Source organism: Pinus tabuliformis, chromosome 5_1, assembly GCF_031772625.1.
Source record: "Pinus tabuliformis cultivar Carrire ecotype Pingquan chromosome 5_1, CPIR1, whole genome shotgun sequence".
Lineage (NCBI taxonomy): Eukaryota > Viridiplantae > Streptophyta > Pinopsida > Pinales > Pinaceae > Pinus > Pinus tabuliformis.
The window spans coordinates 274467335-274539423 of NC_142305.1; the positions used below are offsets into that span (position 1 = coordinate 274467335).

The following is a 72089-nucleotide window of genomic DNA, read 5'->3' on the forward strand; positions in this document are numbered from 1 at the left end:
AAGCCATTGAACAACATTGGTGAACTTTGAGATGTGATAAGAAATCGATTTGGTACCTGTTATCTCTCAGGTTGTCCTTAAAGCTCCAGAAAAGGATACGACCGAGGTAACCACAGACCAACTTTGGACTGCAGGTTCTAGCCTGCCTGCAGTCAGAGAGGGCTCTCTCTTTTAGATTTAGCTTTGTTTAATGGATGATTTTAGGCTAGGTATGATGCACAAGGGTTTAGTATTGTTTTTGGTGGGAAGGAAGACATTTCAAGTAGAGAGGCAAGACATTGTCTGGTAAGTTTTCAAACCATTGGGCGTGGAGTCGAGGAGTGGGACTGCTGGTGTGTTTTCTTGGTCACATGAGAAATAAGGAGCAAGGTAGCTACTCATGAAACAACACTGAAAAGCTTAAAGGATGGGATGAGGGATAAGGAATGAGAGGCAACAAAGAATCTCTCATGTAGCTTAAAAGGGGGAAAGTGGATGAACTCTATCTAGGAGCAATTAAGAATTCCTAGACAACTGTCAAAGATGAATGGATTAGGGGAAATATGAGCCGAAGGGAATTCATATTCATGACTGATCCAGAGGAAAACATAAAGAAACAACAGAAAATGAGCATAGAGGGCAGTTAACCAATTCTAGACTATTCTTTCTTTCTGCTATTTAGACGGTATATCAATGAAAAAAAACAGAGATAGGAAAACTTATTGAGTCATGTTGCAGCACAAGAATTCCAGATTCACTTCTTGAAACCATTAGACACAGTGCAGATAGTCTTTCCTCCAAGCTTTTCAGCAGTCTTTGATTACAGAAAACATGTCAGGTATGCAGTGCGAGTCTCTACTGAAAAACTATCAACCAACCAACCCTTAAAACAATACAGAGGGTGGTATATATAGGGAAGATATATCCGAAATTATCTATTATAGCCGACCTAACAGGTCCGACAGAAAATTGATTACTTTAACCTAATCTTATCCAGAAATAAATGCCAGAAAATATCTTTGAGCTGTGCTGGGGGCAGCTGTGTCAAAATGAGTTAATATCTGTCCAGGTGGCTCTGTGATTTTCATCTGTCATAACTGTGCATTGGTCTTTGCACCATTGTTGTTCGACAGTATTGAATGCTTTTGACTGTGATTTGAGAGCTAGGATGGGCTTACTCCTCTTTGATTTGACTTTCTGGGGACCTCATCAATGTTCAAGTGCTTCGAGCCCCTAAAAAATATTCGGCGGATACTCTTTGGCTCTCCTTCCTCCTCTGATACTCTTTGGCAATAAATTGATGCTGTTCTGCCGTGTTGTGGGTCTTATTCACAATTTAATGGCCGCTGCTCGGCCTCTGTTTCTTTCAAAACCATTTTCTGGTCCTTCCGGCAAGATTCATGAAGAAAAATGGGTCATTCGGCGCCTTTCGGGCTTGCTAGGGGCCACAGAATAAAAAGATTCCCCATTCAGGCCCAAAAAAAGGTGCAAATCGCTCATCAAAAACTGCCTCAGAATCAGATTTCGGGGCTCCGAAGTGCGATTTTCGCCTCTGCGCGCAAAAAGGTTGATGATGACGTCAGCATGACGTGACGCTGTACGACGGGTGACGTCAGTAGGACGACGTGGCGAGATGACGTTAGCATGACGTCATCATGTATGGATGATGACGTGGCAGTGACATGTGGCAGTGACGTGGCAGGAGGCCACGCAGGCAGGTGACTCGACATGGTGACTGGGCAAAGGGGGTGACGCAAGCGGTGACTGGGCAGAGGGTGACGTGGGATGTGACGTCACGGGCGGTAAGCAGTTTTGTGGCGCACCGCTTATGGGCAAAGGCGGTCTCGGGGGAGGGGGCTCCGCCACACCCCAGAGCTTGACGCGTGGCGGGAGTACGACGGCAAAACCGCCGAACTCCCGGACGCTAAAGCCCGGGCGTGTTGCATATAGGAAAGCCCGCCCACCGTAGATCTGTGGCGGGCCAGATCTAACGGCTGGCGGTAGATGGGTAACGACGGCGGGTTAGAGGGTGGGGATATTCGCGGGAATATTCCCTTTTTAATGTATCGCGGCGGTGGGTTAAAACATAGGGAATGGGGTTTTTATGTGAAAAAACGGCGCGAGTTAATATTTTATGCACAGAACATAGGAAAAAGGTGCAAAAAATGGGTTTTTGAAGGTTTTTTAGGGGTTTTGGGGGGAAGGTTATTAATCTGGCCAGGTGTCAGATTAATCCTTGCTATGACTTGGATGGGTTAAAGATAGCCCCAGATGGACTGTGATTCCCCGAACTTATAGGAAATATGGCTATATTGCCAGGGAGGGGTATTTACATAGGGGAGTTTTATATACATGATTTTAATAGGGAAAGGGAAAAACTAATAGGGGAGTTACATAATAAAGTTAATAGTTAATATGGAGATGCAAAGAGGGCACTAAGGTACGAGACCTTAGGCTTTGTTGGGGAAAGAAGGCTCTTAGATGATGAGTGAGCAGTCCTTTGAGTAAAGCAGATCCTTACCAAGGCGAATGTCATGGAGATGATGAACCTGAGAGTCTCAAGCAGATCTTGACCTCTTGGGGGATGTTAGTAAGTGACTTGGGGGAAATGAGAAGAAGGGGAGGTTAGTGAATTCCAGCTTGAGTACCTCCTTTGAATGCAAAACTGCCTGATAACTGTGATAAAAAATGGAATACAGCAGTGGCATTTGGACCAGGATACTTTCATGGCATCTTCATTGGCCTGTTCTAGAAATATGGAACACTGCAGCCTACAAAGTATGACATATTTGGCATGTGAAAATGTCAATCATGAAAAATGAATACCTGTTGCAGCAGGAGGCTAACAGTGGCTCCACTTGGGGATGGCTTTTCCTTGAGAAAAGTCAAGAACAGTAGGTCAGACTGCCTTGTATTCAATTGCTGCTGTATTCTGCAAAATTTGCTTGGCCGGTTGCCTTATTAATCCTACCTACCTACCCTAACCAATACTTTCTCTGCTGTTAGGTGTAATGAAACAGCCAATGCAGCCACTTAAGCATTATAAATATGAATGGCCCCTGCTGCTTATGCTTGCTGTTACCTGAAATGGAGATCTTGCAATCTGATATGGCTTTATTAATCTTTGAGAAGATCAGGAAGCTGCTGACCTTCTTTGTTGAAACAAGAAACTGTACAAAAGGGTCCTGTAGCATATATACATTATTGCTAGACTGACTTGAAGAACTGTACAAAAGTTTGGGATAGCTATCATGCTTTGAAATTGGTGAATCATCCACAACTCGATTTTGAGCTTTGCAGCCTGCTAGCGGAGAAGAGCAGTGATTTACCTCATCACACAACTTGCCCTCAGATGGGTTGTGCAACACATGGAATGGAACCTGTAATTCTTTGAAAGCCTGCTCAAATGGCACCTGACAGATTTGTGCTGACTGTTCTTTTTCTTCTTCAAATATCTGAGATGGCTGAAAATCAACAGGCAGGGAATCCAGTTGGATTTTTTGGTCACATGTTGCCGCTTCCGAGTCTTCTGCAATCTGACACTCACTAGCACTTTGGGGCTGCAGATCTAGTGTTAATGCATTAAGAGCGGGGCCTGGACTCTCCTCTAGCCGGTCAACATCAAAATATGGTGATACTCGGTTATAAATGGCACGAGGATTTCCCCTAATAAACTGAAGAGACTTGAAACAAAATGGTAAAGTTCCTTCGCTGAACTCAATGCCCTCTGCGTTTTCCTCCTTTTCTTCACAGCTAAACTGGGCCTGCTGATCATTGGGTTCAAGCAAATGAGCCTGAACTGTCCTTCTTGCCAAAATAGGCTCTGATTCCTCTGCGAAGCTGATTTGGTCATTAGGTTCGTAATCATCATCATACTGATCATATTTGGGCAAACAGTTGAAGGAAGGGAAGCTATTATATTCATGTGTTATATCAGGAGATTGCTCCATCATGTATGGCTGCATGAATAAGTCATCTGTTTTGTAGTAGGTTTGTTCAGGAACACCATTACTTTCTCTTTGCAAAACAGATCTTTTGTGGTGCTCTAAACCTTCAACTTCTATTGTGAATGTCTGCTTTAGTTCCTCTGCTTTCTTTAGCAAGGTATCCAGTTTACCCTCTTTTTCTGCTTTCAACTTCTCCTCCCTAACTTTCAGATTAACCTCTACATCTACCGCCATGTTCTGCATCTGTTGCATAGTAGAGGGGCCCCTTTCTCTTAGATGGAATTCTATTTCTGGATCAAATGCTGCTGGATAATGTAATAGGGCCAAATCAGGGGGAGGTCTTATATTCAATGGTATAGAATGGTAAACTTGATTGAATCGGTCAGAAAATTGCTGAACAGATTCAGATGGGATCCTTTTTAACTGTTGATATTCTTCTATGAGCATGAGAAAATTGACTTTGGTCATCCATCTATCAAGGAAGAGTTTGAATAGCTGCTGGAGATTTGAGATGCTTGCCTCAGGCAATGCTTTAAACCAAGTCCTAACTTCACTTTGCAAAGAAAGGGCAAACAGCCTAACACTAACATCCTCATCTTCTACCTCGAAAATGTTTAAATAATCTTCAAAAGCCTGGATATGCTTTTGGGCAGTAACTCCATTCTCTCCATCAAATTTTGGGAGATATATGGGATGATTTTTGGGCAAAGGATTAAGCACGGGAGGCAAAATGAGTGGCTTATATCTATCAGGAACCTTACGAGGCACGGGATTGTGTACAGGGGCTAAATGATTGGGTTCGGTATGAACAGGGATAGGATGATTGGATTTGACGGAAGAGTCCCCCTTGACCATGAGGTGAGCATCAGCAGCATTGAGAGGTTGTTGTTCTAATGTGCAAGGAGGGCTTTCTTCAACATTTTCTAAAGGGAAAGCATAAAAGTTAAATTTAAACAATATGTACAGCAAAATTTTATGGAAGAGAAAGAACATGACCTCTTGGATCAAAATCCAGGTCAAAAGCCTGATCTGCTCATACATTTCTTTTGGGTTCCTTCCTCCAGTGGAGCCTTTATTATGAGGATGATGTGGAGTCGCCAGGTGGATATATTAACTTTGAGTGCCTGATCTCTGTCCACCATCAACGATCAGAACTAGATTTGAAGAATTGCTGTGAAGGTTTGGTTCCTCATAGCGGAGCTTTCCAACTTTCTTCGTGAAACTTTGTGAAATTATCTGAGGAAGGTCCCCAGTGGAGTCGCCATTATGTTATCACTCAGGTTGTCCTTAAAGCTCCAGAAAAGGATACGGCCGAGGTAACCACAGACCAACTTTGGACTGCAGGTTCTAGCCTGCCTGCAGTCAGAGAGGGCTCTCTCTTTTAGATTTAGCTTTGTTTAATGGATGATTTTAGGCTAGGTATGATGCACAAGGGTTTTGTATTGTTTTTGGTGGGAAGGAAGACATTTCAAGTGGAGAGGCAAGACATTGTATGGTAAGTTTTCAAACCATTGGGCGTGGAGTCGAGGAGTGGGGCTGCTGGTGTGTTTTCTTGGTCACATGAGAAATAAGGAGCAAGGTAGCTGCTCATGAAACAACACTGAAAAGCTTAAAGGATGGGATGAGGGATAAGGAATGAGAGGCAACAAAGAATCTCTCATTAAGCTTAAAAGGGGGAAAGTGAATGAACTCTATCTAGGAGCAATTAAGAATTCCTAGACAACTGTCAAAGATGAATGGATTAGGGGAAATATGAGCCGAAGGGAATTCATATTCATGACTGATCCAGAGGAAAACATAAAGAAACAGTAGAAAATGAGCATAGAGGGCAGTTAACCAATTCTAGACTATTCTTTCTTTCTGCTATTTAGATGGTATATCAATGAAAAAAAACAGAGATAGGAAAACTTATTGAGTCATGTTGCAGCACAAGAATTCCAGATTCACTTCTTGAAACCATTAGACACAGTGCAGACAGTCTTTCCTCCAAGCTTTTCAGCAGTCTTTGATTACAGAAAACATGTCAGGTATGCAGTGCGAGTCTCTATTGAAAAACTATCAACCAACCAACCCTTAAAACAATACAGAGGGTGGTATATATAGGGAAGATATATCCGAAATTATCTATTACAGCCGACCTAACAGGTCCGACAGAAAATTGATTACTTTAACCTAATCTTATCTAGAAATAAATGCCAGAAAATATCTTTGAGCTGTGCTGGGGGCAGCTGTGTCAAAATGAGTTAATATCTGTCCAGGTGGCTCTGTGCTTTTCATCTGTCATAACTGTGCATTGGTCTTTGCACCATTGCTGTTTGGCGGTATTGAATGCTTTTGACTGTGATTTGAGAGCTAGGATGGGCTTACTCCTCTTTGATTTGACTTTCTGGGGGGCTCATCAATGTTCAAGTGCTTCGAGCCCCTAAAAAATCTTCGGCGGATACTCTTTGGCTCTCCTTCCTCCTCTGATACTCTTTGGCAATAAATTGATGTTGTTCTGTCGTGTTGTGGGTCTTATTCACAATTTAATGGCCGCTGCTCGGCCTCTGTTTCTTTCAAAACCGTTTTTTGGTCCTTCCGGCGAGATTCGTGAAGAAAAATGGGTCATTCGGCGCCTTTCGGGCTTACTGGGGGCCGCAGAATAAAAAGATTCCCTGAAGATTCCCCATTCAGGCCCAAAAAATCTCACAAATCGCTCATCAAAAACTGCCTCAGAATTGGATTCCGGGGCTCCGAAGTGCGATTTTCGCCTCTGCGCACAAAAAGGTTGATGATGACATCAGCATGACGTGACGCTGTACGGCGGGTGTCATCAGCATGACGTCGTGGCGAGATGATGTCAAGATGACATCATCATGTACGGACGATGACGTGGCAGTGACGTGGCAGGAGGCCACGCAGGCAGGTGGGGGTGACGCAAGCGGTGACTGGGCAAAGGGGGTGACGCAAGCGGTGACTGGGCAGAGGGTGACGTGGGATGTGATGTCACGTGCGGTAAGTAGTTTTGTGGCGCACCGCTTATGGGCAAAGGCGGTCTCGAGGGAGGGGGCTCCGCCACACCCCAGAGCTTGACCCGTGGCGAGAGTACGACGGCAAAATCGCCGAACTCCCGGACGCTAAAGCCCGGGAGTGTTGCATATAGGAAAGCCCGCCCACCGTAGATCTGTGGCGGGCCAGATCTAACGGCTGGCGGTAGATGGGTAACGACGGGTTAGAGGGTGGGGATATTCGCGGGAATATTCCCTTTTTAATGTATCGCGGCGGTGGGTTAAAACATAGGGAATGGGGTTTTTATGTGAAAAAACGGCGCGGGTTAATATTTTATGCACAGAACGTAGGAAAAAGGTGCAAAAAATGGGTTTTTGAAGGTTTTTTAGGGGTTTTGGGGGGGAGGTTATTAATCTGGCCAGGTGTCAGATTAATCCCTGCTATGACTCGGATGGGTTAAAGACAGCCCCAGATGGACTGTGATTCCCCGGACTTATAGGAAATATGGCTATATTTCCAGGGAGGGGTATTTACATAGGGGAGTTTTATATACATGATTTTAATAGGGAAAGGGAAAAACTGATAGGGGAGTTACATAATAAAGTTAATAGTTAATATGGAGATGCAAAGAGGGCGCTAAGGTATGAGACCTTAGGCTTTGTTGGGGAAAGAAGGCTCTTAGATGATGAGTGAGCAGTCCTTTGAGTAAAGCAGATCCTTACCAAGGCGAATGTCATGGAGATGATGAACCTGAGAGGCTCAAGCAGATCTTGACCTCTTGGGGGATGTTAGTAAGTGACTTGGGGGAAATGAGAAGAAGGGGAGGTTAGTGAATTCCAGCTTGAGTACCTCCTTTGAATGCAAAACTGCCTGATAACTGTGATCAAAAATGGAATACAACAGTGGCATTTGGACTAGGATAATTTCATGGCATCTTCATTGGCCTGTTCTGGAGATATGGAACACTGCAGCCTGCAAAGTATGACACATTTGGCATGTGAAAATGTCAATCATGAAAAATGAATACCTGCTGCAGCAGGAGGCTAACAGTACCTACAATCAAGAACTTCAAACTTCGAACTTCTCCCTTCTTTGTATATTGTTCTCCACTTTGATCACCTTTGCTCTGATACCATGTAGAAATCCTCACTGTAGATTAAACTGATTATGCAATGTACTAAAGCAAAATACTTAATCTACTTCTACTATCAAACTTGTGGAAGCTTAATCGATTTTGAGCAAGATCAAACAGAACACATATAACAGAGAAGAAGATTCAATCACACATGAAACACAGAAGAACACTAAGGGAAAAGCCTCAACTAAAAACCCCGCTATCTGTATTATCATGCAAGTGGAAATATCTTAGGATTACACAAAGCTTTAGCTCTCAAGCTATCTAGCTCTCAGTACAATCCCTCATTGCTGCTTATAGATAGAATAGACAACACATATGCCTTCCTTCAGTCCTCCAAGCCTCCTATTTCCTTGCACAGTTTCTCTTGGGTCCTCTAGCTGCCACCTGTGTGATTCTCACCTCACACACTATTCTAACCTCAGTAGTAACTATGCAATCCTCAAGGAATGAATTCCTTTTGCATGCAAGAGATATTCACATGGGAATATTCTAGCAACTGATAGTACATTGTCCCTACCTTTAATCTCAACTAGGTCTTTGTCAGAACTGACATGCATGAGTTATTTATGAGAGAATATTCAATTATTTGGAGAACACTAGTTGCATGCATGCATGCATTAAGTGATTGAACTCAAAATTAGTTCCGCAAACTGTTTGGAACTAATTTAACTGGACTTAACTAAGCTAACTAAATACAACTCATCCGTATCTCCTTAATTAAGGGATAACTTCCTCAATCAAAGGGATAACTATTGCATGTCTTCACAAAGATGAATTAATTAATTAATTAACTCAACTAATTAACTCAAAATGAATTAATTAATTATTTTTCAAACAGTTGGTGAGACTAAATTTGAATTTTAATTCAAGGACAAATTAAAATTGGAATGTATCCTGAAATGTTATCTATAGCAATGCTATTTTTAGCATTTCTTGTTGCTATTTTCAACAACAATAACCACGGATGACTGGGACACTTATTCCAAGCTAAATGTTGGGCAAGACATCCTAGGGGGTGTTTATTTGGTTGTTTATGGCTAAGGAAATTGGCAAAGGAAAAGGCTAAGGCATTAAAAGGCATTTTGACACATTTATTTATGAAAATAATGAAATTAGGAGAAAAAGGAGGTGAAATGTCACAAGTTGCATGCGAGGAGGAAAATGAAGGAAAATAATGGAAAATGAAGAAAATAGAGGCCTCATCCATAAAAAGGCTTATGAGGATCAGTTGGTAACCTTTTTTCAGTTCAGTGTTGGAGCTCTCTCATTTCTCTCTCTCTCTTTCTTGCTCATATTGTTGGATACTTAGAGTTTCTTGGAGCACTCTTGGAGGGTGTGCCATACTTGGATTCTTGGCGGAAGAAGGCCAAAGAAGAGCAGAAAGTCTCAAGAAGGAATCAACATCAGAAGCTACATCAAATTTGCTTGCAAGTACCGAGTTGCATGCATAATTTCTTCACTAGTTTTGGCATGCATGGCATATGCATGTCGTTTCTTGGTTGTGATCTATCATTGGCATGGAGGATTGCGTAGATTGACAGTGGGTTGCCTAGCCTTGCCATTTCCTAGATAGCCATGGTGATTGTGGGTTTACTTTCATTGTTTTGTTTTGGTTGGTTCTCATGTTTCCTTAGCTTGGGGTGAGTTATTAGTTCCTAAAAGAAATGGTTGGACAAATGCTCTAGAAGCCCTGTAACAACTTGGGTTGAGTTACTAGTCCTGGAAGCCTTGGTTGGACAAACGCTCTAGAAGCCCTTGGTGGGTTGAGTTACTAGTCCTGGAAGCCTTGGTTGGAACAAATGCTATAGAAGGCCTAGAAGGCTTGGATGGAGACCAATCCAATGATGGTTTTAGTGATTTCCGATCGTGAAGTGGAATCAATGTTTGATGGGTTGAGGTGGATGGCCTTTGGAAGCTCTGGATGAGTTTTGTTTGATGTATTCTATGAGATCCCACATTCATGCTTGGAATATGGCATGGGGGTGAATGGATGAAGAGAGATTTGACTCAACCATTCTACGGTAGGGTGGAACTTGGTAGTCCCATCTCCGGTTGGTTCATTGCATTCATTAATGAGAAATCCATTCCCCTTGATTCTCATGTGTAAAGGTACTGATGTATTTATGGATTTGATGGTTGATATGTTTATTATATTTTTGTTCCTATTATGCTAGTTATATGCACATTTTATGACAACAGCTATGTATGGCTCTCAGCATGTTTTTACTTGTATGTGAATGGATAATGTGTCTATGACCTAATAGATGATAATGCAGCAAATGGCATAAGGAAACAATGGTTCATAGCGATTCTCAGATAAGTATGAGATCCCTACACTTAACTCTGTTATTTACACCTGTAGATTACATGTCGATGATATGTTTGACAAAATGCCTGTCATGGCTAGTAGGGATCCAGTCAAGGTCTTGAACAAGTATTTTCTTTAGTACTTTCATTTCCCTGTTACTTTACTGAATTTAAGAGATGGATCAGTTCTGGGCAGTGACCTGGGCTTGAAAAAGTGGCTCAAATCCCGGAGTTGCTAGCATAGAACTGACAATTTCGGTCCACAGTCGCTGGCAGGCAGGCCTGTGAGAGTGACTTTAGGTTGTTGGTCACTCCCTTGCCCATAACATGAGAGCGACTATGGCCCAAGAGACCTAAAACAATAGTGGGCGCTAGGGACAGGCTGACTTGTCCTCTTAAGGTTCATTTGATGATGTTGGATGTTTGTATGGTGTGTTTTCGTCTGTTCCACTTCCTTAATGTGACTTATGAGGTCGAATCATATCATAGTGGCCTCTCATTGCATGTTTACCCCGGATGGCCGATTTCTTAGGTAGATGTGGGAGGAGGGTGTTACATGAGCCTTGAATATGGAGTGCAAAAAGTCACTGAAGGAGCATGATTTGAGGTTGAGTGAGTAGCTTGATGGCTAGCCTTTATTTTCTTAGTACAATATAGAGCTATCTGTCTTTAAGGATTGGCTTGGTCTACACTTGTAGAGTTTGGTTATTTGGATCCCTTTATTTTCCTCACCATTTTCCATTATTGTTGCTTATTCAAGATTTCTTGAGCTTGGGGGAGTTCTTTTGGTAGTATTTTGCAAAGTGCCCATATTCTAGTTTTGCATTTGAATGGTAATTGTTTATAATCCAACTTCTACGAATGCTCTCATGTGTCTATAGTGAGAATAATAGATTCCATCCCTTCTTTTTCTAAATCCACCTCAACACAAATCCTTGCACAAGTGAAGATACCTTCTTTATGTTAAGCTTTGTTGATGTATTTCCCCGTTATATTTTCAATGCTCTTAAAGAATATTCATTCCAACATTACATAGTTAAATGGAGCAATCATACCCAAACATGAACAACAAAGGGGACATCTAACTTTGGGTAATTCAGGTACATTTTTCTAGTCTTGAAGAAATAAGGCCCATTTCTAAAGATTGAATCTTTGTCATTCTTTGACTCGAACAAAAGGCACAAAACCCTTGACCATAGAAATAACATGAGAGTTTTCCTTTTATTAAAACTTGATAGTTTTTCTACACCCATAAGTCAATCAATTTGAGAAAGGGCCAAATTCTAATAAGTTAGCCAATAAGTCCTCTCTTTGACAAAGCTAAAGCCATATGAAAAGCAACATTTGTAGGGAGGGAAACCTGTGAAATATTATCTAATTTCTTCATAGATCAAGGTGGTTTTGACTTCTAGAATTCTTTTCTAAGAATGGCAACACAACTACAATAAGCAACTACCTCGACATCTAAAGAGGGAGTGTGGCCCCATCCAAGATCCAAAAGCATGGTTGGAGAGGAAATGTACAATGATAACTAGGGTTCAAAGCGCACAATTAAATAATTTTGAATGATAAATTATACTTAGGAGAAACATACCTTAACCACTCAATTATAAATATAAATAACATTAAAAAAAATTATATACTTAAACATTAGAGATTTTGTGCAAGACATGTTTAGGGTGGACTAACCAAATTATTTATTCAATCAATCATTTTGTATTAATTTTTTTTTTCTTTTTCTTTTTTCCACATTTTAATAGTAAACAATTTTACTTTATGATTCCAAAATCATTACATTGGATTATATCTATATATAACTTGAATTGTGATGGATAAATTTAAAAGTAAACGCATCATCTTAAAATCAACAAACAAAATAATCTATAAGATGTAGACTAATTGATTTGACTAAGGTGCATGTGCCACTTGGTAGTAGATTCAAACCTGTAGAGGAGATAAACTTTACTACTAGTCTTATTTTGAGTGACTGTGTGTATATATATGGCAGCCTAAATATACCATAAATATATAAAAACTGTACAGTGCTGGACACAAAGCTTTACAATGCATACAACAAAGATATATATCAGAGTTTCCAACAGCATTCCAGCAGCGTGATACCATGTTAGATCAGATAGTAACTCCAAGCTTAAATTCACCGTAATGACCAGTGCAACTTTCAATTTACAGGCAGCCAGTATATTCAAAACAGTTCACTATTCAACGCATACCATTTAACATATGCCATGAACAGTTCAATATTCAATGCCCTTCAAAACAGTTCAACACATTCCATGTGATTTGACCAATGGACCAGCGTTCAAAACGGTTTAATATTCAACGCACACCATTTAACATATGCCATGAACAGCTCAATACAATGCCAAAACGACGTATAGCCAAAAAAAACTCAACATATATATACCAGCGTTCTTCAAAACAGGAGCAACGTTCTCCAACAGAGCAACGTTCAAATCAATAGTTCAATGCAGCGTTCCGGAGCAGCGTTGTGGAACAACGTTCTTCAAACTTCAATTTACTCAACGTGCCAGCCTTCAGATTAAATTGCATGTACCATGTCCTTCAATCTAATCTCAGGAGCAAGGTTCTTCACAATCGCTCACCGCACCAGCGTTCTTCACAATCGCTGCTAATCTCACATGCACTTCTAATGCTAAAAAGTTCGAAATATTTTTTGCCCTGCATCAGTATTTTTCTTTGACCTGAAAACATTTCCAGGTAGGAAATTTTACTGGGATGGCATTCACTGCAACATCGATGCAAGAAACAAAAATGATAGCCTCACAATGGCTCTTGGGGCCACGCAGCGAGACAATATTACACCGAAACATCTTCAGACAGTATTCCAGTTCTGAAGTCGTCCCTCTCTCAACGCTTTCTGAATTTAGGCATTAAGAACAATAGATAGATTGTGCAGTGGACAGAGAGGACAGAGAGCACAGTAGACAGTGGACAGAGAGCTCAGTAGGCAGACTCCACAGGGGCAAAGGACAGAGAGCAGTAGGCAGAAGGAAGTTACAACTATTTTGGGAGCTGGCTCTGATACTATGTCAGACCAGGCAGTGACTACTCAACCAAAATTGATTTGTATATTTTATTTCTTCAGGTAAGTCTTCATTATATACATGTGAGAGAGACTATTCACTTCATCTTCCGACTGTTCATATTACTTATTTATTTATTTAAGTTATATTCACCTAATCCTAATGATTAGGTCAACACTGATTTAATTTTAATAATATAGAAAACTAAAAAATAAAACAATTAAATTAAATTTATTTATTTAAGTTAAAAATTATTATTGTCTTGGGGCGTTTTTTGGCTATAGATCTTATACAATGTCAATGTGGAGTATATATTTATGAGAGGACGTATCAGCAGCGTGTCAAGACATTCTTCAGCTAGCATACTCCTCACCCAAATGGAGGTGTGAAAGTAGCTAAGAAGAAAGGAAAGAAAAATAAATGTGAAAACTTGCCCCAAGCTGAATGATACTCTTGTTTCTGTTACTATGTTTTCTCTTACTTTGTGAAACTTAGACCCAGATTTCATAACCACTGATTTGAATAAAGGTGTTCAGTGGCCTAGTTTTCCACTTTAATAAATTCTTCTCTGTATAAGTCTGACTGAAACACGAATTTGTGACAACCATGGGGGCAAAATTGAAACAGAGCCATCTGCTGATAAATCGATTAGCACATCACAGCCTTGAAATTGATCGCATTTCAGTCAAGCTTTGCCCTTGGTAGAGCCTGTAACAGGAATCAGTGCGGGATTATTAGAAATTCAATTAATTAATAAGTACAAGATCATTTGATCTGTCATTCAGATAAAAGCAAAGTTTCAAGTGGCAGTATAAGTTTTAGAAAGGGCAAGGGCCTACTTATGGGTAAAGAATTGCCACAAATTCAAATATTACTGAACCACATCTTTATGGAACGCCATCTTGACGGTTACCCAAAGTTATGGAACGCCATCTTTACGGTTATGGTTTCGAGTAATAAAATGGCCTGGATCAGGAAAATGTCAAGGTCGTAATTTTATCAACTGGGGATGTAGCTCAGATGGTAGAGCGCTCGCTTAGCATGCGAGAGGTACGGGGATCGATACCCCGCATCTCCATCGGTTGGTTTCTGTCTTCCAGAAAAACTGATGACGGGAATATAAATTTTAGTTTCCAATACCAGAATACCAAATTAATTCCGGATGAATATCATAGTTTCCAAATACCGGAATTGGTTGGTTTCTGTCTTCTCAAAAAAACCGATGACGGGAATTTGAAATTCAATTTATTAATTCCGGATGAATATCATAGTTTCCCAATACCGGGATTTGTTGGTTTCTGTCTTCTCAAAAAAACCGATGACGGGAATTTGAAATTCAACGCTGAAAATGAATTTTTGACGGCCATGCCAAATAAATACCGGAATTGAAATATCATATATTATTTTCAACGGCAATACCAAATAAATACCGGAATTGAAATATCATATATTATTTTCAACGGCCATACCAAATAAATACCGGAATTGAAATATCATATATTTATATTGAGATAGGAAGCTCCCAACCTACTGGCAGTGATTTCTGATTCATATAAATATATTTGTAGCAGCATACATTATAACCAAAACTGCGCTTGGCTTTTTAGGTTCTAGAAAGTACACGCCCCACACAAATGATCTTTTACACCTGGCTTGTACGGAAGAACAAGAAGCTCAATGGGGAGAATCACAAAATGATCTTTTACACCTGGCTTGTACGGAAGAACAAGAAGCTCAATGGGAGAATCTGAAGAAGAGAGGCTCCTTGGGCCCTGCTATATGTGTATTTTGCGGGTAGGAGGAGGACAATGTGCACATACTCTTAAAATGCCCCTTAGTTGTACATGGTTGGTATAGTTTGTCTACTTTATTCTCCTTCACATAAATTGACCACAGTTCTATAGAAACATGCTTGTTATGGTGGAGTACATATAATAGACATAGGAGGGCCATTCCGCTGATCACATTTTGGGAATTCTGGAAAGCTAGAAATAACATTATCTTTGATAATATTTTCCACAATGTTGACAGGATCATTGATATGATACTCACTTGGATTAGACCACTATTGTTGCCACAACCACGTACATTTTCAGTGCCCGACAGGTCTATTGATCCGTACATCTCCTACCCTGCTAGTTTTTTTGAGGGCGCTGAACAGGGAGGTAGATGCGGATGCGGTATTTGGATTTGTATGGATTATAACATGCAATATAAGATACACTATGGGGGGGTGTGGAACTAATATGAAGGCGGAGGCTATGGCACTTTGGGGGTTGTTCTGGTTTGCGGGCTTTCTAGATATACACAACTTAAGCATATATGGAGACTCCCAGGCCATCATTAATCATGTCTTGGGCACCTCCACTATTTCACACCCCCATCTACAAGGTTGGCTTAGGAACATCACATATCTAAAGGACACACTTCCGGGAGTCACTATACAACACATCAACAAAGTGCACAACGTTGTTGCGGATGCCTTGTCTAAGCAGGGTCTACTCGCCTCCATGGATGGGCTTCATATCACTCTGGAGGTGGATGGATGCTCGATAGATGTTGGTTTTATGCCTTTCCCTTGAGTTTTTGTTTTCACTGCAATTGACATTGTTATTGTTTTTCTGTTGTGTCCACATCATATTGATGCTCATAGGGAATTCACTAAGACTCAAGGAGTATCACCTCTACCTTTTAGAATAAGGCTCAATGAGTACCAAGTAGAGTGCAAAGAATTTTAGACTAACCTGAGAGTGTCAAGAGAATTGAACCCATGACCTCTTAATAGTATAAGTGTTTTAACAATAGAGACTTAACCAATTGAACTAACCCTCAAAGCTAACAATCACCTTTGATATAGATAAATATATATAACCACAGAATCTAACCCTGAGAGTGTCGAGAGAATTGAACCCATGACCTCTCAATAGTATAAGTGTTTTAACAACAAAGACTCAACCAATTGAGCTAACCCTCAAAGCTAACAACCACCTTTGATATAGATAAATATATATAATTCACTTTCGGATTCAACATCCCAAAAAAATAATAATGAATTAACATAATTTTATTTGAAAATTGATTGGATATATTTTAGAGATATAGTTTATTTATTTATTTTTGACAATTTCACATATATTTTAGAGACTTTTACACCCCAAATCTTATGATATTGCATAATTATACTATTGTAATTTATCATTATGCGTAACATTGTGGTGCTTATCATCCCAATGTTACTGAGTTGCCACCACTTTATTATAGCTAACACAAGGTGCCTTTTATCCCACCGCTATTGATTTCACACCACTTTCTATCTACTTACCTGCACACACTCTCTATATGGAATGTCAATGTGTATGCAACATCAATGGAAGTAGACCTAGTAGTAACAGTTCAAGTCAAAGCCAAAGTCTTGAAACCACCTATAAGCATACTACACACAAGCCTCCCAACAATTCACATAGTAAGAAGCTTGGTAAAACCCCATGAAAAAGAATGTTGTATTGCAGATAGAGAAAAATTGATTGGAGAGGTTTGTTAACCTTAATTGATAGGAAGGATGCTTATATTTCATTAGGGGGGTTTTGAGGTCTAAAATGGGCCTCCTAAGGAAATTATAAAATAATAGTGGAAATAATAAAATAAGATTAGATTACATCATCAAATTTTAGAGGGAAAAAAGAAAAAACTAATTTTTCAACTCTTATTTTTAACTTATCTCTCTATGGGTTTACTCAAATTTCGAGTGGAAACGCTCGTTGGATGAAGAATTTGATTCCTCATCCAAGGAGTACTAATGTTGCATACTTTCGATGCATCCTGTTACAAGAAAAATGAGAAATACATGAAAAAAATGTGATTGCAATCACGTTTTTCATGTATTTCTCATTTTTCGTGTAGCACGGTCCATTGAAAATATGCAACATGAGTACTCATTGGATGAGTAATTAAATTTTGCATCCAATGAGTACTCTTGCTCGAAATTTGAGTAAAAATTTAAGGAGATAAGTTGAAAATACGTGTTAAAAACTTAGGATGTGTAGTTTAAACCATACTCATGACCTGCCAAAACATTATTTTCATTTTTTTTTAAAATATCGTAAATATTTATTATTAGTATAATTATATAAATTTAATAACTAATAAATTTTAATAAGTAATTATTTATAAAACAATAATTTTATATGAATATGTATATTTTCACCACTACATTATATGGTGATATTTCTTTAGAAACATTACTTATCATATACGAAATGATTGACATTTTGTGTTGATGCTCTACTCATCATTAAGAAAACATAAAGTTGTTCGTGAGAGAAAAGAGTCTAAGACCTAGTTAAATGGAGAGGAAGTTAACAACTAACTGAAACGTGACAACTTTTTTTAATTAATTAAAATTAAGGAAAAAAACATTTCAAGATTTAAAGTGAAAAAAAAATATATATGCATTAGAGTATTTCTTTTGGGTTGGGGAGAAAGGGATTTAGGAAGTTAGAATGGACAAGAAAGGGGAAATAGGTGAGACTTTGGTTATTAATGATATTATTATTATTTGTAGTTTTTAGTTAATTAAGTTAAATTATTAATTACTTAGGTTAAGAGAGAGGTTTATTATTGATATTCATTAATTAGAATATAATTATTATTATAAATATTAAGTAAATTGTTTTAGTAGAAATTACATAAGAGAATTTTTTTGGCCGAGCATTTCAAACCAACAAGTGTGGTTTATCATTAGGACAAGATGAAGAGGCGGACCATGGCAAAGGCTTAAATATTGGTATCTCTTTAAGCCTTTGCCATGGTCTGCCTCTTCATCTGGTCCTCATGATGAACCAAACTTGTTGGTTGAAAAAGCATCGGCCAAAAAAATTCTCTGATGTGATTTCTACCAAAAGACCTTGCTTAATTCATTATGGATCATAGAAGCTTGAATACAAAAAATCATAAATATTATTATATGTATTTTTTGTATTAGTATTATTTAATAATACTAATAAAATAATATTATTGTTGTTAATTATTATTAAGGTCATAATCATATATATATATATATAGTTTTTTATTAAGAAATAGATTAGATCGTTGATAACACTTTTATAAAATTACACTAGCCTCACTCTTCCCAAATTTGTTGGTTAGTTGTGATATACCAAAGTTTCTACAACAGACAAAATTGACTACACTATCCAAAACAACAAAAGCCTAGAAATTCAGAGAAATAATATACACAAGCCAAAATAGGTAACTATTCTAAGAATTTGATGATGTCACAAGAACTGGGTCTTCTAGCCTGGTGGGGGTACTGGAAGCTTGAATTCAAATTGTATGTGCTTTTCTAGATGGGTCAAGCAAGCTTCTAATCTACCAAGGTTGTCTTACATTCTCCATTGGTTCCATTGGAAGTCATTAAGGAAGTAGATTATTTCATTTATGTCCTCATGATTTTCGTTTAAAACTTACCCCAATAATGTCTTCAAGTACTAATGAAGAGAAATATTATGCATGTATGGGTTTCTCCTTCCCTTGGTGTGTTTAAGGTCATGGAGCTAGTGATAAACTTCATCCATAAGTTCAAAGTTCGAAAAGGCCTATTTATCTTAACGAACATGCTTGTCTACCCATTATAGTTCAACATGAATCCCTGGTGAGGTCGCTACATGGTATGCAACAGCCGCCTCCTGGGCCATGATCTTAATGTGAGGTCAACTGGTCTGTATTCACTCACCAAATCCTCATCCATTGCATCCACGCTAGCATGACATAATGGACCAAGCTAGAATCATAACCTACAAACTCTGAGACAACAATTGACGTATTTTCCCCAATACCAAACATAGACAAATTCCTTGGGTGCGTACAAAAGATTTTGAAGACTAAAATTAACAACAGTTATCACCTTTCCCCAACACTAGAAGGTTATGATAACACACGTTTCACCTGCAATTATATGAGAAAGGACTAAAGGGAGTCTATAACACTAAAACCATAGCCTTAAGATTACATTAAACAGCTTGAGTCCAAAATGACTTTCAACCTGGGAGGAATAGAGAATTACAAATGTAACAAAGCCCTTGAGAGAAAACCAACCAGAATGGCCACAATCCCCACTAGGAGTCAATGCATATATTAACCAAAAATAAACTAGAAACCATCTTGAACTGGAAAGAAAAGAAAATGGAACCAGGGTCCCATGATTACCTTAACTTGGAACCAATAGAGAGTTGAAACTCCCTTTTGTAATAGCGTCGAAGAACTACACCTCAAGGACTGAAGGGGCACAATGAACATACACTATTTTCAAACCAAAAATCCCACCCGGTGCATCGTCCTCCATGCCTGCACCACCGCCTCATGCTCCAAGAGATAATAAGATTCAACCTTTCCAAAGATTGATATTCAAATACAACTCAGTTTTCCTTCTCTAACACAAAGTTTCCAATTTTGACTCCCACACTTTCAAGCGTGCACCACCAGAAATCCTTAAACCCAGGTGCGTAGGAGTGCCTAATAATTCCACTTACATCCCGTGAAAACCAATCATATAATGCAATAATTTGCTTAGCATCAGAACAATCGAGAAATAAGGTACGGGAACTTGATACTCCATTAGAGCAGATAATCAATCTCCACATGTATCTTGCATAGGGGGAGGGGGAGGGGGAGGGAGCAAGCCACACCACCCCACCCTCCTCCTTAATGATCTTGGGAGTCGGTGGGGTGGGGGTACCCCCCTGAGCTCCATTCTTATTGGCTCTTCCACCCTAACTGGGTGAAATTAATTAATTAAAAAAAGGATCTTCTTGTTCATATTAATTAATTAATTAATACTATTGATATTATTAATTAATTTAAACTTTAATGCATGACTCAAAGAGCATATAGGTGACATCCATCATAATTCAATCTCAAATTCTACTCTAGCTCAACATTCCCATAATACCAATCATCTAATCAAATTTGATGATTTCAAAATTCTAGTTTCATCTCCTTTTTCTGATCAATGCATCATTGGAAAAATCCTTGGAATTGAAAAACATCCCAACGACTTCAATCATAAAATGGATCTAAAATTATTCGCTCTTAGAAACCCAATATCCATTTTCTCATTAGATATTCCCAAACTTCTAACACCTCTCTCTAATCCTTTTTTTTCATCCTTTGTTATTAATAATATTATTAATATCAAAAACATTACTATTAGTTAATAATAATAAGTTTTAGTTAGCTATAATCATTTCTTTAGATGTAACATTTCAATTAGCTATTATCTTTTCTTTATATTTAACCAAATCTTGTATTCTTTGATCTTACAAATATCGTTATGTGTCTTTGATGATTGGTGGAGTGTACATTAGAAATTTTGGTCATCTTGTATATGATACACAATATTAAAAAAACAAATTTATATTTACTTTTGTAATAATCCACTTTAAATTTATATTAAATCACATAAAATTCTATACTAAAACTAGCTTAATCCATTTTAAATTTGGATCCACCAAGCACCAAGAAAGATAAAGTTTGAAGTTAAGATGGATCTAAATTGATACTCTTGCGTTTCATAATGGATTTCTTCAAATATTTAAATAAGCTTTATCATAACAAATTCCATAAACCCATAAGTTATCAAAACTTAAAACACAAAACTAACAAAAATGATTTATTAATTTCAATTTTTTATTTAATTGAGTAAAAATATTTATATTTACTTTACCCGATCAACACAAAATATATATATATATATATATATATATATATATAGTTGCGTTGCATTTATCATATTCAGAAGTTTGTAATAATACTAATTTTTTTATTGTACCATGCCATCATTTCCACCATTTCGATTAGCCACAAATTTAGCTATATTTCCATGTTATTAAAGAATATATGAAAATCATTTTTATTAATATATTTTTTGCTGCAAAATTTAACTTTGCCTTGTGTACATATTTTTTCGCTGCAAATTTGACATATGTTATTAATAGCCTCAGTGATAGGACTTAAGGTGGACAATTTTAACAAATCTAAAAATTATAACCTTTGTTTTTTAATGTTTACTAGTGAGAATAGTGAGTGTTTACTAGTTTCTATGCACTAATGTAGTTGACTCATCATTATTATTCAAAGAAATTAAGCCATTTGTAATTATTAGATGGTAATTCATAAAAAGACAGAATTTCATTCTTATCCGATATTTCTTAGGCCATTAAAATGTTTTATAAAAAATAAAAAAAATACCAAATACATTTGAAATGGTGATAAAGTGTAATTATGCCGAAAAGAGTTTTTCTCTGCAGGATTCCGGTGTGCAAACATTTTTCACTCCAGCAAATTAGAGTGCTTAATTTTTGTCCTCCTCGGTCCATTCCAAATTTGACATGTGGAAGAAAGTGGGGTGGAAGTCTCTTTGTTTCTCTCATGCAAATGGACATCCAGTGTCGATTTCTTGTTGTCCCTGCCGAGGGTTACTCAAAATCCTCCCCATCAAAATCCTCCATGTTCAGCTTCAGAAAACCCGCTTCCAGTCTTCCCAGGACAAACTCCATTTTCTTCTCGAAAACCCTGCAAATTTCCTGTCAAGATAAAGGCCTTTGCAATCCGCATATGCAAAGCCCTTAGTACCCTCTGATTTGGCTAATATAGAGCCTCACGATTCTCTGGAAATGACATTAGGAACAATGGTCGCAAGGAGGTCACATCTAAAGTGGCATCTGGTGGAGCGATCACGCCTAAGCAGGCTCAACGAGAGTCTAATCCTGCTCGTAAGTTGAGCATTTCTCTCATGGAAAACGATCAAATTTCAAGCGACATGGGGAAAAGGGGAAGTGCACACCAAAGGACAACTAATATTACTGCAATTCATAGTTTATTTTGGGAAAAGATAAATTCCCACCTACAAAGAGTAAGAAATCTAAATCTACTGGTAGCAAAAAGATTTCACAATCCAAAGTATTTTATGAAGAAACAATGCAGGTAGGAAAAGAGTTCATGCCGCAGAAGTCTGTGAATGAGGTCTTAAAATAGTGCAACTTGTTGCTTACAAAGATGATGAAACACAAGTATGGTTGGGTGTTTAACTTACCAGTTGATGCACAGGCACTGGGGCTTCATGATTATCATACGATAATAAAAAGGCCAATGGACCTTGGTACTGTTAAGTCAAAGCTGGAGAAAAACCTATACAAATCACCTGCATCATTTGCCGAAGATGTGAAACTGAAATTATGTAATCGCATGACTTATAACCCAAAATGGCATGAAGTTCATACAATGACCGAGAAATTGTTGCAATTATTTGAGGAGCATTGGAAGGCCATATATGAAGAACACCTTGATGGTAAGATGAGGCTTAGAAGTGGGCAGGGACTTGGGGCAAGCAACAGTGCTGAGAAATCGTCCTTCCAAGACTCAAAGAAGAATTTAAAGAAATCAGAACCTATTGGAGGGCCATCTCCCCCAACACCCAAATCCAAAAATCACCATCCAAGTAAAACCCCAACTGCCAGAAAACCTAAGGCCAAATATCCCCATAAACATGATATGACTTATGAAGAAAAGAAAAAGCTAAGTACAAACCTTCAAAATTTCCCTCAAGAGAGATTGGAACTTATAGTTCAGATCATAAAGAAGAGAAATCCATCTCTATTCCAGCACGATGAAAAGATAGAGGTTGACATCAATAGTTTCGACACTAGGACTATTTGGGAACTCGATAGATTTTTTACGAACTACAAGAAAAGCTTGAGCAAGAACAAGGAAAAAGTGTCACTTGCTTACCAGTGTAAAAGAATGAGTGAATATGGTTCAACCTGTCAGGCCAGGGTAACTCCAGAATGAGCAGAAGAAAAACTGATATGTAATTTCATTAGAGAACTATTGATTATATACAAAAAAGGAGACGGAACAGTTCATCTTCTTGATGACTTTTCACGTTCCAGTTCACCCATCCGTTGAGGATTAGGTGTCAACATTCCCCCCCTTAATCTGAAGGGATGTTGGTGAGTCCAAGCATCGTTCTGAATCTTTCAAGCTTTTCTCTTCCAAGCGCTTTGGTGAAGATGTCTGCAATTTGCTCGTTTGTGGAACAATGACGGAGATGGATTGTTTTGGCCTCAACATGATGTCGGATCAGATGATATTTAGTATTGATGTGCTTAGTACGATCATGGAACTTTGGGTTCTTGGCCAACTTTATTGCAGAGGTGTTATCAATCATGAGTGGAGTTGATTGTATTTGTTTTACCTGCAAATTTTCAAGAATTTTCCTGAGCCACACAATTTCTTTCGTTGCTTCAGCTGCTGCCACGTATTCTGCTTCTGTTGTGGAATCTGCTGGTACTGATTGTTTGCGTGATCTCCAGGAGACAGCTCCTGATCCAAGACTCATAGCATATCCTGAAGTAGATACCCCAGTTTCTTTGTCTCCATCGAAGTCTGAATCAGAGTATCCAATCAAGTTGAAGTCGTCCACCTGTGTATACTTGATTCCAAGGTCTTGAGTTCCCTTCAAGTACCTTAGAACTCTTTTTGCAGCAGACCAATGTCCCTCACAAGGCTTTTGCATAAACCTGGAGAGGATTCCAACAACAAATGAAATGTCTGGTCTGGTAGTAGTGAGGTAGATGAGACTTCCTACAAGTTGTCTATACTTTGTTGCATCCTCAAATTCCTTTCCTTCAATAGATGTGAGCTTGAAGTTTTGTTCCATTGGAGTAGAAAGAGGATTGCACTCTGTCATGCCAAATCTGTTTAACAAATCTCCAATGTATTTCTTTTGAGAAAGAAATATGGATTTTGGATGTTGGGTTACTTCAATGCCAAGATAGTAATGAACATCGCCCAAATCAGTCATTTCAAAACTTTTTCCTAATTCTTTCTTTATGGATGCAATATAGCTTTCATTGTTCCCAGTCATTAAAAGATCATCTACATATACCACAAGATATACAACTGTTTTGCCAACTTTCTTGACAAATAAAGTTGCATCATCAAGATCAAAATGTTTGAAGTTGAGTTTCAGAAGATGCTCAGTTAGTTTTTCATACCAGGCTCATGGTGCTTGTTTGAGGCCATACAAGGACTTCACAAGTTTGCATACTTGTGTTCATGTCCTTTCATAGCAAATCCTTCAGGCTGGGACATAAAAACATTCTCTTTTAGATCTCCATTCAAGAACGCAGTTTTTACATCCATTTGATGGACTTTCCAACCGTTCTGAGCAGCTAGTGCAAAGAGTGTCCGGATGGTGGCCCATTTTTTTGTGGGGGCAAAAGTTTCCTCATAATCGACCCCTTCCTTCTGTGCAAAACCTTTTGCCACAAGCCTAGCTTTGTGCTTGTCAAGTGAGCCATAAGCTTTGTACTTGTTCTTGTAGACCCACTTGTAGCCAATTGGTTTGGTTCCAAATGGAGGATCAACCAGCTTCCAAGTGCCATTCTTTATGAGGGCATCATACTCCTTCTGCATCGCTTCTTTCCATTCATCATGAGAAGCAGCTTCTTTGAAGGAAGTTGGTTCAAAATCTGTAGACAAGTTCAATTCACAATCATAAGTAACATCCATATCAACAGGTGAATTAGAGTTATCTACACCACCTCCATCTTGTCGGCTTGTATTTCTGGTTCCTGTTTTTCCAATTTCATCAGGATGAACACTTTCAAGTGTCTTTGTCAGCCACTTTGGGGGACCTTTCTGAGATGGTCCAGGCTGTTCTGTTGATTGAGTTAGGACTGAATCAAGATTGAGTCTCCCAATTCTATCAATTACATCACTTAAAGGATCATTCGGTGTTGGAGTTTCATGCAAGGGAGATTGTTCTTCAGAAGAAGATTCCACATGTTGATCTAGTATAGGAATCCCCCCTTCAAGATGTGGTATCTGATTATCAAACTCTTGAAATGATTTTGTTTTTGTGAATCTATCCAAGCGATCAAGTTGCCGCTCAACAACACTGTTAGATTTGGATGATTCAATAAAAATGACATCTCTAGATACAACAAACTTTTTATTTACTTCATCATAGAGACGGTATGCTTTAGAGGTGTTTGAATACCCCAGGAAGATACACTTACGACTTCTAGAACCAAGTTTGTTTCTATGTACCTTTGGTATTAAAGCATAACAGGTGGAACCAAAAACCCTAAGATGTTTTACCGAAGGAACATGTCCATACCACAATTCATAAGGAGTCTTGTTTCTTATAGCACTAGATGGACATCTATTCTTTATATATGCAGCACATAGAACAGCATCAGCCCAAAACATTATCTTTACATTTTTGAAGAAAAGCATGGATCGTACCATATTCAAGATTGTTCTATTCATTCTTTCTGCTACACCATTCTGTTGGGGATTATAAGGTACAATTGTTTGATGTTTGATCCCATGTTGGCGAAGATAGTTTTCAAATTCATTTGATGTATATTCTTTTCCATTATCAGTGCGAATAGACCCAATATGAGATTGTGCATCATTTTCAATCCACTTATGAAAATTCTTGAATGTTTGAAAAGCATCAGATTTGTTCTTCAATAAATAAACCCAACACATTCTGGTGTAATCATCAATAAATGTCATGATATATTTATTTCCATTTGCAGAAGGAACATGCATTGGACCACATAAATCTGAATGAATGAGTTCAAGCTTCCTATGTGCTCTTGAATGTGAATCATGAAAAGACTGTTTGCTATGCTTTCCTAGAATGCAAGCATCACATTGCTTATGTTTTCTAGGAATGGTAGGCAGACCAACAACACCATTTTTCTTCAACAAGCGGAGAATATCATAGTTTAAATGTCCAAATCTAGCATGCCATAATAAACTTGACGGAAGTGTACCTTCTTCATGATGAGAAATATATGAGAAATGTTGTGCATGAGCATAAGTTCCTTGCAGTTTAAGAAGTCTTTCTTCTTCTATACCCCTCATGACAAGTGAGTGGTCAGATGCCTTTCTTACCTCAAGCTTGCCATCAAACATATGAATGGAGTGACCTTGCTGGCGGATGTGGACCAGGGACAACAAGTTTCTCTTGAGCTGTGGGAGATATGGAACATGGTCCAGAAGAAAGTCTGGAAGACCAGGCAGTTTAATCCTGATTGTGCCAAGCCCTGATGGCTTGATTTTTGACTGATCTGCAAAGTATACTGCTCCATCAACATTGTCAGTGAAATCTTCAAAAAAATCTTTCCTATGAGTCATATGACAGGTTGCTCCTGAATCAAGCAACCAGTCATTTTTCGAAGAAGCAAGTGAAGCATTAAACAAATCTTCATTTACTCCACTGTTACATTGTGCCTCAATATAGTGAGTGGATTCAGGTGCTTTACCTTTGTCTGTGTCATCAGTTTTACCTTTCTGCTGATTTCTTCTCTGCTCAATTTTGTCCCATGGTAGCTTGCATGTAGAAGCATCATGTGATCCATTTCGTTTGCAGCGAATGCAATGCAGATCTGCTTTTTCTGCTTGAGAATGTCTGCCCCCCCTGCCTCTGAAGTGTCTTCCTCTTCCTCTTCGTCCACCTCTTCCTCTTGTAGAATCTTGAGCAGGATGTTTTTCTTTATGAGCAAGGCAAACAGTCTCTTCAGAAGATTCAGGGACTATCTTCTTTCCAAAGGCTTTCTCTCTTTCAGCAAACTTTTTCACAAGAGAGTCAAAGGTTATATCTTTAAGATTTCCATTTGCTTGTAATGACTCAAGATAATTGGAGTAGGTAGGATAGAGTGCTTTGAGAAAGGCAATAAGAGAGATATCCAGCTCAACCTTAGTGGATTTAATGTCATGCATTATAGACTTTATTTCAGATGCAAGAGCAAGAGGATCATTATTTTTCAGTTCAAGAGTGAAGAGTTTAATCATGAGCTGAACAACTTCAAGTGCAGAATGTGTATCATAGAGTTCTTTCAGCTTTTGTAAAGCTTCAAAGGCAGTGGAATTGGATGAAATATGACGACTTACTTCTTCATTTACAGATGCTGGGATCAATGCATAGGCTTTGCTGTTCTTGTTTTCCCAAATGACAAGTTCTTTATCTGATGTAGGCTGCATAGGGTCTTTGTCTTCTTCTCCGACACACACTCCTTTCCACAACTCATTGTAGATGAGGGTGTGTTTTACCATCCGAGACCATTCAGAATAGTTCTCCTTGCTAGTGAGAACTATTCCGACCATAGAGATGATTGAATGCATTCTGTAAAAATTACTTCTGCTGATAAAAAATCCTTATGTTACAACCTTCAAATCCTTCTGATATTTGCTAAAAGCATCAGCATTTCATTGTACATATCACTGCAATACTACTATGTTTTGAAAACAAATGCGCAAGGGATCACTTCAATATATCACTTCAATGTATATCAATTTATCATGCAACACTACAAATGTTTTGATATATAAAACACTCTGACTGATATAACTTGAATGCTTTGAAAACTGCCTTGAATGATATATATATATATATAAACACTTTGAAAAACAGCACAATACACTGAATGCTTTGAAAAACTGTTTATATAGGTGGCACAAACCCTAGCTCTAGGGCTTAATCAGTCAAATATCTTGTTGCCTGCTTTGCAACCGCACATAATCCCCAAGTATTCCGAAGCGTTTCTAATTGCGAAAAGGAGAAGCGCAGTATTTGAGAGTTCAATTACAGGGGGTGTACAAAAATTAGTGCCAATTTCGGCTCGATATGTATGCTCGTTAAAAACCAGAGAGAAAGAAAATGATGAATTCGTGCAGGATTTGAGAGTTCCAGAAGAATGGATGTTACCGTCTTCTGCACTTCAGGAATCTGAGTGGTTGAGAATCAATTTGAAAAAAATGGTTGGATGATGAGTACTGCCCTGAGATTGCCAATGAAGAGATCAGCAAGCGCTGTGCAAAAGTCTATTGTTGTCGCTGTTTGGAAACGCCTTTGTGCATCAATACACAGTCTTTCTTCCTTGCGCCTCAGGACAAGGGCTACTTTGTTTCAAACGATGTATTCAGGTACTTTGTATCCTGTGCAACCAAATGTGAATCTTTATCATATATTCTTCTTGGGTTCACTGCCGGTGAGAGCAAGGAATCGCATCGACATCACTGCCGGTGAGAGCAAGGAATACCATGGTAAAGAGATCTACCGGATGCCCACCAAAATCAAAACCTTGCGTAAACTACAGTGCTCGGAACCTTCAACGAATCCGACTAAACTCTCAGGAAAACCCACGGGAAAACGTGAAGACGAGCTCCACCAGAGACAACAGCAAGACCCGGTCAAGAGAAAAACCCACTGCCTTCAATGGGAACAGAGGCCTTCAATGGTTTTACAAAGATTTTTTGAATGGGAGCAACACTAGATTCTTCGCCCAAGCCGTTTACCTCCTCGGACGAAACAGCAGCTAGCGAACCGTCTACCGCCTCAATGAGCGTTGGGTCCAATGCATCTCTGGGCAGCGACAGAGGTGGTGCAGTGCACCATCATTTCTGGACAGGCAAACGTTCAGGCAGAGGCATTATTAGAGGAGTTACAAGGAATCTGGGACCTGAGCTCTGATACCATGTCAGGCCAAGGTAACTCCAGAATGAGCAGAAGAAAAACTGATATGTAATTTCATTAGAGAACTATTGATTATATACAAAAAAGGAGATGGAACAGTTCATCTTCTTGATGATTGTTCACGTTCCAGTTCACCCATCCATTGAGGATTAGGTGTCAACACAACCAAAGATAAGCATCTGATGATTGGAAGAGAGCTACCAATGAAAAATAAAAAGGGAGAACAAGGTGAGTAGGAGGTTGAGAAAGATCACATGTCACCAAAAAACCTAGCCATTGTTGAGGTTGAGAAGGATGGTTCTTATGCAAACAAATATAGCAGCTCTAGTAGCTCCAATAGTGATTCAAGGTCTTCTTACAGTGACTCTAATTATGGGAGTTCCTCGGGAAGTGAATCTGATGCCTATGTTGTAACTTCACCTCTTTTTGGTTCAAACACATCAACTAGGGGTTGATTTGGGGGATATTGTGGCAGAAGGTGAAGATGGTTTATCATATTTGGAGTGAAAAGCAGATGTTTGGTTTTCATATGATGGAACCCAAATGCTTCAGAGGTTACAATGTAGGAATGCAATGCCATGTAATCTGTTTATTCACCATTGCCTATGGCATTGTTATAACCAAAAAGAGAGCAGTATATTTTAATGCAACCACATTCCTCTGGTACATTGCTTTCTCGATAGTTATATTATAGGATATGATCATAACTCTCATTTGTGTATTTTGAAAGAACATTGGTAAGACTGTAAGGGAGACCACTATTGATGCTACTATAAAAAGGGATTGTCTTTAGGTAGTTGCACTCTGTAGGTACATTCTTACCATCATAGCCACAGGATAGGAAGTACTAACTTAGTGCAAAAGACATGGTAGACAGTAAAAGAGCAACTAAGCTCATACAATCCTATTGTGTCCTTTTTTATTGTGGCAGTATTGAACAAAGTAGATTATAGCCCATTGTTTTGTACTTTGAATTATTGATTCAAAGGGTGTATCATAGGACTTACTGTGACAAGTATTACCCAAAAAAAACAAAAAGAAAATAAGAAAACATTAAACCTCCTTCAAATACATTCACATGTAAGTAGAATATTAGTATTTGGCAGGCCTTGGATGAGATATTAGACGCTGAGTAAGGAATTTGATAGTATTAGCTCTCCACAACTCAATGGAATGGTAGTTGTATCTCTTTCAAGCTCTTTAGCTTCTCCTCCCTGATGCCCTGAACCAGTTAGAACATCTCCAATAATGTTGCTTATTCCTATTTCTCCAATAATTTTGCTTATCCTTATTCTTTGTTGAACCCTCGTGTCTCTTTACCATAATCCTAATTGTATTGAGTCTAAGCAAGAATTGTTGAGCTCTTTGGATGGTAATGCTCATGGTGGGTTGTGTGAACAGGTAGTGGAAACATGTTGTGTACAAACTTATGGCAGGGGGTTTGCAAACTGCAGTTGGTGAGTAGAAAAATATTTCCATATGTTGGACAACTAATCAACACACACGTCTGATTATGCGTCGTAACTTCACAATGTGGGTCTGAGGGGAAGGTGAATTAATATAAACAAATTATATCCTATTTTCATTTCTAAGACTTTAGTTTGTTACATTAATAACTCTAGTAGTATGATATTTGTATATCCTTTCATTTAGGGACATAATACTCCATGAGCCATTGGTTAGATTGCGGGGACTCACCGGGCATAAGCCTCATGGCTCACTGGGTTGTTATAATCCAAAGTTCAACTACATTTTGTGTTTTTTCTATTTCCTATTTTTTTTTTAATAAGAAATCGCTTTGCTTTATCTCAATAAAACATTTTTAACTTTAGGAAAAACAAATAAATTTGAAATTTTGTTTGGTGGGAAAATCTTCGATTATTTTTACAGGTGTCATTTCACATGTGATCTTGGGATTTGCATGTCTATATTTCATTTGATATTTCACATTGTGATTTGTGCGTTGGGTGTTAAAAAAAGGTTATATTTCGCTGTAGTGATTTCAACTACATGATACAAATCAAGTTTTTCTTTTTCAAAATACATAAAAAAGAAACCAAAATTTTCATCTTAATATCCCTGTTACACTACTCCTTTTTAAAGTAAGTAAACTAGCATTTGCATCAGATGTTGCAAAGAAAACGTCGTAAGTCGCGCATATGGAAGAAGAGCATAAATGAAAAAAGATGTGATATGTTACATGATCTAACTATAGCCCAATTTGAGTGAAAAAAATGTTAATGTTAAATGTAATACAATCAAACAATCTACTCAAAAAAGAGCCATGTGCAACTTCCTTCCCAAGTGCTCAATCTAAGAGTTTATTTTCATTGACAATTCGAAGAGTTTATTTTCGTTGATAATTGCATCCCAGATCAGAACTCCTTTCTCTTCCATTTGTCTTTCATAGTCTCAGTTAGACTGAACCCTTGACCATCATATGGTACCTTTGTTTCATTGCCTCAACCAAACTAAATCCTTCCCCCTCATATGGTAATTACTCCAGACAAAATTTCTTTGTGAGTAATATCTAAAGGCATTTCCATTTATACACAATGTGCCTAAAACATTCACCAATCTCCAAGCATAGAAGCCAAACTGAACCCTCCACCATCATATGGTGCATATGGTAATCACCCTCATATGGTAATTGCTCCAGACAAAATTTCTTTGTGAATAATATCTAAAGGCATTTCCATTTATACACAGTGTGCCTAAAACATTCACCAATCTCCAAGCATAGAAGCCAAACTAAACCCTCCACCATCATATGGTGCCTTTGTCTTTCATCACCTCAGTATGGTACCTTTGTCTTTCATCGCCTAAACTGAACCCTTCACTCTCCCTCATGTGGTAATTGTTCCAAACCAAATTTCTTTGTGAGTAACCTCTAAAGGCGTTTCCATTTATACATAGTGTGCCTAAAACATTCACCAATCTTCATATAAATTTTCCAATGTTTTTTTTTTATATAAATTCATATTCTCAAAAGTTTTATTTTATAATTCAATATAAATAAAAACAACTTAAAACCTAAAGAAAATGAAATCTTAAATTCAAACATTAAACATGCATTAAATTCTTAAAGAAATTCCACTTCATAAAAAAATTCTAAAGCTTCTTTATCTAAATTAATATTCTTTATTTTACAATTCAATATAAAAAAACAACTTAAAACTTGAAAAAAATGTGATTATACATTATAGATTCAAACAGTAAACTTATAATTAATCCTTAAAAAAAATTCTATTCACACAAAATTTCCAAAATTACATAAACTCATATTTTCACAAAATTTATTATAAAATTCAATATATATAACATAATTAGTAAAATTAAAATAAAAATATTCATCCAATTATAACTTTTTTAATAGACAAATTTACAAATACAAATTTACAGATAAGTATAATATTAAGAATATATCAATAAAAAATTCAATTTATTATTTTTATTAAAAAATTATTTACTTGATGCATATAAAAATAAAAAAATAACGTTTAATTTTTAATTTTTAAACAAGAATATAATTTTTTTTTTCTTTTAATATCCATCTTTATGAGATGATATGGTCTTCCATCAAGCCCCTGGCTTTGAGAGTAGCAGTGTTGCTCAACATTCCTGACATTATCGCCACACAAGGCAACGGAGGTGCCCTTTCGGTTGAGCATATTGTTTTTCACATTGTTGCTGCGAATTCCTCATCGACTAGTAATTCACATTCGCACGTGGATGTCGGATACCTTTTCATAATTTTGAGGCTCCTTTCCTCCTATGGCGTTTTTACTGAACAAGAAGAAGCTGATCAGTTAGACCATGCAGATACCATGAAAATAAAGAAGTACTGCTTGACGGGCATTCCGAAGCTGTTGGTGTAGGGTGAAAATCGGCAACCTTGTGGGCCTTTCCTGCTCCTAATAGCACACAAGGTCTACTTGGAAGCTTATCAACATTTGCACGAAACTATCTTGGAGGGCTGCTAAACATTTAACAAAACTTATGGTACAAGCCCCTGGGAATATCTGGGTCGTAATCCCCAAGCCAACAATATTTTCAGTGAGGCCATGGCCACAAACACTAGAACTGGTAGCCAATAGATCCTACTGGAATCGTACCAATTCAATAAAACTCCAATTTGATATCCCTTCGGCGATGCAGAATAATCTTGTATTGCAAATAACATAAGATTTATGCATCTGTAATGAAGTTACACTGTTTTTTAGATTTTGGTAGATATAATTCATTTCGAATTTACATGTGAACACACAACGCACTCTTAAACAATTTGAAATATCTAGGGAAACTTATCTCCATTAAAAGAATGCTCATACTTTTGTCTTTTCCTAATGAATTGGGCCAAAGTTCTGCATTCTCACACATGAATTGTAGCCAACAGAACCAAATGTGACACTCACACTCAAAAATAATCCCCAAGCCAACAATATTTTCAATGAGGCCATGGCCACAAACACTAGAACTGGTAGCCAATAGATCCTACTGGAATCATACCAATTCAATAAAACTCCAATTTGATATCCCTTCGGCGATGCAGAATAATCTTGTATTGCAAATAACATAAGATTTATGCATCTGTAATGAAGTTACAATGTTCTTTAGATTTTGGTAGATATAATTCATTTCGAATTTACATGTGAACACACAACGCACTCTTAAACAATTTGAAATATCTAGGGAAACTTATCTCCATTAAAAGAATGCTCATACTTTTGTCTTTTCCTAACAAATTGGGCCAAAGTTCTGCATTCTCACACATGAATTGTAGCCAACAGAACCAAATGTGACACTCACACTCAAAAATAATTTGCACAGAGAACGATATGCCCAAGGGTATGCCATCCTGGACATACTTATTTGGTTCTAAATGCCTTGCATAAAAATTGGGGATACCTCGAATCTCCCTCTACTAAGGAAGTCTTCTCCTATATATCAGAAACATCCTTTTCACCCTGAATGTCTATATAGATTATAATCTCTTTGTTTTGAAATTGCATTTCGAATAGTAAAAGGAATCTCTAAGATACATATACCCACATGGAGTCTAACATTTTTGTCAGTTGATAAACATCAAAATTTCCCTTTGCTCTTCCATTCTACCAAATAGATTCAACTTTTCAAAAAATACAGACATATTGTAATTTTTGCATGTTTTTCAGACATCCATGTGTGACCATTATAGCGGTATACCATAGTGATTTCACAGGTTTACATTTATGAACAAACATGGATCAAGTATAAAAATCCTTTTCCTGTAATAAAATGCCAGAACCCTTCTGCAAGCAAAGGACTTGTACAGTTTCAATGGGTAACCCTTCAAAGTGTTTTATATCTTCAGGTATGAAAAGGATGATGACTTGTACAGTTTCAGTGGATAACCCTTTAAAGTCTTGTGTTATCTTCTGGCATGAAAAAGATTATTATATTTGTAGACATTAATTATTTCACCCGTGTGTATTTATCAATGAAGACAAGTTGAAGATAAATACCTTTTCGACATAGATGGATTCAAAAAGAAAGTACGAGAAGAACTCTCTGTGACAATGGGCATTTTAGATTCAAAGACATGGATGGCCTCCAAAACAAAGTGTTGGCAAAACCTCTCTATGAAAAATCAACATTTATATTTTCAGCAGAGATGATAATAAGAAGACAAAGCCTCATACATTTTATCAACCCTTGGACTAAATTCACAATTCATGTCCAAGAACACTTAACTTTCACCAAATACACATTTCTTGTCTACGAATACTTTAAACACATTCACTGATGGCCGAATCAAATAAAAAAATGTAATTTTACAAGTCATATAATGTCAAGCCTGCCAATGTAGCCATGATTTTTCCTTTCTAAGTTTGACCCACTGGTTAAAATGGAAACATTTCTAAACTTGCAATATCATGTACACAAAAATGGAGAGTTCTATAGCATTAATTTTTCCAGCAAAAGAGCCAAAAGTAATTAAATACTCCATGATCATAATGATAATATCCAGTGCCATCTACTTAATAAAATGTAATATGCCAAGTGTAAATGCATCCAATATTATTCATGCCACCAGATTCCTGTCTGGAAATTATCAATGGGCTCTGATTTTGGGCAACATTGCAAGGATTTTTAGGTGCATCATGCTTACTGTCAATTGCCTGCAAATTAGGCATCAAGTCCATTTGAATATTATTATTTCTTCTGTGTAAAGATGTCAATGTTTCAATTATTTGTGGATTACTGAGTATTTTTAGCACCATATCATGATCAATCATGTTTCCCTTCTCATTTGATTTTGCTATTGCAACAAATGCAGCAACATCTGCTGCAACTGCAGTTATGTCAGGTTCTGCTGCAGGTTTAGATATGGATAAGGACTCCTGTTTTTGCTGATCAACACTAGGAGGCACCATAGAGACAGAGTCACCACCTTGGGATGATATTCCTGTAGAATTTGGTTGCATTGCTCTCATATTGTGCATAATCCTGATAGAATCATATAAATATATTCCTGTTAAGGTTACCAATCAATTATTCGTTAGCTACCCAGTGATTTTATAAGTAAAATAAAAAATTTCAATCAGAAAAAGGTAGCATTTTCATAACAGCTTAATCATCTCAAGCAAGAATTAGATCTACGACAACTATAATCCCTAGAGCAATAATCAAATAGAAGTCAAATGACTACCATCACCTACCCAACTCTTGAAAATCTTGCAAAGGAGGCACTTCATTCAACTCTCAAGTTTCATCTTCTTCTATGGGATTCAATGGAATCGTAGGTGTATCAGAATCGCACCAGTCCTCCTGTGGCTCCAATGGCTCTATGGGGCTGCAAGTAATTCATTGCAAGTCTCATAGAACATTTCATTCATAGCTATCCAACCCAAAAACATAAAAGGCCTAAAACATCAAAAAATGCAGCTACCTTGGTGGAATAGAAGATGGGAGTGGGTATATGGCCTCCAAATTCCTGACTTCTCGTTCACACTGAACTTTAACTTCTAAACTTTCATCCCCAACAACTACTCGCCATGAAGGACTAATGACAAACTACACAAACATTTAAAAAAAGGCTAGTGATAAGATCTCTAATGGAAAGAAAATATTTGCGAAGACCAATCCTAATCGCATGACCTTATTAAGAACAAACATTCACATGACTGTATAAAACATACTTGATATACATCAAAAAATCTTCATAATTGGCATTGTTTTAATCTGCTTTATGCATTTTGAATGTTTTAAAATTTATTCCACACATATGATTAACCATTTATTGCTGCATAACAGAACATATGACTGATAGTTCCAGATCTCATATAAGAGAAAGAAATTATGTTTGCATACCCTAGGGGGTCAGCACCAGGTGGTCACAGGTACAATGGAATATTCTTGTATATTATTCTTTGTATAATTGTTTCTAACACCTTACAACTGATTACATTCAAATCCAGAGCCATATTCATGCCACAACCGAGATTGTTTTGCCTGTAGATAGTCTTGGTCAGTCATGTCAGACTGCAATGGCGCATATTCAACAAGAAACAATCTCACCTGAAAATGAAAACTTGACATCAATATCTATCTTATTGGTTTGTAAGAAAAATAGAGAGCTGATACCATAAAGGAATGTGAATCATTCTGCAGTAGACAACTAGTACCTAAACTTAAAAAGAAAAAAACAGTCCAAAAAACAACATATTTAATCCGAAAGTAATGACATCCAGACCTAACTGGATAAACTAAGTGAGAGATAGGGATAAAATAAGTGAGAAACCAACTGAAAATAATGTATTGTTATGGGGTGTGCATTGTTTCAATGCCGTAAGGTTGTCCTAAAAATTGGAATCAATTTAAAATGTACTTTACTAGAATCACATAACCACAAAATAAGAAAGCACTAAATTTTTAGTTTTGTCACAATAAGTTAGGGCCAATAGTGTCCAGACTGTATGCCATCCTAGACATACTTGTTTGGTTCTAAATGCCTTGCATAAAAATTGGGGATACATCGAATCTCCCTCTACTAAGGAGGTCTTCTCCTATATATCAGAAACATCCTTTTTGCCCTGAATGTTTATATAGATTATAATCTCTTTGTTTTGAAATTGCATTTCGAATAGTAAAAGGAATATCTAAAATACATATACCCACATGGAGTCTGACATTTTTGTCAGTTGATAAACATCAATATTTCCCTTTTCTTTTCCATTCCACCAAATAGATTCAACTTTTCAAAAAATACATACATCTTGTAATTTTTGCATGTTTTTCAGACTTCCATGTGTGACCATTATAGTGGTATACCATAGTGATTTCACAGGTTTACATTTATGAACAAACATGGATCAAGTATAAAAGTCATTTTCCAGTAATAAAATGCCAGAACCCCACTAGAAGCAAAGGACTTATACAGTTTCAGTGGGTAACCCTTCAAAGTGTTTTATATCTTCAGGTATGAAAAGGATGATGACTTGTACGATTTCATTGGATAACACTTTAAATTATTTTGTTATCTTCTGGCATGAAAAACATTATTATATTTGTAGACATTAATGATTTCACCCGTGTGTATTTATCAATGAAGACAAGTTGAAGATAAATACCTTGACATAGATTGGTTCAAAAAGAAAGTACGCGCAAAACTCTCTATGACAATGGGCATTTCAGATTCAGAGACATGGATGGCTTCCAAAACAAAGTATTGGCAAAACCTCTCTGTGAAAAATCGACATTTATATTTTCAGCAGAGATGATAATAAGAAGAAAAAGTCTCATGCAGTTTATCAACCCTTGGACTAAATTCACAATTCATGTCCAATAACACTTAACTTTCACTAAATACATATTTCTTGTCTACGAATACTTTAAACACATTCACTGATGGCAGAATCAAATCGCAAAATGTAATTTTACAAGTCATATAATGTCAGGCCTGCCAATCTAGCCATGATTTTACATTTCTAAGTTTGACCCACTGGTTAAAATGGAAACATTTCTAAACTTGCAATATCATGTACACAAAAATGGAGAGTTCTATAACATTAATTTTTCCAGCAAAAGAGCCAAAAGTAATCAAACACTCCATGATCATAATGATAACATCCAGTGCCATATACTTAATAAAATGTAATACCCCAAGTGTAAATGCATCCAATATTATTCATGCCAACAGATTCCTGTCTGGAAATTATCAATGGGCTTTGATCTTCGGCAACATTGCAAGGATTTTTAGATGCATCATGCTTAGTGTCAATTTCCTACAAATTAGGCATCAGGTCCATTTGAATATTATTATTTCTTCTGTGTAAAGTTGTCAATGTTTCAATTATTTGTGGAATCCTGAGTATTTTTAGCACCATATCATGATCAATCATGTTTCCCTTTTCATTTGATTTTGCTATTGCAACAAAAGCAGCAACATCTGTTGCAGCTACAATTATGTCAGGTTCTGCTACAGGTTTAGATATGGATAAGCACTGCTAATTTTTCTTATCAACACTAGGAGGGACCATAGAGACAGAGTCGCCACCTTGGGATGATATTCTTGTAGAATTTGGTTGCATTGCTCTTATATTGTGCATAGTCCCGATAGAATCATATAAATCTATTCCTGTTAAGTTTGTCAATCAATTCTTCGTTAGCTACCCTATGATTTTATAATAAAATAAAGAATTTAAATCAGAAAAAGGAAGCATTTTTATAACAGCTTAATCATCTTAGGCAAGAATTAGATCTACAACAACTATAATCCCTAGAGCAATAATCAAATAGAAGTGAGGTGACAATGGAATATTCATGTATATTCTGCTTTGTATAATTGTTTATAACGCCATGCAATTGATTACATTCAAATCCAGAGCCATATTCATGCTACAACAGAGATTGTTTTGCCTGTAGATGGTCTTGGTCAGCCAGGCCAGACTGCAATGGGGCATCTTCAACAAGAAACAATCTCACCTGAAAATGAAAACTTGACATCAATATCTATCTTATTGGTCTGTAAGAAAAATAGAGAGCTAATGCCATAAAGGAACCTGAATCATTCTGCAGCAGACAATAGTATGAAAACTTAAAAAAGAAAAAAACAGTCCAAAAAACAACATATTTAATCCAAAAGTAATGACATCCAGACCTAACTGGATAAAATAAGTGAGAGATATGGCTAAAATAAGTGAGAAACCAACTGAAAATAGTGTATTGTTATGGGGTGTGCATAGTTTCAATGCCGTAAGGTTGTCCTAAAAATTGGAATCAATCTAAAATGTACTTTACTAGAATCGCATAACCACAAAATAAGAAAGCACTAAGTTTTTAGTTTTGTCACAATAAGTCAGGGCCAATAGTGTCCAGACTGTGTGCCATCCTAGACATACTTGTTTGGTTCTAAATGCCTTGCATAAAAATTGGGGATACCTCGAATCTCCCTCTACTAAGGAGGTCTTCTCCTATATATCAGAAAGGTCCTTTTCACCCTGAATCTCTATATAGATTATAAGCTCTTTGTTTTGAAATTGCATTTCAAAGAGTAAAAGGAATCTCTAAGATACATATACCCACATGGAGTCTGAAATTTTTGTCAGTTGATAAACATCAATATTTCCCTTTTCTCTTCCATTCTACCAAATAGATTCAACTTTTCAAAAAATACAGACATCTTGTAATTTTTGCATGTTTTTCAGACTTCCATGTGTGACCAATATAGTGGTATAACATAGTGATTTCACTAGTTTAAATTTATGAACAAACATGGATCAAGTATAAAAATCATTTTCCGGTAATAAAATGCCAGAACCCCTCTGGAAGCAAAGGACTTATACAGTTTCAGTGGGCAACACTTCAAAGTGTTTTATATCTTCAGGTATGAAAAGGATGATGACTTGTACAGTTTCAGTGGATAACCCTTTAAAGTCTTTTGTTATCTTATGGCATGAAAAGGATTATTATATTTGTAGACATTAACGATTTCACCCTTGTGTATTTATCAAAGGAGACAAGTCGAAGATAAATACCTTTTTGACATAGATGGCTTCAAAAACAAAGTACGAGCAGAACTCTTTGAGACTTGGATGGCTTCCAAAACAAAGTATTGGAAAAACCTCTCTGTGAAAAATTGACATTTATATTTTCAGCAGAGATGATAATAAGAAGACAAAGTCTCATGCATTTTATCAACCCTTGGACTAAATTCACAATTCATGTCCAAGAACACTTAACTTTCACTAAATACACATTTCTTGTCTACGAATACTTTAAACACATTCACTGATGGCAGAATCAAATCACAAAATGTAATTTTACAAGTCATATAATGTCAAGCCTGCCAATGTAGCCATGATTTTTCCTTTCTAAGTTTGACCCACTGGTTAAAATGGAAACATTTCTAAACTTGCAATATCATGTACACAAAAATGGAGAGTTCTATAACATTAATTTTTCCAGCAAAAGAGCCAAAAGTAATCAAACACTCCATGATCATAATGATAACATCCAGTGCCATCTACTTAATAAAATGTAATACCCCAAGTGTAAATGCATCCAATATTATTCATGCCAACAGATTCCTGTCTGAAAATTATCAATGGGCTTTGATCTTCGGCAACATTGCAAGGATTTTTAGGTGCATCATGCTTAGTGTCAATTTCCTGCAAATTAGGCATCAAGTCCATTTGAATATTATTATTTCTTCTGTGTAAAGTTGTCAATGTTTCAATTATTTGTGGAATCCTGAGTATTTTTAGCACCATATCATGATCAATCATGTTTCCCTTTTCATTTGATTTTGCTATTGCAACAAAAGCAACAACATCTGTTGCAGTTGCAGTTATGTCAGGTTCTGTTGTAGGTTTAGATATGGATAAGGACTCCTGTTTTGCTGATCAACAATAGGAGGGACCATAGAGACATATTCACCACCTTGGAATGATATTCCTGTAGAATTTGGTTGCATTGCTCTCATATTGTGCATAATCCCGATAGAATCATATAAATCTATTCCTGTTAAGGTTGCCAATCAATTCTTCCTTAGCTACCCTATGATTTTATAAGTAAAATAAAGAATTTAAATTAGAGAAAGGTAGCATTTTCATAACAGCTTAATCATCTCAGGCAAGAATTAGATCTACGACAACTATAATCCCTAGAGAAATAATCAAATAGAAGTGAGATGACTAGCATCACCTACCCAGCTCTTGAAAATCTTGCAAAGGAGGCACTTCATTCAACTCTCCAGTTTCATCTTCTTCTATGGGATTCAATGGAATCGTAGGTGTATCAGAATCGCACCCGTCCTCCTGTGGCTCCAATGGCTCTATGGGGCTGCAAGTAATTCATTGCAAGTCTCATAGAACATTTCATTCATAGCTGTCCAACCCAAAAACATAAAAGGCCTAAAAACATCAAAAAATGCAGCTACCTTGGTGGAACAGAAGATGGGCGTGGGTATATGGCCTCCAAATTCCTGACTTCTCGTTCACACTATACTTTAACTTCCAGTGGCTCTATGGGGCTGCAAGTAATTCATTGCAAGTCTCATAGAACATTTCATTCATAGTTGTCCAACCCAAAAACATAAAAGGCCTAAAAACATCAAAAAATGCAGCTACCTTGGTGGAATAGAAGATGGGCGTGGGTATATGGCCTCCAAATTCCTGACTTCTCGTTCACACTGTACTTTAACTTCTAAACTTGCATCCCCAACAACTACTCGTCATGAAGGACTAATGAAAAACTACACAAACATTTAAAAAAAGGCTAGTGATAAGATCTCTAATGGAAAGAAAATATTTGAGAAGACCAATCCTAATCGAATGACCTTATTAAGAAGAAACATTAACATGACTGTATAAAATGTACTTGATATACATCTAGGAATCTTCATAATTGACATCGTTTTAATTCGCTTTATGCATTTTGAATGTCTTAAAATTTATTCCACACATATGATTAACCATTTATTGCTGCATAACAGAATATATGAGTGATAGTTCCAAATCCCATATAAGAGCAAGAAATTATGTTTGTATACCCTGGGGGGCAGCACCAGGTGGTCACAAGTACAATGGAATATTCCTGTATATTCTACTTTGTATAATTGTTTCCAACGCCCTGCAACTGATTACCTTCAAATCCAGAGCCATATGCATGCCACAACCGAGATTGTTTTGCCTGTAGATCGTCTTGGTTAGCTAGGCCAGACTGCAATGGGGCATCTTCAGTAAGAAACAATCACACCTGAAAATGAAAACTTGACATCAATATCTATCTTATTGGTCTGTAAGAAAAATAGAAACATGATGCCATAAAGGAATCCGAATCATTCTGCAGCAGACAACTAGTACCAAAACTTAAAAAGAAAAAAACAGTTCAAAAAAGAGCATATTTAATCCAAAAGTAATGACATCCAGATCTAACTGGATAAAATAAGTAAGAGATATGGATAAAATAAGTGAGAAACCAGCTGAAAATAATGTATTGTTATGGGGTGTGCATAGTTTCAATGTTGTAAGGTTGTCCTAAAAATTGGAATCAATTTAAAATGTACTTTACTAGAATCACATAACCACAAAATAAGAAAGCACTAAATTTTTAGTTTTGTCACAATAAGTCAGGGGCAATAGTGTCCAGAGCACCTAGGGAGAAAGCTTTAACCAAAAATGTCGTCAATTAGCAGATCTCCAACACCCAAAAGCAAGAAGAAGTTGGTAATAATATTCCTGTTGACAATAAGTTGGGTGCTCTAGCGTCTGCACTGCCTGACTGACCTTGTAATAGAGATTTGGTCATGAGGCCTCTTGTAGTCAGAACTACCTCGAGAATGGAAGTTAGAGGTAATGATTATGAATCTAGTAAGGCTGCAAATAAGAGGTATTGAATCTAGAAATGGAGCTAGAGGGATTTGCAATCTACCTGGTAACTGTAATTCTGGCATACATGTTCCTCACCAATCCAGCCCTTGAACACCGACCCAAATCCACCCTCACCCAAAAGGCTTTCTGGACGGAAATTTCTTGTTGCACTTCTGAGCTCATTGAAAGTGAAAACCTTCAAATTTGATGAAGAGAGGATCTCCCTTTCAGACTTGGGGGTAGATGGTAAACTCTCATAATTCAAGAATCTCAAGAATCTCAGAGCTTCATTGTTAAGTCTACAATAGCGAAAAATTGAATGAGTTTATACAACTACCTGTGAACCGACCCTGGCCTTTTTTCTGACAGTGCTATTTGGGTTTGCGCTCCAGATTTAGGTGTCTTTGCGCGAAGAGGAAAATCGATGGAAGGAGTAAATTTGCAAATTTGCAGAGTTGCTGTGATGGCATGTCAAACATATGAACCCTTTCGATTCTGGAGATCAGTGATCATAATAACTTCCACCTAACATGACGTTCTAATTGTCTAACATATAGAATCGACGGTTTACTAATTGACACGGCGATAGTTAGGGAGTTGTTTTCATAGGGAAACGCCTTACAATGTAATTATAAAGTGTTGTCAAAATATTATATATATATATATATATATATATATATATATATATATATATATATATATATATATATAATATTTTTGTTTGGTTAAGCGTTTGTCTTTCTTATAGGTAAAGAAATTGGTTGATGACCTAAGATATAGAGACATCTGGAAAGCTTTTAAGTGGCATGTTTTTCTTTGAATAATGACTATGCATCAACCTATATTAATAGTTATCCCTTAGCTAATTTAACAACTAAAATATGATAAGTTTTTGCTATATAAAAAGATGTATACATTTTAAAATTACATAATTTATATATAGTAATTTTGTTTGAACACTTAACCATTGTTTACTTAAAAATAATTTTTAATACTAAATTTTTACATATGGTGATAATAATTTAGAGAAAATTAATTGATTCAAATAATTTAAAATCTATATTTAACACAAATTTAACTATAATTATAACATTAAACAAAGGATAATAAAAGATGATAATCTTAATTTTTCTTTGAAAACAATTATAAATAAATGGACTTTTGAGTGTGGGAAAAAAATAAACCCTTCTTTTGAGATTTTTGTCACACTTATTTCCTGAATGTGCATAAAGTTTGAGGTTGCAATAGAATTATAGAGGAAGATAAAACAAAACAAATTTTATTATTTTTTATGATTTAATCATAAAATTAAAAGCAATACGCCATTTCCTATCCTCCTCATAAAAGTTGGTCTTTCCCCTATTGACAGTATGGCTATGACTAAGTATCTAATATACAAGCATGGAAAAACTAACATGAAAGATAAGATTATTTGTAAGATTGTTCAAAACTCTAATAACAGTCACTTGTGGCTTGAGAGGGTTTGGCATAAAAATGTGAAGAGTTGGCTAAATCATTGGAAAGGAAAGAAGAAGATCATTTTACAAATAATTATACCATTGAAAATATTATCAAATTTAAGTTTAATGAGAAATTGTGGTGTGATGAAAAAATAGAGGATAAGAGAAAATAAAGATATTGTAAAGAGGTGATTGACCCCAATGTAAAAGATCAAAAGTATCTTTTTGTTATGGTAACTTAAGAAAGAAAATCAACATTGCTGAAATGAGAGTAAACTCTTACAAGCTTCATAATCAAATAATGTGGTAGATTATCCCTATAACACCATGAAATAAAAGAATTTGTCATATTCGTGATATTAAGAAGGTCGGAGATGAAAATAACTTTCACTTAAAATGTCATTTGTATTTCCTCATTAAATCTCAATTTCAAAATATCTATAATATTATCAACCTTGCTACCCTGCTAACTCATCAAAATTATGGAAATTTAGAAAAGCTTTTATCCAACTTTTTTAGTACAGAAGTAACATTTTAAGAAACCCAATTAAATTTTCTCATTTTTGTTAAGGTGTAATAAACCAAAGTTGGTCTTAATACATGGTAATAATTCATCATCATCCCCATCATTTATTAAAGAAAAATAAATAAATAAATAATAAACATTCTTCTAGAGGTGAGCATAATACCATGTGCCCTTTAATGTACTCGGATAGGTATTCATTGACATATGGACATATGGATTATAAGTAATGGTTTAGGCATTATTGCAGAGGGAAGTCCAAACATTAATGCATTTTGATTCCATTTCTTCATTATGTTAGTTTGGTTTGGAAAAGTTGGACAGAGGGACCATCAATATGCATGTATGAGGTTATTGGTTCATTTGCGTGAGGAAATCTATGAGCATGGAAACAAGATTCTCACTATTTACAATCAGGAGGAGATTTGGTTACGAAGACGACCTTTTTCCTTCAATTTCTAAGGTAAAGGGTACAAAAATTGAGACTAAATGACCCTTGAAGGCCAAACCCAAAAAAGAAGGCTAATCAAAATGGCTAAGAGCACAATGAAATTAGTAAAAAGAAAATTTAACCATGTTGGTGACTAGGGTTTGCAGCTCTTGGCACTCTAAATAGTGCAAGATGTCAACCTCGCCTCTAACAGTTCTCACATGGTCAGCACAGAACTTTCCAAGAACACCTGAAGAAGGTAGTCGCGAAGCATTCTCACACACTAAAGTCGAAGAGTTGGCTTACCATTTGACTTTACACTCTCTCCTAAAATCCTTCTGGGCATGATTCTCTTATACTCTTGTGAAGTATCCAGAAAAGCAGCATGAGGATCCAAATTCCATTGAAACCCCAAACCTTTAAGCATATCCAATAGCCATATGTGCTTTCAACTCCCATGGAGACTTTGAAATCATCAAATTCAACAGAGGTGGCCATGGAAAGCTTAACACCATTGGAATGTGGATTCCCAACAATATCAATGTAATCCCATACCTCTCCTTTGGTTCCAGAATACTAGACCAAAGGCATGCAAAAATCCTTGCAATTACTGTAATCAAAATCCTTCAAAACAACCTTTAGGGCCTTCATATAAAGGACACCTACTTGAATCAACATAACTTCTACTGCAACAGTTCTTTTGTCGAGAAGAGAAGTGTTGGACATGGGCAAGCCGATGAGATCTGTAATCATCATTTGGAAACTCAATAGTGGGTCCAACCTCCCCTGGGCAATCTCTGCCTGGCCAATTTTTTGTCTAGTTGTTTGAAGTTGTCCTCTGAATTGTATTGACCCGATTGATAAAAGCAACAATATGAAAATTCATCCATTTTTTCTTCACAATTTTCCTTGCCTAGTATGGCAACATAATAAACCAACAATTTCCTCAATACTTAAAGAAATAAGTAAGGAATTATATTAATTATTTGGTCATTTAGTTATTTACCTGTGTAATTTTCCATCAGTCATCTTATTCTAGGCATAACCAAGTGCTACAACAACAAATTTCCATCAACAAGTAAGCAACCATTGAAGTAGAAGGTTGTTCTTTATAATCATAGTCCCAACTACAATCATCTGCATAGCTGGTTCAAAATCCTCCTTTTCTCATCATCCACTGTGTCTTAGTGCATACATGATGATCAATCGATTTCTTCCCATTGCTTTCATTTCACACCAATAAGTTCACTCAACATTGCAACTATCAACTAAATTGTTGGCATTGTTGGTGTTGCTAGCTCAACTTCTATTGCATCCATCATACGCCAACATCATGGCTCAAAAACTCCCCAGAAAACTCTCGGCTTACACAACATATTAGGTTGCAACATCGATGTCACCTTTTGAGGCGCACAATGCCTTGTTGAAGGGAACGAACTATCTTACCTTTGCACCTTAGGAACCACTCCACTCCTTGCAATCAAATGGGGTCGTGTCATTGAGCTCAATGGGAGGACTATTGGAACTATCCCCACCACTTCTTCTTAAAAACAAAGATATTGCTGAAACACGCTAGCTCAAACAATGCTTTCAAGAAACAAGTTTCAATGCATCCTTGTCTTCATTGAGTCAAAAATATGTAAGAGACCCTAATAGGTCCCTCAAAACAAAATCAATCTTTGAACTTGTCACGCTTCAAAAAAGCTTCGTCTATTTTTATTCGTGCCACTGCTACAACAATTAACATGGAATATTTTTACTTCCTTGCATGCCCCCTTAACATTTATGGGATGCAATGCATGAAAAAGGTTGTTCAACAATCTCACAACATGTGGCATTGCATGAAATGCAACAATGCCTTCCTTGAATGTGACCGCCACTATGTACTTCATCTTGGTACTTCATCTTGAATTACATGACCATAATGGCCATCTTAAAAATGTTGTTGCTTTCATTGACACTGCAACCGAATTCCTGGGTGTAACATCAAAGCATCTTCGCCTCTTTTCAAGCTAGCTAAAATCCGTTAGAGACCTCTCCACCTAGATCAAGTATGATAATTTCCTTTTCACCTTTTCTATTCAATTATACACTTTCAATGATGTTGAATGACTCTGCGCAACCCTTATGCATTCATATTTATGTTCATAACTTATTTCATTATTTTAAAAAAGCCCCAAAAAATTGAATTCCTCTACGCTTACAAAGATTTCCATTGTGGTGAGACTTTTTATATTATTATAACTTTCTAAATTTATCCTCTACTATATTCTTTAAAAAATATATAAAAACTTAAAAATTAATGTTGAAATCAAGAATTTTCAAGCATGCCCAATGCAAACCGGTTCAGGGCCGCGTAGACCGAGAAAAAAATAAAATTTGCGCTGAGCGTAGATCAAACACGCAACCCTAAGATTTTCAGTCTGACGCTCTCCACACCGGCCAAATTGGTGCTGAAATCAAGAATTTTCAAGCATGCCCAATACAAAGAAAAAAATAAAATTTGAAGTGAGTTCATATCAAACACTAAAAACGTTCAGGTTTTCAGTATGACGCTCTTCCCACATAACTAAATTTGCGGTGAGCGTGGATCGAACACGAGACCTTCACATTTTCAATATGACGCTCCTCCCAAAGCTAAATTTGTGGTGAGCGTGGATCGAACACGCGACCTTCAGATCTTCAGTCTGACGCTCTCCCAACTGAGCTATCCCCGCATACGAATTTTAATACATTCAGATACATTTCTTTCCAATCAACATACGTGTGAATCGCGATACAGTGGGGATATCCATGGCAGTGTCAACTGATTTTAGATGACGTGGCATTTTATTTGGATTTAGACCGGACGAAAGAGGTCAGTGAAGTCAATAGGTAAATAAATTTAATTATGAAGGGTATGGTATTGAATTCAATCGAACAATCGGAATCAAGACAACGAGATACAAAATGCAGGAAAAAATGTATAAGCTCATAGTTAAATTTTTTAACCTAACCTGTTAATGTGTTTAGTTCGTTTGAATTTCGTTTGAATCACATAATTAATATAGATAGGTATAAAAATAAATTTTTAAAAACATTGTCCTTTAATATTTTTAGGTATAAAAATAAATTTTTAAAGTTAATTAACTAATTAATTCTTTATATTTTTAAGATATGATAAATGAGAATTTGGATCATATCAGTATAGCCATTTTTTTTTTTTAAATAATACCAATGGCACCCCCAAATACTAATAAAAGAAACTCCTATTATTTCCAAAATGAATTGCTGGGTGGCCAGCTTTACTAACAAAGTTGTCAAATAAAATTCATAACTGGACTTTTAGAGCCCTGAAGTTTGCAGGAAGGTTGGTTCTTACTAAATTAGTATTACAAACCATCCCAGTGTATCAGATTGCAACAATACCACTATCCAAAACCATAACAGGTAAATTCAGAACAATATGGTGTGATTTTCTATGGCGCGGGTCAAATAAAGCTAGCTGCTGGTCATTAGTTAGTTAGGAGAAACTTATTCTACCTAAATTATCGGGACGTCTAGGCTTACGTGACCCAGATATTATGAGCATTGCATTTGGAGCTGAAGTATGGTGGCAACGGATAAAAGGAGGAGATCAACTATGGCAACAAATTTGGACACGTAAATATGTTGATTTACATACATATGGAGACAAATTACGGTATGATTCCAACATTACATGTTCTAGCTTGTGGACATGGGCTCAACAGAGTAGGCATATGAAAAGAAAATATGCATTCTAGGATGTTAAGTCAGGAGATAAAGCACATTTCTCAGATGAAGCTTGGCAACAATTGCCAAAATTGAATGATAATGATACTCTCAAGGAGATTCAAATATTCATGGAAAGTCTGGGGAATACCAAAGTCTCAAAATATATATTAGAAAGAAGGTTTTAATACATCACTTTCGAGATTTTGGAAATAGAAGTAAGATTGGCCAAATTTTTTACAAAGTCTTCCATGACATCTATTGGATCATGAATTGAACGAAAGAAAGATTCAACACTCAACTTATATTGATATTCTAAGGTAAGGAACACTCTCTAGTGGTTCTTTTACGGTCAACAAAGCCTACAATATTGTAGCGGAACATTTACAATTGGAAAAGGTGAAGCTATGGAGATGGAATTGGACAAGTTTTGAATGGCCAAAAATATCAACGTTTTTGTGGTTGATAGCCTGGATTCGTCTTCTTACTTGGGAGAGAATTCACAAAAAGGGAGTGGAAGGACCATCTATTTGATTTCTTTGTTTTAAAGAGGATGAATCACTAAATCACCTATTCCTTTGATGTCATTTTGTAGTAGAAGTATGGGAGATCTTTACTACTATATTTGTCAATTCTCAGGTTCTTGTCGGTGATCTTCAAAGTACTATGAATCAAGGGCTATAAATGAAGTTTAAGAACTCAATCATTAACAAGAACTAGAGTCTTGTGTTTGGATTTACATTATGGAATTTGTGGAAGGAACATAATAATAGAATTTTAACACAGAAGGAGTGAAATCCATGGTTGATTAGAGATCAATTTTTTCAAACCTTCAAGAAACGCTTTTAACTATGTCTTGAACATTGAAGGACTGGTAGGTTAATGAAATAGAGGCCTCAATACTTTGAAATCTCAATCTCGACAAAACAATGATAAACTCTTCCCCTACAGATACTCATGTTGCGAAATCCGCTGCTATTTCATGTTATAGTCCTCCTAATTTTGTGCAATTGCATTTTGACGATGCTTCCAAGGGTAATCCGGGTAGAGAGGTAATTAGTGGCATTTTTAGGGATGATAAATAAATTCCTCTATGGGTCTATGCAATGGATTTTGGAGTTTTCAACAATAATTTTGTTGAGTTTATGGCTCTTGAGAGAGGTCCCTAGATAACTCCCAAAGAAGGACTTAAATTATTATAGATGGTAGGAGATTCCTTCCTCATTGTTCAATGTTTTAAAGACTCTTAAATGGTCAAATTGTTTCAAAACATATACATAGTTGGAGATTAGAAGGGGTGGTAACAAATATATCTAATCTTTTGAAACGATTTTAATATGTCTCGGTACAACATACGAGACGAGTTGGAAATGGCGTGGTGGATTATTTATCAAACATGGGTTGTGGTTCTTAGAATATTATTATTGATTTATCTTGGTCGTTTTAGGGTTGGGAGGAGGATAGGTAGCACATTAATGTTTTAATTATAGATGATATTTCTAATTTTACTAACACTTCCCCAATGGGGGTGTGTAGACAGTGCTTAATTCTTGATGTATATAGTGCTTAATTCATGTCTAAATATGAGCGCCAAATACTCCAATTGTCCATTCATGTAAAATACGTGTCTGGTTAATGCATGTCTCTCCAACTCAATGCAACCAATTTCCAATCATATTAAATGAAAGAAGAAAGGTGTGTGTTTGCGGAGTCTCGGGGTTATTATTGGCATGTAGGTTTTTCAATCCTATGAGAAGATGGATGGTTGTGATGCGTAGGGATTGGGCCTTTCTATGGAGGCATCAAGTTATGGTTGTTGTGCTTACAGGACCTCATTGATGAAAGGGTGTACCAGATGAAGAATGTTGGTCTCAGGATATGTGCAAAGATATACACCCATCCTTTCCAGGTCCGAGGGTGGTATGAAAACCCTTAGATTACCTTGCATCATTCTCCTTAGTACAGATAAAAGTATGGGGTCGGGTTCACAATGGTCGTGGTACATTGTAATATAGGGTGGTGCGAAGGATGACTCCTCACATTGCTGTCTATATTCCTCTAAGCTTAGATATTTGATAACTGTGGTAGTCTGTATTTTTGTGGTGTTAATTTTGGGCATTGTTGGTGTTCTAAGGGAGACCCAAAATTGGTTCCACTCTTTTCCATAGTTGTAAACATTTCACCATAGTGTCAATGTTTTTCATCTTGTTCCTCCATAACACTGCTACAGGGTCGGTGTTCAAGTTGGTTAGGGTTCTACCCACATCGACACTCCAGGGCACTAAATATGCATGTATTTCTTTTAATTGTCATGTCTTCGTCTTTGGATTCTAGTACCTCGGAAACTTCTCAATTTTTTTTTTATGGTATATCCTTTCTTTCATAGCTTAAAATCCAAAACTTCTTTTTGGGATAATCAAATCTGTGGTTTTTACCTCTACTCTCAACACATGTCCTGTGGACGATTCCAACGTTTAATTGGTGATAATGAACCAAGGTTTTCTTAGTCTACATTGTTTCTGTTGTGGGTTTTTTTCAGGCTTACCTTCTTGTCTCTCAATACATATTTCCTTCATAGGGTTTTAGTAAAATTTATCTTCGTCTTTTCAAGCTGTTGTATATGATACACATGTTGTGGTTAATATTAGGTATTCCATGGATAACTTGGGGGATTATTGGGGAAGATATGTTGACATTTAAACACTCCACATATTCCTATTTGGGTTGTTAGTATTGTCTTGGTCCAGTCCAGGTCTCAATGCAATTTTTGTTCTTCTTTGTACAATTTTTGTTCTTCTATGAAATTATGCCCCCTCGATAGAGGATGACAAGTTGTAGAGGTGGTCCTAGTATTCAAGTTCTCACCATAAGAGTTTTTTTGGTTAGAATTATGTGTCTATTTACTTTGACTCGGTCCCAATGGAGGTTCGAAGAGATATTTTGCACCTAGAATCTCAGGAGTTTGGGGATCATCCCTAATTTTCAGATTCTGAGGTGAGTTCTAAGAATCTCAAATGGGTTTTAGACCCAAGAAAGTTTAGAAAGAAAAGGTTTCACTTTCTACATTCCATGGCATAGATAAAGGGATATGCTTGCCCATCTGGTTCTTCGTGAAAAACACGTGGAAAACTATAAAACTTTTGCATGGAAAGAAGACATCAAGAGACTTCTTCGAAATGTATATTTTTGCTTGGATGATATTTTTCTCATCTGCATAGGGTGGAGAAATACATCCTCTTAGATTCTGATTCTAAGGAGATAATAGATATTCCTGGAGTGGTTAATGACCCACCAATTCCTCAATCTCCACTTTCTCATACTTCACCTTTGTAACTAATCATTATATCGAATTGAAATGGACGTTATAAGCTTAGCGATATGTCTATGGTTATTGAAGGAATTGTCAGTGTTTATAAGGTTTTCTGGACTACTTTTGCACTATATTTGGATCCACATCGGTTTGTTTCTACAAATTTTGGTGTTGGTATACTCTCATGATCCTATAGGTGTTGTTGTTTTTATTGGATGGATCTTCTTGAGAGAGTGGTAACCTTGGTGGTTTAATAGAGTTGTTTGTGTGATTGTCAGTGTGTTTGGTCATAACATATGGCTCTTCCTCTGAGAGCATGGTGCACCTGGGATCTCAATACAATAGTTGGCATTGCTAGTCCAAATAAATCTTTTTTACTGATATCCATGATAAGTGAAAATGATCTAAGTGACTAATACATGGATGATGTTTCTGCATGGATGGCCTTCTTGAAGTTATGGTTTTTACAATGTTGATATTTCTCGAGAGTTTTTGATGAGCAGTGGACTCAATGGTGCATCTATCTAGTTTCTAGATTTTTTTAAATATGTTTAGTGTTATCATCTAGTATGAGACTTGAGCTCCCATATCAATCATCTTGAGTTCTTAATGACTATTTTCCATCTATGTAAGATGTTTTTATTATTAATAGAAAATGTTGCATTGATTTACTATATATATATATATATATATATATATATATCATAGTCATCACACACACACACACACACAAAGTTAAGGGGGATATCAACAACAACTATAACATACAATTATTATGTCTTTGTCAAGGATTGCATAGCTTTATTACCAAGAATACCCCTCTAGCCTGATATGACAATTTGGAAACCACACTAAACAAGGATAGCCAAGATTTCAATTAAGGTGGGTGGCATTATCATTGTGAGTCCTAACCACTTAGGTTATCCCTATGAGACTATGCTACTTTAAATTAAAAAATAAAATAAAATATATTTTATTTTAATAAATAACTTACGAATAATATTATTGGTGATCCTTAATACTTACTATATTGATTACATATGGGTGATTCATATGTGCAATGAACAATTTATATCATTTCCATTCATATTTTAAGAAAATGAAGTGTTGTTTTATCAATGAAATTCCATATCTCGGCTTGACTCATTCTTGCCTTTGTTTCCCTTACTTTCATCTCAATTTGTTTTTTTAGTAATGACATGATCAAGGATTGTTAGAGTTGCTATTACCATACTTTTCTTTGCCTCATATAAGGAAACCTCAAAAATTGGTTCTCTTCCTTGCTCCAAGGAAGTCAACTCATCTGTCATGTTCACCTTCCTAGAAGAGTCCTCTTTAGGGAAACCAACGCCGAGTGGAGTAACTTACAAAGTTATGACCACATTGGTGTCTTTGCTGCATTCTACAAATTTTGAAACAATATTATTGTAGTTGCAAATGTAGGTTCCACTAAGCTCCTACATGGACCCACTGAATAATGGTCCATCTTTGAATCTTTCCACCAGTATGAGGGGTTTCAATTTTTTCCTTTTGGTAGCATTTGGACACTTTATCTTTGGAGATGAGGACGACAAACATTCATGATCAATGTAGAGTATGCATCAAATGGTTATGTCTTCATAGTTCACTAGTCATCTTTAACTTTGATCTTCACTTTACATAACAATTTAGTCAAAAGGATTATTGTTTAAATTAACATAAATACATACTATAGCATAAAATAATTATTATTGGGACAACAAATTTACTCAGAGAATTACCAATGGCTTGTACAGTTAAGAAACCCTGGTATTCCATTGGGGGACTAAGAAATGTAACCCAAATTGGGATCTTTGATAGAGATTATATATACATGTGATAGATAAGGCATTATGGCTTCATAAAGAGACACACACGCTCCATGAAATAAGGTCTTCTAGAAAAAAATCCATTCTCTATCCTTCCCAACATCAAACTCAATGATGAAGAAACCTTTCTCAATTGGTTATTACATTTATCCAAGACACGATCTCTTTTAGCAAGCCATTAAATTGCAAATCAGACTATGCTCCCAAAAATACCTCTCCTCCCAGGTGACCCATGATTGGTCAATCTTTAATATTGATAATCAAGAATCATTCCCCACATGAAAGGAAGCATATGTGACCTTAATGAATCATTGAGGAGTTGGGAGGAGATTTAACATTGACTTGAGGTTTTCTTTAGTTGAGTATGGTTTCTTTGGAAGAGAGCATTGTGTTCTTGATAGCCTTTTGACCACAAAAGGAGTTCTATGCTTAATTCCTCCATGCAAATGACATATTGGGTGCAAGATTGTTATTTTAAAAATGTTGTATGTATAAGGCATGCTAGTATATTCTAATTAGTTAGAAGAAAAGAGAAATATCTATTATAAGACAAAAATATCCTACCTAAACTAGATCTTCTCCTTAACAACAATTATTTCATATATAAAAGTAACATCCAAGGCAAGAATTCTCCCAGATAAGGACTTCAAAAATACCTAAAATAACTCTTTTACGTGCAAACTTAGCCCAAAATTTTCATCAAAGCAAATTTCAATATTTTTCTAGATTCAAAACCCTAGATGTCTTTCAGAGATTTTGTCAAATAATTTGTCAACATCCAATAGCTTCAACATCGGTTTGAATAAATAGTATTTTGAAACATTGTCCCTTATGTTCTAGTATTTCCACTTGCATTGGTCGATCCTTTAAAGGCTTTTGATAAAATGAGAGAAAGAGTTGAGTTTTCCAAACAGAATCTAGAATTCATCGCCATTGAATTGTGCCATGATGCATTGATGAATACATGAGAGGAATGGTTAACAACTTAAGTTGATGTTCTCTAGTCTACCTCCATATGTTAATTCTACCACTACAATTTGAACACATGATCAAATTGAAGCTAATAAAGCTTTCTTTCTCCCCATGGACATTGAAACATAGTCCCTACTTCCCTATTACTCATGTTTGGGCCATGTCTCATTTTTTAAGCCTTGTCATAAGCTTTAACATCAATTGATGAATACTTAATAAAAGAAAATTACACATGGACAAGAGACACATGATTATTATGTGTACACTCTAATGTTGATTATATTAATATATAAAAGTGCATAACTACAATGTGGTATGTACAATATTAGAATAAATATAATGGCTTGCATACTTGGGATTCTAGAATATTAGTGTAGATCCATCTTAAATTAGCTAAGTAGGTCAAGGGTTCTCCTTCTCCATCAAGTTACAATGTAACAAATCTATTCTATTGATCGATTGGTTTCATGACCCACTCTTTTAAATGAATGAATTGTTAAACTTAAAGTAGATACATTAGTTGGACATGACCTTGTAGTACGTGCCCATATTTTGTGGATGATAAACTAGGTAAATCATCATCCCTAATTACAGGGTCTCGCCCCAAGGGAATCAAAGAGAGTCGAACCCATGATTAGAAACTACTAGCAGCAATATCAAAGAACTTCACATCTAGCTCTAGACCACTTGAGCTAACACTTGGGCTTTGCTTGTTATATATGTGTGTGTGTGTGTGTGAATCGTTTACCTCAATTTTAAAATGACATGAGATGGTTATGCCATAATTTCATTATGGAAACAAATTGGTTTTAGTTTAAGTGGCATAGAGCTAAAACTCTGGTTTAGAGCTTAAGAAAGTTAGTGGTGAGCATGTTAGTTTATCATTCCAAAGAAATATGTGTGTGTGTGTGTGTGTGTGTGAGAGAGAGAGAGAGAGAGAGAGAGAGAATATACATGCGTAAGATGAATATACAAACTTGTTAATTATTTACTTCATTTTAGATTCAATTTATTTGGGTTGAGCCAGGTGAGCCTTCTTCAATCCCCTTGAGAAGGGTCCTTATAGTTCCTTTTGTTGGTTCTCTCTCTCCAAGTCAAGAATTTCACAAGCTTCTTCAATGGTGAAAATCTTGCCAAGAGGTATTGTTAATACATGTAATTGCTTGAGAGTTAGAAGAAATCTTAGCAAAATTTGGGCAGCATAACAATACTTTTCTTCTCTTTCCAAATGTTGATCCATGGCCTTGTATTTATAGATTTTCTAGTAGCTTCATCAAAAATATCTCCAAATGTGAATTTAGCTCAATACCATTGAGAATTTGTATGCATGAAGGGACCTTTGGGGTACCAAAAGGACCATCTATTAATGTTCTTGAACTCTAATCAGACCTAGTTCAAGATTCGCCTTCAATTTTGATGGGAGGTGGACATTTATTGTGCTAAAAGTTGGTGTTGTTTCATTTCTTAAGAATTTGTGTAATTATTGAAGGAATAATCATATGGACCGTGAAACATCCTCATAGTGAGTTTGTACGGATAAATCAAAACCCACTTTTGTATAATTTTTTCACTCATTTTTATTTGTTGATTCAATTTCCATATGTAGCTATTATACTACTATGATAATGACATTCTTTGTAATCACTTGTGTTGCACTGTGGGTGATTTTAAGGTGATAACAATTTACTCCTTATGTGTTAGGTTAGGATTAGACATATAGCTAAAACACATCATCATTTTCTTGACCGAGTAACATTGCATTGATGCCATGACAAAGATAGATATACCAAAGAGAGAAGGGCATCTTGTAGGGGATGGATAAGGAACCATCTGCAAAACACCCATCCATAAAGAAATATGCACAATATACAAATGAGATGGGCATATCTCATGCTCATGATCATGATAAAAAAAATGATTACAATGAGGGACACAAAGTTAAATGATCTTATCTAAAATTCCTAGAGGAATTATAGTTGGTGTACGCTGAAGTAGAAATCCACATCACTCTCAGAGGAACTAATGACAATAACAACGGGTCTTGAGGAGAACATTCCCTTCAACCTGATATGACTAGGGCGGTCATGCTTGATTTTCCGTAGAAGGATGACCAATATCAGAGGTTTACTACTGAAATTGGGAATTGTAATAGATGTGATGCACGACCCACCTAAATGTGAGAACATGTTGACATCAAACATAAAGAGGGTTAACTTATGTAGTGAGCAATGCTGACACTCTTTGGCTTGTCTGGGGTTTGCCATGCAAGTCATGAGTGAGAACTAAGATACCACTAAATTTATGGAATTGATGAGATGAGGTCAACATGAATGAAGGAAAAATTACCAAGGGGAGGGTCTCTTGTAGAAATCAATAAAAGAGGGACTAGATATCAAGTTGTAAAGGGGTGAAGATGTGGATCATGATAGTTGAGGTAAGAAAAGATAGAAGGAAAATTAAGACTTTCCTTGGGAAAAACATAAGTGATGGATAAAAAGTGGTGACAGTTAAACCATGACTGTAAAAAAGGTGATATGGTGTTAGGATAACATCTAGAAGTGGTAATGTAGAAGGGAATTATGATATTGAGGATGCAGGGGATACAAAGACTATGGAAACTAAGGATCAAAACAAGGAGTACTAGGATAGTAGAAGGTATCATGTAGTGTTTACCAAGTAACCATAGGTAACACAATATAGATACTTCAACCGAGGATGACGAGGACTATGGCCATGGGAAAAAGTCATACAAGTGTGGTGGTCATAAGAGGAGTTGCTTCCAAAAAAATACTTTGTACACTTGTTGAATGAATGAAAACATATCGAGGGTGAACTTATAGACACAAATATGGGTACCCCTAGTGATGTAATGACTTGTCGTTGAGGGTGAGAAGGGGAGAAAGATGTATGAGGAGGGGGGGGGGGGTCATTGGATGGTATCCATGGGTTGAATAAAGAGTATAAAAATATCATTCCTTATGTTCTAGTATTTCCACCCAGTGCATCGGTTAACCCTCCAAAGGCTTGTAATATAAAGAGGGAAAGAGTTGAGTTTTCCAAATGCAATCTAAAATCCATCCCTATTGAAGTGTGCCATGACACATGGATGAATGCATGAGGGTAATGGGTAGCAACTCAAGATGATGTTCACTACTTTACCTCCATATATTAAGTCCGCCACTACAATTTGAATGCATAATTAACTTGAAATTATTGAAGCTATGTTGCTCCCCATGGACATCAAAACATGATATGTACTTTCCTATTACTCATGCCTCTGTATATAGGATAGTTCTTTTGGGTTTTATTACATTTCTTAAGCTCAATCATAAGCTTAAATGCTAATTGAAAATACTTAAGAAAACACAATTACATAGGCATAAATACACTTGATTATTGTGTATATACTCTAATATTGATTACATTAGAGTATACACACTATGTATTTTAATTGAAATTGAGGTACATTCCTTAGGCACATAACACATACATCAAGAGCCAAAAGGTATTGTAATATTTACTGTATCATAAAAGGAACTTTCAAAGCTATTAAAAGACAAAAACAAAAACCTAAAGAGTAGAGGACAAGAATGACCCATTACATTTCCAAAAATTTACACTTTCTTCTAGAAATAATTTTCCCATCATCATGTTCTTCGATAACTATCTTATTAAGATCCATAAGCAACACATATTTACATAGTGAATTGACAATAGAGTTGAGTTCTTGAAGAACATGTGTAAACTTGTTTTGTTGAAATTGGTTTGAAATTTGTTTCAATTGTTGAGCAATTTATAAGATGCTTGTATTTGTCACATGGACCCAATTGTTCATCTATTGGATACTTAGTTCAAAACCTATGCATACCTATAAGTCAATAATATTATTTTCCATTGCACATTTAAGGAGGCACATGTGTAACACCCCAAGGATGGTCCCTTGTATGCATTGTACATATTTTATTAGACTGGCGGGCTATGTTGACATGGGCCTATATGTACATGTATACATGTGTATATATGTGTTTTGGAACCTATGTGTGTATGCTTATATGTTTAAAACCCAAAGTGCACGGTGTGATTAAGGTTGGAGAGACTATGTGCTAAAAGGTCAATGAACCTAGAGGTGTGATATGTACTCACACCCATGTTAATAAAATACACCTTTGTTGCATACCAATTCAAACAAGAAGGATTGGAGGTTTAGGACTCCATAAGAGGGGAAGGTGAGGTGGCAGAATCAAGATATGGTTTCTAAGTGAAATGAATATTATTATATTCCGAAAATCAGTTTATGAATATAAAATAAAGTCATAAAACATGGTCTAAACCTAAGTCATAATGGATATTATATCCTAAATCTAAAATTTAAGTGGATGAATGGTTTACTTGATTTCCAATGTGGTGGGGATGTGTTCCTTGGGTGACACTTGGTAAATAGACCACATGCATATTCAAGTCTTATTTCCCCATGATTCCATCATCGTTCAACCATCATTCCTTCATTATTCTTCCTTAGCTCCTTGTTGGTTTATGCTAGAGACTGGTGAGTAAGTGAGGTTGGACAACCATTGAGCCTTGTGACTTGGTAAACTATTGTGAATTCCTAGGTGGGATTATGTTGTCAATTCTCCTTATGTTAGCTTGAGTAAGGCTAGTGCCTAGAGAGGTATTTGGTTGGGTATGATTTCCTAGTGTGAGGCCAGAGGGGTGCCTAAAAGACTCATGAGAGCAGCTGGAACTCTTAGAGCCACAATACTTTGAGAGTTCATGGTTGGTATCTACTGGAAGCCCTGGAAGGATAGTGGTACAACTTGATGGATTGTAGAGGTAGAGAAGGAGGTGCATTACCTTGGATTGTGCCAGTTGGGGGATGACAAAATTATTGATCACTTTTTCTATGAAGAATAAGAGTCAACCTCATTGGGAATTGTCATGACCCAATACTATATTTAATGGCAGTATTCTAGTTGGAAAATGGAGTTGTCCTATAGAGTACATATTCCTCCTAATGCACCTCTTAAGGAGTAACTATTGGTGAATGAGGCAAGTCATGACCTGATACTATATTTGATAGGAGTATTCCAGTTGGTAAATGGAGTTGTCCTATAGAGTACATAATCCCCTTGATGCACCTCTTGAGTAGCTACTAGGCCTTTTCTTTTCCATTGTTTTTTATTGGTTTTAAGCATATCAATATCCTCTATCTTAGTCTCATGGAGGAGGAGGAAGTTTGGCTTCTCAATATTGATCAAGTCTTAGAGCTTCCTCTTTAAAACTATTTCCCATACATATACAAATCCAAGAGACAATATTAATTATTTGTTGTAGTATGAGATATTTTGGGTTTTTGACTGAATGTTTTCTTAATCCAACTCTCACTGAGTTTTTGATGGTTGTCTAAATACCCAATTGTTTCTCCTTATTTCTTGATTCCTTTCTTTTTTTTCCTCATTGGTTTCATTTCTACTTTTTTGGGTTGTCTTTTTCCTCTACATCTTCTTCTTTGTCTTTCTCTTTAAGTTATTGTTTGGATTTTTCCTAGTTATGGCTCAAATGCATATGGTTGTTGAGGTTGGTGAGAAATGGATTAATTTCATCTCAACTATCCAAATTTGTGTCCTCTTCCATTAAGAGAGACTTCACTTGCAAATCTAAAATATTAGGTGCTCTCGTAAGGTAGATAGATCTAGGCTCTTTAACAAAAAATACAATAATTTCCATCATTGCAAGTGATTCTTCTTGAGGAAGGACATTGGACCTATTTAATATAGTGACGGGCTTAGAGGCTTGAGAATTGAGCCTTGAATATGGAGTGCAAAAAGACATCGAAGGAGCATTAGTTGAGGTTGAGTGAATACCTTGATGGGTAGCCATTATATGGCTAGCACTATATAGAGATATATGTATTGAAGGAGTGGCTTGGTGTACACTTGCAGAGTTTGGTTATTTGAATCCCATTTTCTTCCTTTGTTCAAGATTACTTGAGCTTGGGGGAGTTTTTTTTGTAGTCTTTTGCAATGTGCCCATATTCATGATAGTTTTTGCACTTGAACGGTAATTGTTTATAATCCAACTTCCGCACATGCTTTCATATGTCTAGACTGAGAATAACAGATTCCATCCCTCCTTCTTCTAAATCCATCTCAATGCAGATCCCTACACAAGCGAAGATACCTTCTTTAGGTTTAGCTTTGTTGATGTATTTCCCCATTGTATTTTCGATGCTCCTATAGAATCTTCATTCCAACATTGCATACTTAAATGTAGCAAGCATACCCAAACAAGAACAACAGAGGGGCCATCTAACTATGGGTGATTCAGGTGCGTTTTCTAGTGCTAAAGAAATACAAAGGGGACATCTAACTATGGGTGATTCAGGTGCGTTTTCTAGTGCTAAAGAAATAACACCCACTTCTGAAGATTAAATCTCTATTATTCTTTGATTCAAGCAAAAGGCATAAAACCCTATACCATATAAATAATAAGAGAGCTTTCCTTTGGTTCGAAACGCGTCGACAAAAGATTGATTATGTGATTTTGCCGAAGATTACTAAACAAAGCTTTCCTTTGATTAAAACTTGCTAGTTTTTCATACACACAAGGCCATCAATCTGAGTAAGGGCCAAATTCTAGTAACTTAGCCAATAAGTCCTAGCTTTAACAAAGCTAAAGGCATATGACAAGCATAGGTTGTAGTTAGGAAAATCTTTGGAATATTATCTAATTTCTTCACTCAATGAGGTAGTTGTGACTCTAGATTTATTTTCCAAGAGCGACAATGCAATTATAGTACACAAATATTTTAACATCTAGAAAGAGATGGTGGCCCCCACCAAGATTCAAAACCCTGGCAAAAAACCATATGTAGTAACTAAAGTTCAAAGTACATGGTTAAATCATTTTTAAATTTAATTAGACAATAAATTAGATTATATCACCTAAAAACATTTAGGATCTTAGTGGATAACCCCAATACTTAGGAGGCGTACACCTTCAATTATAAATATAAACAACATTTTTTTAAATTGTATACTCAGATATTATACACCTATGTCGTATAAAACGAAATGTCCTTAGTCTCTGCACCCGAATTGGTTCTTCATAAATGTTAAACAATCTACGTTACAAGATCTCTTAGAAAAATTCAACAGCCAGGATCCCGAGTGCAGAAGCCAAACACTAAAAACGTCCAAGAACCGAACCTTGTTTATTCTTAGAAATTCAGTTTATGCACAATATTTTCGAATTTCAACCGTCTGGTCAGCGAAGGGTCCATTAACCCCAACCGTAGTATTTGGAATTAGTTTTTGCAATTGAAATTTCAAAATGGAATTGTTTCAATTTTCTTTTTCCAGATTTTTCGTTTTTCATTTACATAATGGAAGACCAGATTCGATATCATAATTGATATGTATAATCAAAGTACTCTAGAGTTTTTTATTCATATAGTCAAAAATCCAATTTAAATAATACGAATTAAAATTTCACCTAAAATTTTTCCATCAGATTCCAACATCAAAAAAATCCAAAAAATGACACTAAAAATAATTATTTTCATATGACGAAATGCCATACCTCATATCAATTTTTTTTTTTTCCAGATATTGGGATAACTGATATTGGGAAATTAAAAAATAAGAACTTGAATTTATTGGAATAACTGATATTGGGAAGTTAAAAAATAAGAACTTGAATTTCTCTATAGCTCAATTAGTAGAGCGCTCTCTTTTAGCATGCGATAATTGTCAAGGTCAATTCCTTGGCATATCCACCCCCATAACTATTCCGTTGAAAATAGCTTTCCAGAGAGAGAGCTATTATGACTTCTTCGGTTTTCCTAAATAAATTATCCAAGGAAAAAAACTAACAAATCTTTTGGTCTAATTTCTTGATTCAATAATTAAATCATCCAATGAAAGTCTTTTGATTTTAAAAGGGGAAGTTATTTATTATACTATCTTCATTATGGTTATACATGGTTATAAAACATACTTTATATATTCTTGGCATATATTCTTACTCTATATATTCTTCGCATATATTCTTCGGTGAAAGTGTTCTGAGGCTCGGTGAAAGAGTTAAAAACATACTCTATATATTCTTCGCATATATTCTTTGGTGAAAGTGCTCTGAGGCTCGGTGAAAAAGTTAAAAACATTGTCCTTTAATATTTTTAGGTATAAAAATAAATTTTTAAAGTTAATTAACTAATTAATTCTTTATATTTTTAAAATATGATAAATGAGAATTTGGATCATATCGGTATAGCCATTTTTTTTTTAAATAATACCAATGGCACCCCCAAATACTAATAAAAGAAACTCCTATTATTTCCCAAATGAATTGCTGGGCGGCCAGCTTTACTAACAAAGTTGTCAAATAAAATTCATAACTGGACTTTTAGAGCCCTGAAGTTTGCAGGAAGGTTGGTTCTTACTAAATTAGTATTACAAACCATCCCAGTTTATCAGATTGCAACAATACCACTATCCAAAACCATAACAGGTAAATTCAGAACAATATGGTGTCATTTTCTATGGCGCGGGTCAAATAAAGCTAGCTGCTGGTCATTAGTTAGTTAGGAGAAACTTATTCTACCTAAATTATCGGGACGTCTAGGCTTACGTGACCCAGATATTATGAGCATTGCATTTGGAGCTGAAGTATGGTGGCAACGGATAAAAGGAGGAGATCAACTATGGCAACAAATTTGGACACGTAAATATGTTGATTTACATACATATGAAGACAAATTACGGTATGATTCCAACATTACATGTTCTAGCTTGTGGACATGGGCTCAACAGAGTAGGCATATGAAAAGAAAATATGCATTCTAGCATGTTAAGTCAGGAGATAAAGCACATTTCTCAGATGAAGCTTGGCAACAATGGCCAAAATTGAATGATAATGATACTCTCAAGGAGATTCAAATATTCATGGAAAGTGTGAGGAATACCAAAGTCTCAAAATATTAGAAAGAAGGTTTTAATACATCACTTTCGAGATTTTGGAAATATTAGAAAGAAGGTTTTAATACATCACTTTAGAGATTTTGGAAATAGAAGTAAGATTGGCCAAATTTTTTACAAAGTCTTCCATGACATCTATTGGATCATGAATTGAACGAAAGAAAGATTCAACACTCAACTTATATTGATATTCTAAGGTAAGGAACACTCTCTAGTGGTTCTTTTACGGTCAACGAAGCCTACAATATTGTAGCGGAACATTTACAATTGGAAAAGGTGAAGCTATGGAGATGGAATTGGACAAGTTTTGAATGGCCAAAAATATCAACGTTTTTGTGGTTGATAGCCTGGATTCGTCTTCTTACTTGGGAGAGAATTCACAAAAAGGGAGTGGAAGGACCATCTATTTGATTTCTTTGTTTTAAAGAGGATGAATCACTAAATCACCTATTCCTTTGATGTCATTTTGCAGTAGAAGTATGGGAGATCTTTACTACTATATTTATCAATTCTCAGGTTCCTATCGGTGATCTTCAAAGTACTATGAATCAAGGGCTATAAATGAAGTTTAAGAACTCAATCATTAACAAGAACTGGAGTCTCATGTTTGGATTTACATTATGGAATTTGTGGAAGGAACATAATAATAGAATTTTAACACAGAAGGAGTGAAATCCATGGTTGATTAGAGATCAATTTTTTTCAAACCTTCAAGAAACTCTTTTAACTATGTCTTGAACATCAAAGGACTGGCAGGTTAATGAAATTGAGGCCTCAATACTTTGAAATCTCAATCTCGACAAAATAATGATAAACTCTTCCCCTACAGATACTCATGTTGCGAAATCCGTTGCTATTTCATGTTATAGTCCTCCTAATTTTGTGCAATTGCATTTTGACGGTGCTTCCAAGGGTAATCCAGGTAGAGAGGGAATTAGTGGCACTTTTAGGGATGATAAATAAATTCCTCTATGGGTCTATGCCATGGACTTTGGAGTTTCCAACAATAATTTTGTTGAGTTTATGGCTCTTGAGGGAGGTCCCTGGATAACTCCCAAAGAAGGACTTAAATTATTATAGATTGTACGAGATTCCTTCCTCGTTGTTCAATGTTTTTAAAGACTCTTAAATGGTCAAATTGTTTCAAAACATATGCATAGTTGGAGATTAGAAGGGGTGGTAACAAATATATCTAATCTTTGAAATGATTTGAATACGTCCTGGTACAACATACGAGACGAGTTGGCAATGGCATGGTGGATTATTTATCAAACATGGGTTGTGGTTCTCAGAATATTATTATTGATTTATCTTGGTCGTTTTAGGGTTGGGAGGAGGATAGGTAGCACATTAATGTTTTAATTATAGATGATATTTCTAATTTTACTAACACTTCCCCAATGGGGGTGTGTAGATAGTGATTAATTCTTGATGTATATAGTGCTTAATTCATGTCTAAATATGAGCGCCAAATACACCAATTGTCCATTCATGTAAAATACGTGTCTAGTTAATGCATGTCTCTCCAACTCAATGCAACCAATTTCCAGTCATATTAAATGAAAGAAGGAAGGTGCGTGTTTGCGGAGTCTCAGGGTTATTATTGGCATGTAGGTTTTTCAATCCTATGAGAAGATGGATGGTGGTGATGCGTAGGGATTGGGCCTTTCTATGGGGGCATCGAGTTATGGTTGTTGTGTTTGCAGGACCTCATTGATGAAGGGGTGTACTAGATGAAGAATGCTAGTCTCAGGATATGTGCAAAGGTATACACCCATCCTTTCCAGGTCCGAGGGTGGTATGAAAACCCTTGGATTACCTTGTGTCATTCTCCTTAGTACATATAAAAGTATGGGGTCGGGTTCACAGTGGTCGTGGTACGTTGTAATATAGGGTGGTGCGAAGGATGACTCCTCATATTGCTGTCTATATTCCTCTGAGCTCAGATATTTGATAACTGTGGTAGTCTGTATTTTTGTGGTGTTAATTTTGGGCATTGTTGGTGTTCTAAGGGAGACCCAAAATTGGTTCCACTCTTTTCCATAGTTGCAAACATTTCACCATGTTTTTCATCTTGTTCCTCCATAACATTGCTACAGGGTCAGTGTTCAAGTTGGTTAAGGTTCTACCCACATCGATGCTCTAGGGCACTAAATATGCATGTATTTCTTTTAATTGTCATGTCTTGGTCTGTGGATACTAGTACCTCAGAAACTTCTCAATTTTTTTATGGTATATCCTTTCTTTCATAGCTTAAAATCCAAAACTTATTTTTGGGATAATCAAATCTCTGGTTTTTACCTCTACTCTCAACACCTGTCCTGTGGACGATTCCAACATTTAATTGGTGATAATGGACCAAGGTTTTCTTAGTCTACATTGTTTCTGTTGTGGGATTTTTTCAGGCTTACCTTCTTGTCTCTCAGTACATATTTCCTTCATAGGGTTTCAGTAAAATTTATCTTCGTCTTTTCAAACTGTTGTATATGATACACATGTTGTGGTTAATATTAGGTATTCCATGGATAACTTGGGGGGTTATTGGGGATGATATGTTTTTTCTCTAGTTGACGTTTAAACACTCCACATATTCCTATTTGTGTTGTCAGTATTGTCTTGGTCCAGTCCAGGTCTCAATGCAATTTTTGTTCTTCTTTGTACAATTTTTGTTCTTCTATGAAATTATGTCCCCTCGATAGAGGATGTGTTATGAAACCAGCTCAAGAAAAGATAGAAAAGATAGATCAACGCCTTAGAATTTAGCCTCTTCAAGGGGGAAACCTCCTTTACATTACATAAATGAACAATTCTTGGATGATTCAAATGACAAAACCTCCTTTCTATATATAGGAGTCTAAGGAGTCACAATATAATCCAGCCGACCTAACAATAATAATATAAAGCCACAAAAATAACAATAGAGGGATTCTATGGGGCACAGTAATAACAATATGGGGGCAATAGGGGCACAACAATATTAATAAGGGGTATAACTACAATAGTAATAGGGTAATCACTAGTATTATAGGGACCCAACATGCCCCTCTCCTTCAAAAAAGTGTTGTCCTCAATGCTTGAGTAGTTCTGGATACTTCTGCATAAAATTCTCATCCTCCCATGTGGAATCTTCAGCGGATAAGTTCTTCCACTTGATAAGATACTCTGAAATTGATCGATTTCGTAGCTGTCGAGTTCTTGTTTCTGTGACTGCTTCCGGTTCCAATATAATTTTTCCTTCCTCGTCAAGTTCTGGCAATATTGTTTGAACTGGGAGCTTGTCGCCTATAACCTTCTTTAAACATGAAACATGGAAAACTGGGTGCAATCGAGAAGCTGCAGGAAGCTCCAATTTGTATGCCATAGTACCAATCTTTTGCAACACCTTGTACGGACCATAATACTTTGGTGATAATTTATTATCCTTCTTAGCTTGCTTGAGGGACATTTTCTTATATGGTTGTAGCCGTAGGAATACCCAATCACCTACATCAAAACTTCTTTCACTGCGATGTTGATCTGCCTGTTGTTTCATTCTATTCTGTGCCAACACGAGGTTATCCTTTAAGAGTTGGAGGACTTGTTGTTGATGTTCGATGTGATGTTCCACTGCCTGAACCTTAGAATTTTCTCTTAAATATGATGTGATGGATGGTGGTTGATACCCATAAAGTGCCATAAATGGGGTCATTTTTGTTGCTGTATGGAAGGAAGTGTTATACCACCATTCAGCCAGAGGCAACCATTTGACCCATTGTGTCTGTTTATCAGATACAAAGCAACGAAGATATCCTTCCAAACATTTGTTTACTATCTCAGTTTGCCCATCAGATTGAGGATGATAAGATGAGCTATGAGCTAACTGAGTACCAAGACAAGAAAATAATTTTGTCCAAAAATTTCCAGTGAAAATGGGATCTCTGTCACTTACAATAATCTTTGGGTTTCCATGTAGCTTTTGAATTGTTTCCATAAATGCAGTAGAAACTGTACTGGCTTTAAATGGATGTGATAATGCACAAAAGTGTGCATACTTGGTAAGTCTGTCAACTACCACCATGATGACACTCTTTCCCTCAGACTTGGGTAAACCTGTGATAAAATCCATTGAAACCTCCTCCCAACGTTGGCTTGGAATGGATAAAGGTTGTAATAGACCTGGTGTCTTAATTGTTTCAACTTTATTTTGTTGGCAAACCAAACATTCCGCCACAAACTTTTGAATATCTGATTTAAGGCCATCCCAAAAAAATTCCTTCTTAACCCTGTGGTAAGTTTTTAAAAATCCTGAGTGCCCTCCTAAGGGAGAAGTGTGCAATTCCATAAGAATCTTTTGTTTTAGCTGGGAATTCTTACAGAGGTATAAGCGATCTTTGTACCATAACGAATCATTTTTCCAGCTAAATGTATCAGACGTACTGGAATCTTGTTGTAACTTTCGAATAAGTGCCCACACTTCTTCGTCATTCTTCCATTCCTCCCTTGCTTCGTTTATCCAATCTGGTTGGATAATAGAAATGGCGCACAACAATGCTTCCACATCCTCATCCTTTCTTGAGAGTGCATCTGCCACCACATTTTGCTTCCCTTTTTTGTAGATGATTTCAAAGTCATAACCCAACATCTTTGTGACCCACTTTTGTTGCTCTTCAGAGGATAATCTTTGTTCTAAAAAGTATTTAAGGCTATCATGATCCGTTTTTACCTTGAAGTGTCTTCCCATTAGGTAGGGTCGCCATTTCTTAAGTGCATGGAGTATTGCCAACATTTCCTTCTCATAAATAGCTTTGCTTAAAAACTTTCCCTTGATTGGACGACTTTCAAAAGCAATGGGTCTTTCATCTTGCATTAGAACAGCACCAATTCCATTTCCTGAAGCATCACATTCCACAATAAAGGTTTTTGTGAAGTCCGGTGTAGCTAAGACCGGTGCTTGGCACATTGCCTCTTTAAGATGTTCAAAGGCCTTTGTTGCTTCTGGAGTCCATGAAAATGCATCTTTCTTCAATAATGTTGTTAGAGGTGCTGCTATTCTCCCATAATTCTTAACAAACTTGCGATAATACCCTGTCAACCCAAGAAATCCTCGCAGATGCTTTATGGATGTGGGGATTTTCCATTCCTTAATGGCTTTAATTTTGCTAGGGTCTACCTTAACTCCTTCATGAGATACAATATGACCCAGATATTCCACCTCCTGGACTCCAAAGAAACATTTGGATCTTTTTGCATATAATTGTTTCTCCTCCAATAGTTGTAGCACCCTGTCAACATGTTCAACATGATCCTTCCAAGACTTGCTGTAGATTAGTATATCATCAAAAAATACTAACACAAATTTTCTAAGGAATGGTTTGAAAATTGAATTCATCAAACCTTGAAATGTTGAAGGTGCATTGGTAAGGCCAAAAGGCATGACCAAAAATTCATAATGACCCTCATGAGTTCTAAATGCTGTTTTCGGAATGTCTTCAATCTTCATTCTGATTTGATGATATCCTGAACGAAGATCCAACTTGGTGAAGTAAATTGATCCATGCAATTCATCCAGTAATTCATCAATGACAGGAATGGGGAACTTATCTTTAATAGTGAGCTTGTTGAGCTCCCTATAATCTGGACACATGCGCCATGATCCATCCTTCTTGTGCACCAATACTACTGGAGCAGAGAAAGAACTTTGACTCGGTTGAATTATACCAGCCTCTAGCATTTCTGCAACCATACGTTCAATTTCACTCTTTTGGACATAGGGATATCTGTACGGCCTGATGTTTGGAGGAACACTTCCTGGAATCAGATGAATAGCATGATCATGATCACGCATAGGTGGGAGACCTTTGGGAGTCTCAAATACCTTGGAATGATTGTCCAGGACTTTTTGGAGATCTGGAGAAATAGATGATTCCGATGTGGAAACATCTAGCGAACATAATTGTGCAATTACACCTCTTTGCTCCTTTTTTAGAAGCTTTGTCATACCATTAGAGCTGATTATCTTTCCTGGTTTCCCTGCAATACCCCTTAATTCAACTTCCTTTCCTTCCGTAGAAAATTTGATGAAAAGTTCTTGAAAATTAAAAGCTATTGTACCCAAGGATTGTAGCCATTGGACTCCTAGTACAACATCAGCACCTCCCATTGGAATGGAAAGCATTGGGCTAGTCAATACATATTCTCCCATGGATAGCTTGATATTATGGCACTTTCCAGAGCAATTTATTGTTCCTCCATTTGCAATCATCACTTGACACTCTGGTGCTGGATATAGGAAGCAATTCAATTCTTTTGCTACCCTACAATGAATAAAATTGTGGGTGCTTCCTGAATCAATCAACACTATTACCTTTTTCTTCTTGATTTGTCCTTCTATCTTGATGGTTTGAGGAGTGGTAATTCCCGCCAATGCATTACAAGATATGGTCGGATTTATTTGTTCTTCATCTAGGCTTTGTTCCTGGAGTATATCCTCTTCTTTTGACCTTTCTTGCTCCTTTTCTTCTTCCTCTTCACAATCTATGTAGAATAATTTCTTCTCAGCACACTTATGACCTTTAGTGTATTTGCTATCACAACTGTAACAAAGCCCTTTTGCTCTTTTTTCTTCCAATTGTTGTGGTGTCAACCTTATAGGTTGTGGAAGACTAGGTGCAACAACACTTCCGTCTTTATAGTTGTGAGTGGTATGCTTCCTGGTTGCCATAATTTTGCTTTCCATTTTTCTTGCTAACCTGAATGCCTTCTCTAATGAATCAGGTTCCCAAAGGCGAACATCATGTTGGATATTATCCTTTAAAGACCCTATGAACACATCAATCCTATGCTCCTCTGGAATATCTTTTACCCTTATGTTCATTTTTTGGAACTCCTCAATGTGCTCCATTATTGAACCCTTTTGTTTGAGACTTATCAGTTGGCTAAAAAAAGTGTTGCTTTTTGTATCCTCATAATGTGCTATCAATTCTTCCGTAAAAATTGCCCAAGTGATAAATTGTTTACGAGAGCAAAGCCATTGATACCATACAAACTGATTTGGTTCCAAATATAAAGTTACCATACGTACCTTTTGTGTGCTTTGCACATTATTGAGATTGAAGAATTGCTCCATCTGTAATATCCATGTGGCGAGATCCAACATTAGAGTCTATGGAATCATGATTAACATTTTTTTGTTCTCATCATGAGTTTCCTTTAGTACCCTTTCACCCTTAGTGACCATTTCTTGTAGCAACTTATTCATATTTATATTCAATTCTTCCATCTTATCATCCATGCCATCAATTTTAGCGTCCATGCCATTCACCTTAGCTTCCATGCCATCCATATTAGCTTCTACACCTTTCTTTAAACAATCCATCTTAGCTTCTACATCTTTCCTTAAACCATCCATTTTAGATTCTGTTGCTTTTTGTGCAAGTGACACTCGTTGCACTTGTTCTTGTAATTTGATATATCATATAGCATTTCTTCTTCTTCTTCATGAGTCATGCTAGAGCTTTCAGGTTCCTTACTAGGTGTTTGCATTTTCTTTCCTCGGGGCATCATTTACCGATAATAATGCTCTATTATGCCCTTTGAATTCCTTCAAAATAAATTTTCAAACCAAGCTTAAGCAAAAATTTAAGAAAATCTACACACCTTTTTTCACTTTGTAGGAGCTCGATATTGCCTTTGATGTATCTCTGTACTTTTCGATCATCTAGTTTGAATTTGTGACCTGCAGTATCCCTCTATGTCCTCTTTCCAATGCCACAAGTCTGACCCAAATTGGATTCTCCAAGGAAGAGTTATGCGAAATCTCCCACAATGACTTGATTATAGACTAGTTCAGTAGAGCGAACTTGTACGACGTGCCACGAGTCACTGTTTCAACCTTTGGATCTGAAAAATGCATACAAGAAACTACAGTTCGTCCTCTTTCTGTGCCTTCTTACGAAATTTCAATCCGATCCCCAGAGAGAAATTTATGACGATTTTCCCCAGGTCACTTGTTTTGAATGTAATTCAGGAGTCTGCAAA

General features: G+C 36.4%; 1 protein-coding gene, 2 non-coding genes and 1 pseudogene across 3 annotated transcripts; 2 read left to right on the plus strand and 2 right to left on the minus strand.

The window, feature by feature from the left end:
- The first annotated feature begins 4048 nt into the window (after positions 1–4048).
- LOC149164443 (transcription factor GTE4-like) lies at positions 4049–29426 on the plus strand (annotated as a pseudogene).
- TRNAA-AGC (transfer RNA alanine (anticodon AGC)) lies at positions 14430–14502 on the plus strand. Its single transcript has one exon. It is a non-coding gene; the product is annotated as a tRNA-Ala (tRNA).
- A 5565-nt stretch (positions 29427–34991) lies between the features above and the next one.
- Positions 34992–36437, minus strand: LOC149164445 (zinc finger CCCH domain-containing protein 6-like). The gene is made up of 4 exons (XM_089429480.1): positions 36420–36437; positions 35903–36027; positions 35774–35806; positions 34992–35460 (listed from the first exon to the last, which is right to left on the minus strand). The coding sequence occupies exons 1-4, from the start codon at positions 36435–36437 to the stop codon at positions 34992–34994; spliced, it is 645 nt and encodes a 214-aa protein (XP_089285606.1).
- Positions 36438–47881: 11444 nt separating this feature from the next.
- On the minus strand, positions 47882–47954 carry TRNAF-GAA (transfer RNA phenylalanine (anticodon GAA)). The gene has a single exon. It is a non-coding gene; the product is annotated as a tRNA-Phe (tRNA).
- Positions 47955–72089: the final 24135 nt, after the last annotated feature.

Coding starts and splice junctions, on each gene's coding strand:
- LOC149164445 (XM_089429480.1), bottom strand. Junction 35,807..35,902: donor CCATCTTCTATTCCACCAAG/GTAGCTGCATTT, acceptor AATTACTTGCAG/CCCCATAGAGCCATTGGAGC. Junction 35,461..35,773: donor TTGGAGCCACAGGAGGACTG/GTGCGATTCTGA, acceptor TGATTCTATCAG/GATTATGCACAATATGAGAG.